This window comes from Lithobates pipiens, unplaced genomic scaffold, assembly GCF_037356315.1.
Source record: "Lithobates pipiens isolate NorthernLeopardFrog02 unplaced genomic scaffold, aLitPip1_a1.2 Scaffold_13, whole genome shotgun sequence".
In the NCBI taxonomy this organism is placed as follows: Eukaryota; Metazoa; Chordata; class Amphibia; order Anura; family Ranidae; genus Lithobates; species Lithobates pipiens.
This window is the reverse complement of record NW_027507718.1, coordinates 485791127-485863215: the sequence shown is the minus strand read 5'-3', so window position 1 is coordinate 485863215 and position 72089 is coordinate 485791127.

Below are 72089 nucleotides of genomic sequence, written 5' to 3'. Positions count from 1 at the left end.
TCTAAACACGAGAAAACTGTGCTCATTTACAGGCATAATATAGACACCCCCCAGGCACGATATTTAAAGGAATATTTAATTTTTATTGTTTCACCTTAAACATTAGAAAAATCTGTGCTCCCGAAAAAACTTCAGTTTTTTGAAAAAAAATTTCCATTGATCTATGTCCCCTGGGGCAGGACCCAGGTCCCCAAACACTTTTTATGACAATAACTTGCATATAAGCTTTTAAAATGAGCACTTTTGATTATTCGTGTTCTTGTCCCATAGACTTTAACGGTGTTCTTGTTTTCTGCCAAATTTTTTGCCTGTTCGGTATGTTCTGGTGCGAACCAACTGTGGGGTGTTCGGCCCATCCCTACACTGAAGCACTGTCCAAGGGTCCATGGGCAGTAGGGGACCCAATGAGAGGCTCCTGGTACCTTTATTGCAGGCATCACTAAATGGCGTACTGTGGGTCAGATCAGGACCATGTGACAGCCCTATCCAAACCTCGCTACTTAGGAGCATTAAATACCTCGGCTGCGTGGGCACTGTGGTTCCTTAGTCCCAATCTGGTGTGCCTGTCACTCGATCTCCCTCTCCTGTGGCCGGTCTGTGCTCTTAAGGTGGTCCGCAGTTCACAACTTGCCTGCTGCTCTCCCCCAGACAAACAAAAAACAACCAGAGCACAGACAAAGAAGGGGGGCACCATGAAGAGCACTGAGAGCCTGAGCAACAGCGGGGACTACCTGATCTGCAGCAACTGCCACAAAGTGCTCAGAAAGGTGAGCAGACCCTTTTGTAATGTAGGCAGTTCACTATATAGGTGGGGCTTTTTTGTAGGTGTGACTTGAGTTGCACAGGGGGCCCCATGATCACTCATTGCCCTGGGGCCCCATGAGTTGTTAGTCCTCTGCTGGCCTCATGGGATTGTAACTTCATTATCTAACAACGTTATTTTAAAATCAATTACATTAAATAATATAGGTAGGAAATTGGACTGGTCTGTTGGCTTTTGTCTTATTTCTTTCAGGGTGAAGTCTGCCAAGAGTTGCTGTCAAGGCATGTGGTTGTGCTTAACAGAGTGAGGCACAGCTGATCACAGGATTGGTGACTTATATTTTGGTTAGTCAGCATTCAATAATGTAGTACTCTTACCTTTACACAGGGCTATCAGTAAGCGCTTGTAGATGTTTTATCCACAACAGCAAGCTGTGAGCATCCTGCTAACTCACCCTAACAGTTTCGCCAGTGGAAAACTGTTTCATCATCACTAGGATGGGATCACAAAGTGATTATCTGGTGGACTGGGCGTATGACTATGGCATGTGCAGCCACCCAGTTTTTCAGAGGAGTGGGGTGGGAGTACTGCAACCTCAGGACAACCAGCTGTCCAAGAAAAAGGGGTAATGTTGTAAGTTCAGTAAAGGCAACTGAAAATGCTGTACTAACTGCCACTTCAAGCATGAGTGCTCTAGATATGGGGGCTTTCACTCTTTTTTTATGCTTCCAGCGCAGAAGGCCATTCCGAAGAATCTTCGGGTAAAAGGGTGGACTCCAGTGGGGATGGAACAACCGTGTCCTTTTCTAAATAGATATACAAATTGCCAGGCAGCTACTTAAATCCAATTTTTCAGTGATTTCAGGATCCCTTGTATGCTTCAGTCCATTCTGCCAATTTCCTGCAATTTGTCCACCTTACAATTACCACAGATTGTTTCCAAAAAGCACAACAGGGTAATTGCCTTTGGTGGAATGGGAGGCCCCTTCCAGTCTCTTATGGTAAACCATTGGGAATGGTCACCGAAAAGGAACTGAATACTTCTAGATCAATAGCATCAGTTATATCTGAGGAGCAGCTCTGTAATAGCTATTATCGGTCAAGAGATAGGTACAATGTCCTATATCTTCTTCAGTGCAGATCTCTCATAAGTTCATCATTATGCCTGGTGTTTCCATCTTGTCAAAGCAAATAATGAATCAGCATTCTGACTGTTGCCAGTTCACCGGTAGAGCTTCTACTTGTTGGAATTGCAGGCATCTACTATCTACTCTTAAAATAATGCCTCCCCCATACCCTATTCTGACTAGCTTGTGTAAGAAAGGTCTGTAAGCATACCTCTTTTCAGGGCGCTCTGGTCCTGTCACTTGATTTGGCTGCAGGGGAGAAGAGGGAGCACTGTGAACAGATGAGCCATTAAAGCCTATGGGAGTGAACCATTCCTTGTTGAGCTGAGCTTTTCAGATCAAATGATATTGACATCACACATTTGGGCATGTATACAGATCCTAAATGACAACCCGGTCCCTCCCTCCTCCATGCCCAGTAACTAAAAAAGAACACAGTTGGGTGGGATGTCACATCTTGATTGATGGATGATCCTCCTCCCATAACAGCATGAGCACGCAAGCTGTAGTTGAAATCTCCTCCAACCTGAACACTCCTGTTTTATAAACTGTGAGCACTGTGGGGGTTTAGTAACACTTTAATAAAAATAGGTGTTAGAAAGGGGGAGGAGGACATTTTTAAGAGTAGATGTCTGGAATTTCACTAATTTGTTGATCATTGTGTGCCGATGAGCTGCTGTATTTTAAGCTCAATATTAGGAACTTTCAGTTAATTCCTCAAGTGGATGTACCCAGCCAGGGTCAATTACATTGTCCATTATTTGGATCATTTCTTATGTAGAAGTCCTCCAGAGTCAAAGATTTGTGGCATCCTGTTACCAACCCTGCAGTATGTTGCAGGAGGGTACAACTACTGAGATCAGTTTCTTGGGCATAGTCATTGATTCATTCTGGGGTAAATGAATGCCATGTTGGATTAATGAGAAGTGATCAAAAATGAAGTTTAAATGACATATGGATGTCAAACTATAGAGAAGTGCATGCCATTTCTATTTTGTTGTGTGCAATTTGATAGATGGCATGTCCCTTTCTTTTATCAATTTCAGAATGGCTGGGTTAGCATTTCTGTTTAAATTACTGGAATTCACAGATTGCACAGGAGAATTTGTGGTGTGGTATAGGTGTAGTACAGTATATAGGGTTGAGTGCACTACTGTGCTGGTGATTGCAGCAGCCTATCTTTTGTCAGTGCAGGGAGGGACAGGATGCTGTGTGCAGCAGGGACAGTCAGTTTAATCACTAGCTATTACTATTAGGTCTACAAAGGTCATTTTAAGGACTGGTATAGCTGTACAGTATATAGGGTTGTACACGTATAATATACTTTCTTCCAAATATAGAAAGAATATTATACTTGACTGCTGCCCTATTCTCCAGCAGTCCTTTATCAGTGTAGGGACTGAGGTACAGTCTGCAAATCACTAGCTACTTGGTATAGAAAGGTCCTTGTAAGGACTGGTATAGGTGTACAATATATAGGGTTGTGGTGCACTGCTGCAGATTGTTGCCCTATTCTGAAGCAGTCCTTTATCAGTGTAGGGACTGAGGTACAGTCTACAAATCACTAGCTACTTGGTCCAAAAGGTCCTTGTAAGGACTGGTATAGGTGTACAATATATAGGGTTGTGACGCACTGCTGCAGATTGCTGCCCTATTCTGCAGCAGTCCTTTATCAGTGTAGAGACTGAGGTACAGTCTGCAAATCACTAGCTACTTGGTCCACAAAGGTGGTGTCAGTGCACTCTATCACGGTGCTGGTGTCAGTGCTCTATATAATGGTGCTGGAGTCAGTGCACTCTATCACGGTGCTGGTGCCAGTGCACTCTATCACGGTGCTGGTGTCAGTGCTCTTTATCCCAGTGTTGGTGATCATCTCCTGTACCCTCGTCATAGCCTACCCTGACCTTTCCTCTCCTCCACTGCTTTCATGCGCTCCTGAGTCCTGAATTGTCAAAATTTCACATATAAAAAAAGAATGCTTGTAGTTGTCGATCACAGATTCACTTCATACATGTGTTATGTCAGTGGCCATGTGGTGGGACTATGTGTGCACAGCTAGTAATTATTTTGTGGCTGGAAATATGACCTGTAGGTTTTTAAAGCTCGCCTGCCATTGAAGTCAATGGGCCCGCCGCAAACTTTGGGGATCGCAAACTTTCGGCCGTGTTCGTGGTTCGCGTTCGCGAAGCGTCCCGTCGGAAGTTCGTCCATCTCTACTAATTTCTTATGCATAGAGATGACTCAGCTTTGTCTTGCCTTCAATTGCTTTAGGGTTTTGTTGAAAATGCTTCTCTGCTTTAGGTTTTTGGGCTGGAGAGTATTCCTCTCATTTATTCCATTTTGGTGTGGCCACTGAGGCCTCATGGTGGGGTCTGGATGAGGCAGTAGTAAAACATATATGCAGGTGGGAGTCCAATAGATACAAGTTATATGTTCATCCCCATCTGGTTTAAGGGTATTTCTGGTTGGTTTTCTTTTCCTGATGACCACGTTTTGTTTTCTTAGCTCTAGTCGGGGGTGGCATTAATATTGCATTTGTTTTCTGCATCTATTGTTGCAGATGACACAGTTTGTCTCATGTAGATTCTTGGGTAATCATACATTTTTTGGGGGGAGGCATGCTGAGCAGGTGTCAAACCTAATGGCTGTCAACTTGTTCTTCAGAGGAGGGAAGCATGCCTAAGATAGATTGTGGTGCCTAGGTTGCTATGAAGTCAAGTGGTACCAGAGGTCCATTGCTTTTTTCACATGGACAGGGTACCTGATATTCTGGTCATTCATGCGCACATAAATTATTTGAGCCTCCACTCTATGCCAGAGCTTATACAAAACATTTTTTTTTTTATGTTTCTATTTATTTTACACAGACATGACCATTGTTTGAACATAGTAGCCTGTACATCCTGACACATGGAAAGTATTAATGGGGCTTAAAGTGTACAAGGAATTTGGGAGGCTTGTAACTAGGAATGGCTTGGTTTGTAACTATGAAGGAATGGCTTGGGGTTTAGGCACTTGGAATTAGAGGATGATACATGACAAAAACTAAATGGAATAGTGTGCATATCAATGTTGTTGGGACTGATAAGTATTTTCTAAAATTGCAAGACTGAAACCAGAGAGCACTGGAAATGAGGAAGGGCGTACAAGTATAAGGTTTCATACTTGTTTCACTGTGGCAGGTTGGGTTCTTTAAAGATGGTAAACATGTGATAAAAAAGGTATGGAATCCATCTTGGGTATGGTGTCTTCTTTTTTTATTGCGCTCAGCCTAGAGTGACCTGGGGCTTAATAGATCAAGTCTTGTCTGCAATTATTTTATACAACATCCCATTCCCTAAGACTGGGGGCCTACAGTAAAAGAAATAATTTTGTTCCTTGAGCACATGAGTTTGTCCTGTTTTATAGTGTCTCCTTACCTTGACCCCCAAACTATCTTACAGTAATTTTTTTTAATTGCTATTTGGGATTGATTTTGTAGTTTTGTAATACAAGGCTCTTATTTTGATGCATTCAAATGTGGTTCGGTTTTTGTTTGGCATTGAGAAGATTACAGTTGAGTTTAGGGAAGGCAAAGCACTGGGGTGGAGTGGTTCTCTTTTTTTTTTAATTTCCATACATTTTTATTGTGTATCAAAATAGCATACATCGAATAAAGTAATAACAATAGCACACGTTCGGTTTCAAAACCGTATAGTATTATACAACTGAAGTGAAATAAGCTTAATGCAATCAAAAATGCAATGTGCAATCATAACATGTAGTACATATATATATATATATATATATATATCACATATGATAAAAGAGCTATATATGTCATGCATAGTATAAAGGTTATTTGATCAATTTCTAATGGGCCGAGATTCATTTTTAGGGGTGGAGGGGGGGGGGGAATAATAATAAAAAAAATGAATAAGGGGGAAGGGAAGTATGAGTATTCTATTTTTTCCTTCTCTCTCCTTTTTATCATCTTATCTTATTTCTGTTTCTTTTCTTTAGCATGCTATATTGCTTCTTCATAGTCATTAGTATTTTTGAATTGTATCCAGTTATAAGAGCTTGAAGTGTACTTTGATATGTTTTCTTGTGATATGCTGATAAGTTCCTCTATTTTCTCAATATGGTTAATTCTGAAAAACCATTCTTTTTTTTTTTTTTTTTGAATGGGTATTTGTTGAGCGTCAATGGAACGGTATGCAGTATTTTGCAGTATTAATCATAAACATAGGTAAATGAAAAAGGTATTGTGTGAAGCTCAATTCTTCTGACATAACTTGGCTGATAGTGTCGTGAACAGTGTTGGTCATCTTACTTTAAAAAAGTAATTAGTTAAGTTACAAATTACTTCTCCCAAAAAGTAATTGCGTTAGTAACTCAGTTACTACATTGGAAAAGTAATTAATTATATAATTAAATTATAACTGTGACTTTTTTTATATTCTAAGGGGCGGGTCTAGTATTACTGTAAGCAAGGGGCGCGTTCCCCCCTGCACGTCTATTTCCCCTTTGTACCCCCCTGCACATCTGTCCCCCCCCCACAAATATATCTGTTCCCCCTTTGTACCCCACTACACGTCTGTCATTACCCCACACACATGTATCTGTTTCCCCTCTGTACATCTGTCCCCCCCAAACTTACGGATCGGATCGTTCCTCGGATCATTTTTCGGATCAGCAAATAATAATTGAATTTGCAAAAACCTGTGAAAATTCCACCACCATATAGTCCCCACTGTAATATCCACAATCTCCCCCACTGTAATATACATCTCCCCCACTGTAATATCCACAATCTCTCCCACTGTAATATACATCTCCCCCACTGTAATATCCACATCATCTCCCCCAGTGTAATATTGGCCGAGAATGGCTGGGTATGGCTGAGAATGGCTGGGTATGGCTGGGTATCGCCGAGTATGGCTGGGTATTACCGAGTATTGCAGAGTATGGCAGAGTATGGCTGGGTATTACCGATAATGGCAGAGTATGGCAGGGTATGGCAGAGTATGGCAGAGTATTGTCAGGGTATTGCAGAGTATTATCAGGGTATTGCAGGGTATTGGCAGGGTATTGCAGAGTATTGGCAGGGTATTGCAGAGTATTGCAGAGTATTGCAGAGTATTGCAGAGTATTGGCAGGGTATTGCAGAGTATTGGCTGGGTATGGCAGAGTATTGGCTGGGTATGGCAGAGTATTGGATGGGTATGGCAGAGTATTGGCTGGGTATGGCAGAGTATTGTGAGAGTATTTCAGAGTATTGTCAGGGTATTGCAGAGTATTGCAGAGTATTGGCAGGGTATTGCAGAGTATTGGCAGAGTATTGGCAGGGTATTGCAGAGTATTGGCAGGGTATTGCAGAGTATTGGCTGGGTATGGCAGAGTATTGGCTGGGTATGGCAGAGTATTGGCTGGGTATGGCAGAGTATTGGCTGGGTATGGCAGAGTATTGTGAGAGTATTTCAGAGTATTGTCAGGGTATTGCAGAGTATTGCAGAGTATTGGCAGGGTATTGCAGAGTATTGGCAGAGTATTGTCAGGGTATTGCAGAGTATAGGCAGGGTATTGCAGAGTATTGGCAGAGTATTGTCAGGGTATTACAGAGTATTGTCAGGATATTGCAGAGTATTGCAGAGTATTGGCAGGGTATTGCAGAGTATTGCAGAGTATTGGCAGGGTATCGCAGAATATTGCAGAGTATTGGCAGGGTATTGGCAGGGTATTGCAGAGTATTGACAGGGAATTGCAGAGTATTGACAGGGAATTGCAGAGTATTGGCAGGGTATTGCAGAGTATTTGGCAAGGTATGGATGGATGGCTGTGACTTAAATTGTCACAGAGCAGCGCTGTGGGCACTACAGATGCAGCCCACAGCGCTGCTGCCATTCAATCTCTCCCCTCCACTGTACAGGTCTGTACACAGAGGGGAGAGAGGAACCAGCGTCATCATGACGCCGGTTTGTTTACAAGTGATTGCTCCGTCATTTGACAGAGCAATCATATTGTAAACAGCCAGAGGGTGCACCAAGATGGGCGCCACTCTGGAACTAGGCCAAAGCTGCGGCCTTCCCTAAGGCCGAGGCTACGGATCGTGGCAGTTGCGCCCCTAGTGGTGGTGGATGTAATTACAGTAATGCCGCCCCAGGTAATGGGAACGGCGTTACCATGAGGGGAAGAGTAATCAGTTAGATTACTCGTTACCCTCTGAAGTAACGGCATTAAGTAACACCGTTTACTTTAACTCCGTTACATCACAGGTCGTGAACCATATGCCAAAATGTTTGGATCATTGGGCATGACCACCTTATGTGAACCATGGAACCTTCTTCATTTCCACATCTCCAGCATCTATTAGAGACTTGGGGATAAAATTTGTTTAACAGGGTTGGCGTTCTGTACCAACGTGTAATGATTTTATATCCACAATCTTGAGTTGCAACATTAAGGGACCGTTTGTGAGCATGCATGAAAATTGTTTCCCATTCTGTTAATGTCATTTGGATATTGAGGTCTCGCTCCCATCCTAGACATGACGTACTGGTGAAATCATTTAGTTCCTCAAAGAGAGAAACAAATAGAATAGAGATTATTATTATTATTATACAAAATTTATATAGAGCCAACAGTTTACGCAGCACTTTTCAATGTATTGGGGGGACAACACAATTACAGTACAGTTCAATACAAAAAGTACAGGAGGGCCCTGCTCTTAGAGCTTGCATTCTAAAGGGGGGGGGGGGGTGGTACAAAAGGTAATAGCCGCAGAGAATGATTTGATTGGGGTAGCTTGGGGACAGTTAGGTGGGTGTGGGATAGGCTTCCCTGAATAAATGAGTTTTATGAGGGTAGCCATGCAGAGAAGTCATCCAGCAAGCATGACACTGATCCAGGAGGCCGATAAATGACTGTGACCCTCAGACAAGCTGGAGAGAAAAGACTAATGCAGTGCATTTCGAAAGAGCAGGGGGAAAGAGAGGGAGGTGTGGGAAGTACCTGGAAGGTGCATTGTGGGGAGAGGAGAAGTCTGACACCACCTCCTTTTCGTCCAGTGGGTCTGGTGGAGTGAGTCCAGAGGAGGCCATTGTGGGACAGGACAGCTGAAGAGGTAGTGTCGAATTCCTGGAGCCAGGTTTTGGTTATAGCAAATAGATTAAGGGATTTGGATAAGAAAAGATCATTGACAGCAGCTAGTTTGTTGAAGACTGAGCGGGCATTCCAAGGCGCACATGAAAGAGGGGGGCCGACTTGTCGAATCAGGGGAATTGGGATGAGAAGGTTGAAGTTACGACTACTGTTGGAGGAGGTAGATGGCCAATTTTGGCGTTGGGAATTGGGTGTGGGTGGGCTGGGGTTTGGTGTGATGTCACCAGACATTAGGAGTAGCAGGATGGTGAGGGTGGTAAGGGGGAGTGGGATTTATAGCAGAGCAGATGCTGTGGTGGAATGGAAGTGATGATACTGTGTGGGCTTAGAATGAGCAGGAGGTGTTAAGTGGAGTAATATTGAGTGGGCAGAAGAGAGGGAGATATGTACAGGTTGCGGGCTGGATAGGGGGGGTAAAGATATGAAAGTTTGAGGAGAGATGAAGTTATAACAGAGATTAGTGTGAGCATGTTGGAGGGTAGGGAGAGGGGAATAGAAGGAAGGCTGAGTAAAGTTAGAGAACGCAGAGGAACTTCCTGCAAAATAGCAGTGGAGCAATGTCTGTACTTACTTTTTTGTAGCAGTGCCTTAGTCAAAGTGCCTGTGTACAAGTGCCAAACACTTGTTGCCAGCGTCACACTTTGTGTAAGGAGTGACCAGCCTAAACCCTCGCCAGCTGCCCCAAGAAATGAACTACATTTATACTGGGATGGTGTGGGGGGAAGATTCAAAATGAATCCATTAGAAGCTGAAAAAAACAGGCTTGTAGGGAGAGGGTGGGGTTTTACAAATGGCATGGACAGATTGCAGTGCAAGAGGGGGCAACAGAATAAGGTTAAATGTTTGCTCTTGTTCAGGGCAGCATAATACAAAATAAGTGACACTTTCAAAAACAAACAAGTATAGACAGTAGTTTCAAATTCTTAGAAAGGCAGAATTAAAGTTCAGTTAGGCAATGTAGTCTAGTGTTTAAGAGAAGAGTGGCGTCTTTGCAGTTACCAGAGGGTATGAAGTGTCAGGTGGGACAGGTAGAGCGACTTTTTGTGTTGCAGGGAAGATCAGAGCAGTTACTTGAAAGAGTAGAGCAGAGAAGCATGGTGAGGAGATGGTAAAGATGACAGGAGGTCTTGTTAGAAGTGCCCGTGTACAAGTGCCAAACACTTGTTTCCGGCGTGACACTTTATGCAAGGAGTGACCAGCCTAAACCCTTGCCAGCCGTCCCAAGAAAATAACTACATTTATACTGGGAAGGTGTGGGGGGAAGATAGTATATCTTTGCATGTGGGGGGAAGTATGTGGGATAGTATGTGGGGGGAAGATAGTATGTCTTTGTGGTGCTGTTTGGGAGCAAAGATTTTCCAGGGTAGTTAGAGGTCTTGTCCATGTGTGTGCTGTCCCCTGTTTGGTCAGGTAGTGTTTGATTTGCAGATAGTTCCATTGTGATAGGACTTTTGGGGAAATGTCACTGTTAACTTTGTCTCTTGTTTTGAGGGTGTTCCCTCTAAAGAATTGTTTTGTCAGAATTTCTTTATGAGGCCAAACCCCCAGGATGAAGTTTTGTTCTAGTCCCGGTTGAAAGTCTGGGTTAACTTTCAATGGGGTCAAAGGGCCCAGTCAAGGTGTTGGATTGTCAGTTTTTGAAACCCTCACGGAAGACGTCAAAAGTGGGGCCTATTAGAATGTGGGTAGTGTTTAGGATATATCCAAGGAAGGGTTCTTAGGGGTTGTGGAATTAGTATGTGTTCTAAGGAAATTCAATCCTTAACCTGTTGGTGTATATTCCAGTCTACAATTCTTGCTAAGTGGAATGAGTAATGATATTTTGTTAAATCAGGAAGGGCAATTCCTCCTCTAGATTTTGATAAATTTAAGTGAGTATGTTTGATTTTGGGAGGCTTGCCTCTCCATATGAAGGTTGAACATGCGCGGTGAAAGGAGGTAAAGAGTTTGGTATTCGAGTGGGAATTGTTTGCATGACATAAAGGAACCGTGGTATAATTGTCATCTTGATCAAAGATGCTCTGCCAAACCAAGATATATTTAGAGAATTCCATCATTTTAGATCACTGTATGTTTCTTTGAGGATAGGTATGTAATTGAGATTGAAAAGCTCTGACATATGGGTAGGAATTTGAATCCCAAGGTATGTTATAGCATCTTTGGACCACGTGAAGGGGACGTTTTTTCGGCATAACTTTACTGAGTCACGTGTTAGTGAGAAATGCCTTTTCTGTATCTAGCGAGAGGAAGAAGCCCTGTTTCTTAGTGGTAGTTAGCCAATGGTGGATGTTGAGCACTTTTATTGTGTTGTGCCGTCCTTCCCTTCCCGGAATGAACCCTACTTGATCTAATGAGATAAGGGAGGCATGTAGTGGTATAAGTATTTGCTAGTATTTTGCCGTATATTTTGACGTCTGCGTTAATGCGTGAAATTGGGCAATAGTTGTGACCTGAGTTTCATCTTTTCCTTCTTTTGGAATTACCACTATGTGTGCTTCTAAAAGTTGAGGAGGGTTTTCTTTTCTGTCTGAAGTGATTGAAAGGCTGCTATGAAGTGTGGTTTCAGTATGCTTGAAAATGTTTTATAATATTGTAAAGGAAAACCATCTGGTCCCGGGAGCCTTTCCCAGTTTCATGTCTTTAATTGCTTTTTCAAATTCCCCATCACATATAGGAGATTGCATGCGGTTTCTTGAGAGATTGGAGATGGGCTGTATTTATGTAAAAGTTGTTGAATGAGGTATGACCTTTTTTCTGAGTTATGTGGACATTTAGGGTTAGAAGGGATGTTGTATAATGATTGATAGCATTGTTCAAATTGTTTGGTTATTTCTTCATTTGATGAGTGTAATTTGTCATGTTTAGCTCTGATTTGGTCTACTGTGGTAGCACTTTTTTTGTTTTGTACCGCCTTTGCTAACAACTTCCCACTCTTGTTACTTTGTTCGTAGTATATTTTATGCCTGACGATATATTGCCGTTTTGTTTTCATGTTAACTTCTTCTGCAAGTTGAGCTCTGGCTTGCGTCAATTCATTTAGCATTGAGGCAGCCATAGAGAGTTTGTGTGTTTTTTCAAGTTTGTGGATTTGCGATATGAGGGAATTGATTTTAGTTTGGTGTTCTTTTTAAATACTGGCCGTCTTGGCTATAAATTCCAACCTTATGACACATTTGTGAGCTTCTCACTGGTTGAGAAGTGATGTTTCTTGATTATCATTTCATGCGAAATAATCCCCCAGACAGCTATTGAAGTTTTGGATATCAATTGAGAAGGAGGTGTTCAGTCTCCAGGTCTTTGATTTAAAGATTTTTACCAGCAATATAAGGGACATTGTAATGGGATGGTGGTCAGATAAGATCATGGGTTCAATTGCGGTTTTCCCTATAAGTTTAAGGTCAGATTGAGATAAAAATAAATAGTCTATTCTTAAGTATTTTTGGTGTAAAGGTGAAAAAAATTGAAGTCTTTCTCCTGGGGGTTTGTGTTTCCTGGAAACATGCAATGTTACCCTTCATACTTATAAATGCTTTGAAGAATTGAGATCTTTTTTCAGGGGCGTTGAGCCTTCGCATTGATGGAGACTATATTCTTTGATAATGAGGAGATTTGAGATTTTTGATTTGCCATTATGTTTGTGCGTAGTATCAGAATGTCATGATTTAAAATGAACAGGAGGAGGGGTTTGTTAGAAAAAAAAGAAAAACCTTGTTTAAGTACCGGAGGTAGAATTAGACCTCCTATTCCACCTTATGTGTTAGGGTGTGTAGTGTTCTTCCCGTGATCTTTTTTAGAGTCCAGAAGAGGAACAGTGAAAATTGGTTAGAGATGAAAAGGTGCAGAATGTTTAGAGGGGATACAAAAGGATCTCTCTCTGGTGGGGAACTTGTTCTAGAGGGTCTACTGTTGTATTGATTCCTGCCACCGGAGAGCAGTGTGTTAATGAGAAATTATTTTAAGGACAAAAATGGATAAGTGTTCTGTATATGTTTGGGAAAGGGTTGTCTCTGATTGAGTGTTTAGAATATGGCCATGTATTGTCTATGGGGTGTAATTAATTTAGTTTATTCTTATTTTGTCTCTCTTTTTTTATTTTATTTTTTTACTCTCTTTCCTCTTACTAGCATATTTGCTTAAGATTAGTTCACCTATTACCTTTTGTAGTGATTGGGTAGACACTTAAACTGAACTTAATGACATTTTGACTATTTTGAGTAAACTCTTTCTCTCTATTTTTTTTATTACCGTATGAGAGATGAAACCCACCTATTAATACAGGTAAACATGTTAAAACTTGTTTGATTAAACTTTTAGAACAAATTGAACCATATATATGATCCATTCTGGTGGTCCTGAGGGGTTTGAATCCCTGATTGAAGGTTGTGTTAATATGGTATTTGTTGATAGCATAGCGCTTCACATGTGGGGATGTAAAAATCTCCACATGTGAAATAAATCGGTGTGATAAGGATTGTGTCAGCCAGGTGTGCTTTTTTGGATTATTTGACCACCAGTATGTCATCGTTCTTTTATGTTTTCTGTTATGCATATTGTTACAAAGCATATATACAATATTCCTTATTATTTTTAGCACTCATAGCACACTACATATTTGTCCTAGATATTCACAAAGAAAAATATTTCAATGTTGTATATGTATACATAACGTCTACCTTGTATGTTACTTCTTCAGCATGGAATATGGTGTTATGAGAGGTGTAAGATTTCAGAGTCTATAAGGAAAATGGGTATCCTCATATGTTGAAGCTTGTAAGTAAGGCATATGTTACTCACGAGTGTCCTATATTCGATTACCACATGCTTATGTAGCGGTGTAGTTGCCACTAGTAACAGACAATCTACCAATTCACCCCGCTGCCAGACTTCCATATATTACTTGCAGAGACAATGAACAGACTTTTGCTAGTTTTGTTTTTATTTATTGAGGGGTACAACTTGGTTGGGGAAAAGGGTATATGGGATGCCCATATGATAGTTCAATTGCCATCATATTTTAAAGAGTACACACATAGTTAGAGCCTGAAGAGATGATGTACATTTATAATTTCTATAATTTTACTTCTGCATCACCATGCAGACTGTTGCTCCTCCTCTGCTTAACTCCTGCAGACTATTAGTGCTCATGCACATGGACGTTTTAAAAAACTGGCTGCAAAGCTAGCTCCGACGCCTGGAAAAATCAGCGTTAAAAACGTGATTTTTTACCACGTTTTGCATTGGCGTTTTTGCGCGTTTTTTAGCGTTAGCGTTAAGTAGCATTTTTAAAGAAACACATCTCTTGGCTATAGCACTCAGAAAACAAAAAAATATGTTACGCGTTTATGCGCGTTTGTGCGCGTTTTTCCGTGATTCGCGTTTTTACAGCTCTAGCTCTGCGCCACGGAACGCACTGGTCCTGGGTTTTTTTTACAGCTTAAAAAGGCCTATGCCATTTGCAGCTCAAAAACGCCTAGGTGGGCATGAAGCCATAGACTAACATGGACAGGCGTTTTTAAGCTGCAAAAAACGCTCAAAAAAGCGGCTGTAAAAACGTCCGTGCGCATGAGGCCTTACTTCCAAGAATTCCCCATCCTTTACCGTGTAAAGAATGAGGACATCACTCTTGACCGTGTAAGAGTGATGTTTCCAGAACTTCTTTCCCCCTGCACAAAACTTCTTTCCTCCTGCACACAACTTATCCTGAAGTGAAATAATGTCACAGCCTCTACTGTAAGCAAGAAGGACTCACTCTGGTTGCTCGCTGCTATTAGACCAGAGGCCTGCCGAACCTAGTTTAAAAGTATTCTTTTGGATGGTGGACTACTGTTTCCAGCCAGCCCAGCTTGCAAACCCTGTGCCCTCAGGTCACATCGATTTGACAGATATCCCCGCAGTCTCTTCTCTGATCCAGGACTCCTCACCATTCACCATATAAATGATGAAGACTTTGCTAATGACCATGTAGAAGCAAAGTTCCCTCACAGACTTCCTGGCACATCCAGCCCTCCACTGTGGTAACACTCACGACCTTTCTCTGCCCTGAGTCCTTGATGGAGAACTTAACCAGACCATACATTCTGATAGCTTCACCTGCCCCTCTGCTCCAGGAGTTCGTTATCAACCACGATGTGATGATAAAGACATTGCCAATGACCGTGCAGAGGCAAAGTTCCTTCACAGCTCTCCCTGGGCCTCCTTCTCCGAATGATGCACCCCCCCCCTAATGAGGGTGCCTTTCTGCTGCTGCCTAGTATTCCAGCCTTCACTTCACTCAGCTGACACCCCCCCCCCCGTGGCATGTTACCTCAGCTTATATAGGAGGCCCGTCCCCTGCCAATACCAGTTGGGGATTGGTCATGGCTCCCACATGAGCTGCCTGCCACTCCAGTTCCAGGCCCTGCCCCTCTTCCATAACATTCTCCCTGATAGCAGGGGAGGCATCTCAAAACTAGAGAACAGGTGGTCACACCACTGGTACTCTAACCTCTCCCAGCCCCCAAATCAAAACAGACATGCCTAGCTTGCAGCATAGGCCTGCCTAAACTTGCCTGTGCTGACAGTTCCTAGTAAAAAAAACTATTACTAGCGCCTACCTATTGGTAGAGGGTGCTACACTTATAAGGCTTGTTGTTATCCATGTTTCATATCACTCTTCTGGACAGTGCATCTGACATGCGCTGTGGGTATAGAGAATGAGATAAGGACAGAAAACATAGACAATTAACATAACAGTTAGCATAAAGTGGAGGTTATGAACTGTGGATAAGCGTTGGTGAAGTAGGTGTATTTTGGGAAGTCATCGTCCCAAAACTTGACTAAAAGGTAGAATAAGAAAATAAGCTGTTGCTTTTAAAAAAATAAAAGATAATCAAGTGCCCATCCTATCTGAGTGATCCATGTGATCTCTGCGGTGTGGAGGGGACAGTCCTGGGCTTCCCTCGGCTTCACCTCTCCTGTTCAGTTGGGCTGAAATTGATCTGCAATGACGGCCCCTGTGTCTTTGGGCTCTAGGTGTGCTGTTTTTAATAACTTCGATACATCTGTCTTTGAGTGAAAAATAATTGTACCATTCAGGGACCTCTATGATAGGGAAGTTTAGTGACTCACAGAAAGCGTGGAGGTCATCTGGTGTGTGTAGTAGGGCTGTATGGCCTCTACATGTGGCTGAAAGGCAAAATGGAAATTTCCATCTGTATGGAATGCCTCTGGTATGCAGTACATCTAGCAGTGGGCGAAATGCTCTGCGTTGCTACAATGTTATATTGGAAAGGTCCTGGTACAGTTTAATTTCATTACCGTTGAAAATCACACGTTTTTCTCCCTGGCTTTTTTTTTAGGAAAGCCTCTTTTAGAAGGAAGTTGACCAAACAGCACATGATATCTGTGGGGGGATCGTTATCTTGTCCTCTTGGTCTGAGAGCTCTGTGGATTCTCTCATACTCAATGGGAGTCTGGTGGTTTGTCAAGTAAATCATTAAAGATGGCTGAGGCAGTGTGTTCTAGAGGATTTTGATCAGTAGGTTCTGGTACCCCTTTTATTCGTATATTGTGACGGCCATGATTATCGAAGTCCTCTATTTGCCTGTGAAGTTCTAGTATGTGTGACAGGTGCATATCTGAGTTTTTTTGTACTTGCCTGATGGTGTCCGCATGGTGTGCTGAGGCCTGTTTCACTGAACCCATCCTGATTGCAATATACTGTATGTCTGCCTTGAGGTCTGTGATCGCTGCAGCTAGCATGGATTTAATGTCCATAGCGACCATCTGTAGGTCAGAGAGGCTGAGATTCTGTGCAGGCTGCATCAGGGAGTCTATGCCCGGAAGTGGGTGTAAATACCTGTCTTTGACAGGTATCTCCACCCCCCTCCCCCCTGAAAGGTGTCAATTGTGACACCGGAGGGGGGGAGGGATCCGATCAGCGGAGGTTCCACTTTAGGGTGGAATCCCGCTTTAAGTTTAAGGGTGTATCAATCACAGAGTGGTGCTGTGGATACACTACATAATAGACATGCCACGTCCTGATATTTTAATTTACTATAGAACAAAAAAACTATTGTTGACGATGATGGACTTTTTAGGCATAGATACAACATTTTTAAAAAAGTAATTAAAACAATATTTATTTCTAAAAACAACAAAACATCCATTATTATATCTCAGAGCATGATGATTACACTGTCTAGTACATCACAGTTTAACAAATGATTCATATATTCCCATTTTGTTATAGTGTATAATATAGGAATAAAATACAATAGAATCACAGTAATCCTTTACAGAAACAGTGTATCATAGGTGGTTCAGCTCAGAGGTGCTTTCCCCCACCCCCCCCTTCCCCCTCTCTTTTATGCATGAACACAGTGAGTGATCAGTACCGATCAGCAGGACTCAGGAACGTGCCCGCACGAGTGCCCCAATGGAAATCGGCTCTCTGTGGGGGCACTTGAAGAGGAGGGGCCAGGAAAGCCGCCGGGGGACTCCAGAAGAGGAGGATCAGGGCGGCTCTGTGCACAACCCTTGCACAGAGCAGGTAAGTATAACATGGTTGTTATTGCAAAAAAACAAAGCTTTACAATCACTTTAACCACTTGACAGCTGGGCACTTAAACCCCCCTCGTGACCAGACCAATTTTCAGCTTTCAGTACTCTCACATTTTGAATGACAATTACTCAGAATAATTTTTGTCCTTTTTTTCCCACAAATAGAGCTTTCTTTTAGTGGTATTTGATCACCTCTGGGTTTTTTATTTTTTGCGCTATAAATTAAAAAAGACCAAAAATTTGGAAAAAAAAATTTCTTTTTATTTGTTTCTGTGATAAGATTTTGCAAATTAGTAATTTTTCTTCATAAATTTTGGCCACAATTTATACTGCTACATATCTTTGGTAAAAATAACCCAAATTAGTGGATATTATTTGGTCTTTGTGAAAGTTAGAGAGTCTACAAGCTATGGTGCAAATCATAAAAAAATTGATCACACCTGATGTACTGGTGGCCTATCTCATTTCTTGTGACCCGAACAAGCCAGGAAAGTACAAATGCGCCCAAATGACTCGTTTTTTGAAAGTAGACACTCCAAGGTATTTAGTAAGAGGCATGGTGAGCTTTTTGATGTCATTTTTCAAAATGAAGATTTATTTTTTTCCACAAAATTGTCATTGTAATAGGTAATTTCTCTCACATGGCATGTGTATACCACAAATATTGCCCCAAAATACATTCTGCTACTCCTTCTGAGTATAACGATGCCGCATGTGTGGGACTTTTCCACAGCCTGGCCACATAGAGGGGCCCAACATGCAGGGAGCACCATCACGTGTTTTAGGAGCATAAATTACACATCTAACTTCTTGACTACCTATTACACTTTTGAAGGCCCTGGAGCACCAGGACAATGGCACGTGGCACTGATGACAGATGGCACTGATACGTGGCACTGATGACACGTGACACTGATGATAGATGGCACTAATATGTGGCACTGATGACAGATGGCACTGATGACAGATGCACTTATACGTGACACTGATGACACGTGGCACTAATACGTGGCACTAATGACAGATGGCACTAATACGTGGCACTGATGACACGTGACACTGATGACAGATGGCACTGATACGCGGCACTGATGACACGTGACACTGATGTGGCACTGATGACAGATGGCACTAATACGTGGCACTGATGACACGTGACACTGAAGATGGATGGCACTGATACGCGGCATTGATGACACATGACACTGATAACAGATGGCACATGACATGTCCAAGGGACACGGCTAGCACAGAACTTCCCCGATGCGTGCTTGTGGGAGCGCGCATTGTGGAAGTAAAAAGTAGGACGTCCAGGGACGGCCTCCCGGCAATTGGCGTCCGCGCTGCAGCCATCTTTTGGCTATAGCGAGGACGCCTAGTGGTTAATCTACATGGATAAAACAAAAACTAAATAGCGCCATGGTGAGAATCAATAATGTGCATTTTCCTTTTTTTATCCTACCAAAGACACATTGATACTGACACTACACAACTTTTGTTGTTCAATTTTCTTCAGATTCCCCTTCAGGTATGTAGTACAAGGGCCTGCCTGATTGCATACAAATATAAAGTATTCAGGTTTGAACTCATATTATATGGTTTTGATAAATCTAAAGGAAAAAATCTAAAGAAAATTGTATACTAATTAAAAAAAAAAATCCTGTCCAAAAAAATACTGCTTTTGACCCTAACCTTGACCCAAACACTAACCCTGGCACTGACCTAGATCAGACCTTCATATAGGTTTTTTTTTTGTTTCCTCTTTGCAAGGAAAGAGAGAGATACAATGTATCTCTCTCCTCCATTCACAGAGAGAGAGAAAACATGGGGAGGGGGCTTCACAGTGACTGATCACTGTGGTAGGTAATCAAAAGTTATCACAGTGATCAGGTGACCCAGAATCGTGAGTCCTGGGTCCCAGTCATTAGTACGGGGCCCAGGGCTGTCGGTGAGACCCCAGTCTCTGTGCTGGGAGCGCACCATGTGGCGCGCTTCCAGCACAAGGGGAGATAAACTAATATGCAAATATGCTGCCCCACAGAAAGACATATTTGTCATTTTCCTACCGATTTGTTGTTTATTTCTATTGCCATCAATATTAGTTATTTCTTTTTATTTTGCTTTCATTTGTTTTTTGTGTAACGTTGCAATACAAATGTGGATTTTATTAATCCTTAATTTCATTTGTAAATAACTTTGAAATGCTTTGTACCAGAATCATAATTTTTTTTAGTTTTGTTAATCTTATTAGAAAATAGGCATCAGTAATTACATGCCACACCCCTATACATTCATATTCATCAAAGGGGACCCCGGGGCCCATATTAACATCACTTTTTTATTTACAAAGGGGGAAAACCAATACAAATCATACAGTGACCAGATAGGGCTACCCAAGAATGACTACCAGAGTGCTGAAAAATACTCTCTGGTAAGACAATATCGACTAAAGGAAGCCTTGTTTGTGCTGAAGAAATGTTTTATTTATTACTTTGTCATATTAAAGTACTGTATATGTGAACCCTTACCTTATAAAACAGACCATTCAGTGTAAAATAGAAATGAAAGGCGAAACATTTCTGTATTGATATAAAAAACATTATAAATAAATGTTTTCCTCGTTTTTATGAGTGATCACTTAATCTCTCTTCTCAGCTAAGGAGCAGGCTGAGTTCTCAGTACAGCTAGAAAACTGACCACGCTGTGCTCTCATGTGTAGTGTGGTCTGTTTTTTTATAGGAAAGCAGAGTGACTGGCAGGAAAACCAAGTATTTCACACTAAGGAAGCAAAAAAAAAAAAAGAGTACAGGAGACTATCTCATACAAGTACATGGTACAGCAGGCACATATCAGGAATATGACATGTTGGGTTTATTAGACATTCGTTTAGTTCCAAATTCGTTTTTTAATGCATTTTGACAAATTCGTTAATTCTGAATTTCCAGATTTCCGAATTTTTCAATTTCCCAAATTTCCAAATTTCAAAACTTCCGAAATTTACAAAATTATGAATTTCCGAAATGACTAATTTCCAAATTTCGAATTTTCAGATTTTCGAATTTCAAATTTTCGGATTTTCGAATTTTCGGATTTCCGAATTTTGGAATTTCCAAATTTTGAATTTTCAAAATTTCCGGTTTCCGAATTTCCAGATTTTCGGAATTCCAGATTTTTGGAAATTCGAAAATCAGTAAAAAATAAGTTTAATTCTAAGTAATAACTAACTATTAAATTATAGGTATTGGAATTATTTTTCAAAATTGTCTGTTAGTGAACATAACGAATACGAATTTATCCAAAGTTACGAATTAAATTATCTGAAATAACGAATGCCGCATCTAACCAAATGGAACGTAACGATCTAATAATAATAATAATAAAAGCTTTTTATTATTATTAATTATTTATTATTAATTTGTTCCCTTCCATTTGTTTAGATGTGGCATTTGTAATTTCAGATAATTCGTAACTTCAGATAAATTCGTACTCGTTAATTTAATAGTTAATTATTAATTAAACAGATTTTCTTTCTTTTTTTCAGATTTTAACATTTTTGGACTTTCAAATGTCTGAATTCCAGAATCCAAATCCAAAAATTCTAAATTTGTAAAATCCGAAATTTGGAAATTAGAAAATTCGGAAATTCGTAAATCCGAAATTCAGAAATTCGGGAAAATTGGAAATTCAGAGTTCCGAAAATCCGGAATTCCGAAAATCCGAAATTCGGAAATTCGGAAAATCGAATATTAGAGAAATTAGAAAATTCGGAAATTCGTAAATCCGAAATTCAGAAATTCGGGAAAATCGAAAATTCAGAGTTCCAAAAATCCGGAATTCCGAAAATCCAGAATTCCGAAAATCCGGAATTCGGAAATCCGAAAATTCGAAATTCTGAAAAATCGAAATGTAAAAATTCCTGAAATTTCCAAATTCCGAATTTTCTGAATTTTAGATTTTCAGAATTTACGAAAAAAATCTAAACAACTTATGAAATGAAAATTAACTCATTTTTTGTCAGTGCACATGTCTAGTTTCCATATTGTTTAAAGTGGAATTCCAGACTCTAACTAACTAAGCTTACAACTACTCCCATCCCCCTTCTAACTCTATTCTAACTACCCTGTAGAAGGAAGATGCATATGCTTACCTATTCTCACGGAGCTCCAGTTTGGTAACATGATCAGCTCTTAGTGGCTGGTCTCAGTGTAGAAAAGGGACATCTGACAATGGATGCCCCATAGTAAGCTTATGGGTGACATCACCACCCAGGCATTCCAGCTAGTATTGGTGCTCTCTCTTCTCCCCTAAAGACAACCACTAGGACTTGATGACAAAACTGTACCGGAGCGCCCTCAGAATAAGTATATGCATCTTCCTAGAATAGGAATAGAACCTAATACAGTTGCCTGTGTGACTACAAATAAATAGTAAAACCAAGTGATAAATATTGTCCATAAATAATCACAGTAAATTAATGTCCACTACAAGTGGTATAAAGATACCAAAAATAATAATAATAATAATAATTCCACAAAATCATATCAAGTGACAAAGTAAATAAAATATTTCCTCTGTGGATAATAAAGTGTCCATCATATCCTTGATAAGACTCAATAAAGTGATCAATGAGCCCACCACCTCAGTATATACAGCCTCTTACCAAATTGCCAGACCCCAAATGTGCAACTGTATTAGGTTCTCTTTATATTTTATACATTTGTATTTGATGTTTCTGATTGCAGCTGTGAGGATTAGTGATTATTTGATTTATTTCATACACTTGGGAACGCACTGAGCACAGTTTTTTGCTTGTTTAGATAGTTAGAATGGGAGTTAAACGAGTGGTTGTAAAAGCACAAGGTTTTTTACAAGGTAAAAAACCTTCTATGTCCAGTAGCCCCCCCCCCCCCCCCCCCCAGGCCCCCTAATATTTACCTGAGCCCTCACTTTATCCAGTAATGTTCACAGGAGCTTTGCCTCTCTCTGGGGACTCACCCTCCTGATTGGCTTTTGGCAGCTGCAGGCCGCATCCAGGAGACGGAGGGGCCCAGCCATGGCTCCATGTGTGAATGGACACACAGAACCACAGATCAGGAACATACCTGCTTGGGCGAATAGTGCCAACATGAATAACACTACCTCAAAAGTAAGTGAGGAATAAAATATCCTAAATGAATGGCCAAAAATAAATAGCCAAAAAATTAAATACAGATAAATAGTGTAGAACAATTACAAAACTAAAGTGCAATCTGCAAGACTGTGCAATATATGCTGTATAATAAAGTGTAATACAGCAAATATACCTATGTCACATGTTCAAGGGCTCCCCCTAGATTGTAATGCAGTTCTCAGGATATGTATAACAAGGTAAGAACGCTTTATAGTGAATAGTAAAGTCTCTTGTCTTCATCCTTTTCAGCTAGCTTATTAAACTGCAGTATTTGTAATCCAGGAAATAAGTGAGTAGCGAATTATAGCAAAGGTGATGTGTAGATAACTGTGTGCTCAGTTATATAAAGCGCTTGTAGAACTTTTTCCTTGCTGGCACATGCAACTCAAAATTAGCTCTGTAATACAGGGAAAATGAACTCTGAGGTTTCACTGCACACAGTCTTTGAATACGTGAAACCGCTTCTGCGGCATTACAGGTCTCACCAGCTGTCTGGGACCTAGTTGACAAGTAACAAAGTATTAAATCAATCTGGGCCAGTGCCCTTTCACCACAAAAGGCCCAGATGCTTGTACTGCTCAGCTTCTGATATCTCAGTCCCGCTCCAAGCTGGCACCATCACACCGCATCCTCCTTCTGATGGTGACTGCAATGCAGAAAACTTTTGGGTTATCTTGAGCCCTCCGATCCCTCCACACACTGACCCAGCACACAGTGTTCTGGAATTCCTTGGAGGCCACACGAGTCAGCTCCGCGCCACACAGGCCGCAGCCTTTCAATCGCACCCCACAGCTCCCTGCAGGGAGGTCTTTAATGACATCCCAGCAAGAGACAGAAACGTGCCATGCCTGTCCCTTATATGTCCTTACCCAGCAGGCTGTTCGGCTTGGCTTGGCCTGGCCTTGCGGGTAGGTAAGTGGGGCATTGTGGGTAGGTAGTTCCTTGAATGATTTAAACATATGAGTCACTTCCTCATTCACTACATCTCCCACAATGCTTTGTATTATGGCTTAATGAAACCAAACACAAGTCTTAGTAACATCAATTAGAATGGACACTAGAGGGAGCCAAATAATTTTATTGTTTAACTGCTTGCTGCCCACCCACCATCATATGATGGCAGAGCAGAGCAGCTCTTGTTCTGGGGTGCCGTCATATGATGGCGGCCCAGAACGGCCGCTCCTGCATGCCTGTGGGGGCGTGCAGCGTGGCGATCGTGGCTGCGCCGTGTTGCTAGAACACGGCACGACCCCGATCTGTGGAAAGAGCCAAGTCCTCCACTCTTTAAACATGTGATCGACTTTGTCCAATCACAGCCAGTCACATGAAAACAAGGTAGGGCCGGTAATCGGCGCTTCTCGCCTCACACTGACAGAGTGTGTGGCGAGGAGAGCCGATCAGCGGCATCTCCTCACAGGTGAACATTTAGGAATGTAATCAGGACCCTGATTACAATAGTAAAAAAGTGTAAAAAAAAACAGTGCCCACCAATGCCAATGATCAGTGCCCACCAGTGGCAGCAGTCAGTGTCCACCATTGCCCAAAAGTGCCACCAATCATTGCCCATTAGCGATGTCAGTCAATGCTGGCAATCAATGCTGCCTATCAGTGCTGCCCATCAATGCCCATTACTGCAGTCAATCAATGCCCATCAGTGTCGCCCATCAGTGCCACCCCTCAATGCCCATCAGTGTCCATCAGTACCACCTATCCGTGCCACCTATCAGTGCCCACCAGTGCCGCCTATTAGTGCCCATTAATGCCACCTACTAGTGCCCACCAGTGCCGCCTAACAGTGCCCACCAGTGCCGCCCATCAGTGCCACCTATCAGTGTTCATCAGTGGCACATATCAGTGCCAATTATCAGTGCCCATAAGTGTGGCATATTAGTGCCTCCTCATAAGTACCACCTAATCAGCGCCAGTAAGTGCTGCCTCATCAGTGCCCATAAGTGCCACCTCATCAATGCCCACCAGTTCAGCCTATCAGTGCCTAGCAGTGCCGCCTCATCAGCGCACATCAGTGAAGGCGAAAAATTACTTAGTTACAAAATTTACTGACAGAAAAAAAGTGAAAAACATTTTTTTTTTATATTCTTGGTCTTTTTTTTGTAATAAATAAAAAACCCAGCAGTGATTAAATACCACCAAAAAAGAGCTCTATTTGTGTGAAGAAAATGATAAAAAAAATTTGTTTGGGTACAGTGTAGCATGACCGTGCAATTGTCATTCAAAGTGTGACAGCGCTAAAAGCTGAAAAATGGCCTGGGCAGGAAGGGGGTGAAAGTGCCCTGTAGGCAAGTGGTTAAAGAACATCACATATTTACATAGTAACTTAGCAGGCAAACACCCCTGCACTACATAAGAAGTTTGGAAAACTTCTACTTCACAATTATGTCCCACTTTGTGTTGGTTTATCACTTAAAATCACAATATAATACGTTTACGTTTTTGGTTGTAACTTGACAAACTGTGGAGAATTTCAAGGGGTATGAATACTTTTTCAAGGCAGTATACATGTGCTTGTTTCAGAGTAATATGGAGTAATAAATTTGACCTTAAAAACTAGTCACCACTGTCAGCTCCCACCAAGAGGGTATTCTTCAGCATGCTGGTCATGATTCCTAGGTAGTCCTTTCTGGTCACTGTCTGCCTTTGCAGATGAAATGGGGTACTGCTAATGTGGTCAGGGGGTCCCAAGGGTCCCCGTTGATGAATGTGAATGTATGGGGTGTGTGATATACTTATTGATCATTTTTGCTTAGCCGTTACTTCCATTCATCTATATGACAATATCTTACCTCCCTATATTTATTGCTGTTTGCAGTCAGAGCTGTTAGCCTGTGAGCCAGCTACGTTTCCCAAGAGAACAGTGCCTGCAAAGAATTCTACAGATCCATCTCGAGCCGCTCGTTAATTCTTGTGACATTCCTTGCCAGGGGGATTCTATCAGCTACCTGTGATGTTTGCTGAGACTGTATCTCCACTGGCACTGGAGAAATCTACCACTGACAGGTGCACAAAGACAGAATTCTAATTCTCACCCCTGTTGTTCTCATGTAGGACTCAAAACATTCTCAGCAAAGGCACAGTACAGTATATCCATGCCTAATAGGCTTGCTGTGCAATTACAGGTGACAGTGAAAAGCTTGTGGCTTGAAGTAGCTTTCAAACCGTCTGTGACTTTTATTGCAAATGTTTAGTTCAGAAAAGTTAAAATAGACAAAAAGATTTATTTAACACACGAGCCTTCTGTGCCACTGACATAACAATCGTCCAACCTTTTCTATACGCTGCATGGTAATCAGAGAAAGCCCTCCATTGATACATTCAGAGATGCCTGAAAAGAGCTGGAACTTTGGGATCTTTGCATGTATCTGTGCAATTGATGCTACCAAATAATTTATATTAAAGTGTCATTAAACCCACATCACAGAAAACTATCAATAAATGGTGTATGCCATGCTGTTCATACTCATTCAGTCACTATGAGATTCATTTTCTGTATTCTGTAAAAGAATGGGTTGATCCTGCTGCTCTCTATCTCCACCTTCTGTCCATGTCCCCAATTCAGCTAGGCATTTTGCACCTGTGATGGCAACCCTGCACGTGCTCAGTTTTCAGTGAGTTTCTATGTTGAGCATTTCCTCCATATCACATCTGAGCAGCCCATGTGATTGTATAGTCACACATGTGGGCGTATACACAGTGATAAATGACAGCCCACACCTTCCCTCATCCTCCATACCCACTAACCAGCTAAACACAATAGGGGCAGGATACTACATGTAGATTGATGGAGGCTTCACCTCCCTCTTATTCTAAGGCAAAGGCTGGAGGGGCGTGACTTATATAGAAAAAATACTTTTTCCCCAAGAAGGGGACAAGAAGAAAGGAAGAGCTGTTAAAGAACAGAGTGTCGACCACTGTATCAAAACATTAATTTAATTGACCAAAAATAGTAACATCTAAAATCACAATGCTAATTGCAGCCACCAAGTGGGGAAACATAAGATATGCATTCTAGCTGTGTCAATGACACACAAACACAAAACATAAAACAAAAATACAAAACACAAAGAACGTCCGGATGCCAAGTCAATCGACACAGAGGACACCTCCATGGCAATTACTGTATATATGGGGTATCACAGTATATCTAGGAGGTGCACCAATGTGTCAAACCCTTAGAGGCTCAAGCTTGAGTGAGAGAGGGGTGGGGGAATTGGAAAAACTTGGATGTGTAGGATATGCTGAAAACAAATGCAAGAGTCCCAGAGCTTCTTACTTTATAGGAGGCTCGAGCTGGAGTGAAAGAGGGGTGGGGGGGTTGGAAGTCTATGGGGCCAAAGTAAACTTGGACGTGTAGGATATTCCGAAAACAACTGCAAGAGATCCAGACCTTTTTACTTTAAATTAACCTGGTGATCCATTCTCAAGGCAATTTATTAAGCTTGTAGCCTAGGGAAACTAGTTTACTGTGTAAATGTGCCTTTGGAAACATTCAGGGATATGGCATTTGTACTTGGCGATGATATTGGCCAAGAGATTAGATCAGCTTTTCAGAAAGATTCCACAACGATACCAAGCCAGGAGGAAGAGATTACTAGTTATTTGAAAAGACAGGAAGGTATCTTGATTCAATCTTGAAGGAAATGGTGACGAGTCTTACATCGTATGTTAAGAATACCAGAGACATCTTAGCCAGTATCTCAAACCTAACTCTAGAAGAGGAGGTATGGTTGGTTGAAGTGCTTATACACCTCAATCCCTCATGATTGCGGAATCAGAGCTATGGAGACATTTCTTGAAAAACACTACCTGATAAGTGGGCACCAGTATGAATTTCTCATTAACCTATTGTCTTTTGCCCTATAACAACTTTTTTTTTTTTTATAATCACTTTTTTCTTTATTAAGACAGATTTCAACATACAAAATAGAAATACACATTGCACAATATATCTATATAAATCTTTTCATTAACATACACCACACTGAAGAGTAAATCTTTAAATTTATTCTGTTGGTCTTTAACCTTATGTATCCATCTCTCTCCTTCCATTATTTGTTCTACCGCTCTTTTCCAATCCATTATAGTTGGACTTTCAGACTGTAGCCAAAATCTAGGAATCAATATTTTGGCTGCATTTAGAAAATGGGGAGTAACGCTTCTCTTATAAAACCTACCAGATGATGGCATACCATGAAACAACTTTTTCCAATTCCTCTCTAGGTTCTATAAACAGAAAAAGGGGACCTGTATGGGAGCCCTATGGGCCCGACATACACATGCCTACATCTGGGGTTCTGGGAGGAGGAGACTGTATACCCCTCATCGATGTACCTGGGCCATGTACACAGGTGACTAAGTTACATCAATGATGTACTGGTAATTTGGAATTGAGATGCGGGGTCCCTACATAAGTTAATTAGCGACTTAAATGACAATGATTGCAACATTAGACTCACCTATGTCTTCGATCAAAAACTGATTTGCTTCTTTGATTTATTGCATTAAGGGCAACTCTCTGTCAACATCCATGTTTCGAAAAGAGACAGTGGCTAACTGTGAGAACAGAGAGCCACCATCCTAAGTGCTTAAAGAACAGTATTCTGATTGGTCAATTCCTTTGTAATAAGAGGAATTGTACCAATCCAGCTGACTTTAGACAGGAAAGCAATGACCTTTATAGACACTTCTGTGAAAGAGGCTATTCGCATAGACAACTCAGGAGAGCTAAACAAAAATTGGCCCGGTACTATAGAAAAGATTTCCTTAAAAAGAAAAATCAGATAGATGGTGAAACTGACCCAGGTCTGTTGAGAGTGATAACCTAATTTTTGACTCAATGGCACACAGTAAGGAATATTCTCTACAAATACTGGGTTATCCTAACTAATACACCAGGTTTAGCAAACATAGTGGACACGGCCCCTAGGATGGTAGCTAGGAGAGCTAAGACTTTAGGGGATACTCTGATTAGATCAGAGTTTTCCAAGACACCGGGAACATCCTGGCTGTCAGAATACCCAAGAAGTAAGGGTATGTTCCCATGCAGACATTGCCAAGTATGCCCCCAAGTGGATAGAACTGATACATTTAATGATGCATTGGATGAACTATTTTTTAAAATAAAGGACCTTATAAACTGTGCCACCACCAAAGTCATCTACATGTAGACTTGTCCCTGTAACAAGATCTATATAGGGAAAACTAAACACCAGCTTAGGATATGCTTGGATGAACATATGTGTGAAATTAGTGAAAAAAACATTTTACCCCATTCCACAAAGGCAGTCTGGAAGGCATGCGGATTAAAGGCATCTATACACTGAAATTGTCACCTAGTAGAGGAGGTGACGCCAATCTGCAACTACTAAATAAAGAAAAGTGGTGGATATACAGATTGAAGTCACTTAAGACAAAAGGCCTTAATACTGAACCTAATTTGCATTTTATTTGGAAAAATAACCCCCCTCCTACCACCCATTTCCCATTAGTAGCCTTTCATCAATTCCCAACATCAGGGAGTCTGCACATACAAGTAATGTTCTAATAAACTAGTTCTAATTATTCTAGTTTATAAATAGTTATATGAACAAAATGTCAAAAACTGCCTTAATATATCTCTTGAGTTAATATGAGATCTAAATCATCCCCATAGCCTCCATACCCTGAATGTGCAACAAAAATAAAATATGAAGTTTATCATGAAAACTGTTAATATTTCGTTTAACATGATCACAGTATGATATAACACACTAGGCTCCTTTAAAATAATTGAATAGGGGCGGCTCTATCCGAGTTGAAGATAAATTGAAAGGGAGCCCTCGGATATCCCCCAGACGAAGCTACACAAATGTACAGCGAAAACCGTTGACGTCATCACCGGCCCGGACACCACAACTTTATCCCCTACAGCGAGCACACAAGGGGATTTTTCTGATCTGGAGGGGGATAATCTATGTCTCCTTGGCCACTGGCTTGACTAGATCACATGTGAAGTACCAGGATCTCTAGAGGGAAGTGATAGCAACAGGCGACAATTGCCAAGCCCTACATCCCATCAGAATACCTTGATTATTAAGTCCCAGATGGGACTAGCATGGGAGTAGGACATATTTTTCAGATAAACATTGGCCAGATGGATGTGGACTAAGGACTGAGGACTGAGGGGAACGGTAAAGTACTGTGTAGATGCACCAATTTGCGATTTGTAGTGTGTAGTAGTCGTGCCCCTAGAGACCCCTTTGATCTATGGGTGCCACCCTCTGAAGAGTGAGAGACAGCTACTCACAAGTTTCCATTTCCACCAGAGAGGACGTCTGATACCATGTCCCCAGTACTCTGAGTGACTCAGAGTCAGTTCATTCCTTACCTACGCATGGTTAATTAGCCCTAAGATATCAGGATTTAGGTATCCGCAATGCATAAGGATCACTCTTCTTTTTATACTCTATGAACTGGGACTCTTGCATTTATTTTCAGCATATCCTACATGTCCAAGTTTACTTTGGCCCCATAAACTTCCAATCCCCCACCCCCCAAACCTCACTCACTCCAGCTCGAGCCACCAAGGAGTTGACACATTGATGAACCTCCTAGATATTCTGCAATACCCCATATATACGGCAATTGTCATGGAGGTGCCCCCTGTGTCACTTGACTTTGCGTCTGGACATTCTTTGTTTTTTGTATTTTTGTTTTATGTTTTGTGTTTGTGTGTCATTGACATAGCTAGCATGCATACCTTGCCTTGCTAAGCAGATTTTTTGTTTCCCCATTTGGTGGCTGCAAGCAGCACCATGATTTTATATGGTACTATTTTTGATCAATAACATTTTGAGCAGCAGTCCGCACTGTTTGTCATTTAACAGTCTTTCTTTTCTTCTTGTCCCCTTCTTGGGGAAAGAAGTATTTATTCTATGTATGCTTTGAGGCTAGATGACAAACCCATAATGGTATGGGTAGATTGGACACACTGCTATGATTTATGCCTTGTTCTTTTTTTGCTTCTTACTGGGGGGGCATATGTAACACAACCTGTGACTGGCAGAAATCTACCCACACCATTATTATCCTTATTGACAAAAAAATAATAATAAATATAATTTTCTATATGCCAAATTAAAACAGTTTATTGATATTAATTAATATTTTTTCTCTGTTTTCCAAAGGCTATTTTTTTTTTGGGGGGGGGGGGGGGAGTCATGTGACAGCTGTATATCGATTAGGAAAAAAGGTACTTTGATTTTTTTTTTTATTAAAATAATTACAGTGCTATCATCCATCCAGAAATAGAAGGGACAATATAAATTAAACAGTATGCGTCTAGCAGTGGCGGTTGGTGCTCAGAATTTCAGGGGACGGCACAAACTAACATGCCCTCCCGGAGAGACGAATGACGGCGATCACCCCGCCCTCCCCCCCACGCGGGAAGCAAACGGTGACGATGACCCCCCACCCCTGCGTGAGACAAGCGGTGGCGATGACCCAATACCCTCCACCGTGGGAGACGAATGGTGGCGCAGACACTGTGAATGCTGCCTTTCCTTATGGAGTAGCGGGAAGGAAGAGCTGGGGCCACTCCAGTGAACACACAGTGGGACATTCTACTCCTGACCGCACAAGAACAGGAAGTGTGTCCTGAGACATGATTGGACTACCTGGCTATTAGGAGCTTCGTGATTGGCCGGCAGGAAGATCAGTTTAGCAAGAGCGAATATTTATTGTCACACAAGTGGGTGTGCACTGAGCTCCGAGCCCACCTTTTTTTGAAGTCTACTAGAGCCTCTGGCTCTAATCAGCTGCTAAAAAAAACCTTCTATTGGAATCCATGCGTCTGGTGCCCTGCATGTAGATTAGGGGGCTGGACACATGGATGGGGACAGCGCCATATGGAGCGGCCGGCACTGGTGTTTAGTATCACTTTAAAGTCACATTACTTATATCTGATGGCACTGACCTTGAGATGGCCCTTTCTTCTGGTGAATGTCCACTAGAGGTGGTCCTTGGATGATGGCAACTGTTTTCTCATGAACCTACCCCCATGGTTGGATACAGATGTCCCTTATGCAAACTATGGACTACAATAGGATATCTATGTGAAAGGCTAGAGCAGTTTCTACTGTCTACTACTGAATAGTTCTGTTTCTCCTCTTCCCCATCCCTCTTTTACTTTCTCCCTGGTTTCCCTACCCCTACCCACCTTCCTTCCCTTCACTACCCAATCCAACTTTATATTGATTGGAGATGGCCTTGCGGTTCGCCTGGCTGTCGGTTTGTGGCGAATTTTGCGTGTTCGCGATCTGCCAAACCGGCTGACTTTTGCCGCTGTTCGCCTGGCAGACATATGCGTTTACATCAGGGGCGGATCCAGAGTCTAATCTCGGGAGGGGCACTGCTATAAAATATGTTTTTTGGGGGGCAATTTATATGGGAAATGGCTGGTATTGGCGCTTCAATCATTACGGCACCATGGTTGTTATGGTGTCAGGATGATTGAAGCGCATTATTTCTATTAATACATTGTAATATAAAATTAAATGGTTCAACTCACCATATTGCAGAATCAGTGGGAGCCCTGAGGATGTCACTTGCCATGTCGCCTGCCACCAAATGTGGATTGTCACTTGTCACCAAATGTGGATTGTTACTTGCCACTTCACCTGCCACACATTGCGGATTGTCACTTGCCACGTAGCCTGCCACACATTGCAGATTGCCACTTGCCACGTCACCTGCCACACATTGCGGATTGTGACTTACCACGTCACCTGCCACACATTGCGGATTGTCACTTGCCACGTCACCTGCCACACATTGCGGATTGTCACTTGCCACGTTGCCTGCCACACATTGCGGATTGCCACTTGCCACGTAGCCTGCCACACATTGCGGATTGTCACTTGCCACGTCACCTGCCACACATTGCGGATTGCCACGTCACCTGCCACACATTGCGGATTGTCACTTGACACGTCACCTGCCACACATTGCGGATTGTCACTTGCCATGTCACCTGCCACACATTGCGGATTGTCACTTGCCACGTCACCTGCCACACATTGCGGATTGCCACTTGCCACGTAGTCTGCCACACATTGTGGATTGCCACTTGCCACGTAGTCTGCCACACATTGCGGATTGCCACTTGCCACGTAGCCTGCCACACACTGCGGATTGTCACCTACTGGTGGTCTTTTGTTGGGTCCCAGAGTGAAGATAGGCAGCAGAGAGATGATGCAATCTCTCTGCTGCACACAGCTTCCTACACAGTGAGGGTGAAACTGGAGGGATGCAGGGCAGTGAGAGATGATGTCATCTCCCTGCTCCCCTGCCTGCTGGCTTCCTGATTGGCCAGCAGCCCTCCTAAGCCGCCCAGCTGCCCCCCCTCACCCGTCCACTCAGCGCGGGTACCCGCGGAACCGACCGCGATTGGACCCGCGGAACCGGCCGCGGGTACCCTCGGAACCGGCCGCGATTGGACCCGCGGAACCGGCCCGCGGGTACCCGCGGAACCGGCCGCGATTGGACCCGCGGAACCGGCCGCGATTGGACCCGCGAAACCGGCCGCGGGTACCCGCGGAACCGGCCGCGATTGGACCCGCGGAACCGGCCGTGCTGTCATTAGCTGGCGGTATTCTCGGAGGGGGCAATTGACCCGTTGCCCCCCCCCCCTGGATCCGCCCCTGGTTTACATTGTGAAAGAACTTTGACCCATGATGACACATCCATCATGGGGTACAAGACAGCCAAATGAGACCTTTCAGCACATGGACAATTGGACATTCCCCCTACCTTATAAATAGACCTGATCTGGCAGCCATTTTACATTCTGTCTTATGCCAGTGTAGGGACAGGACGCTGTGTGGAGCAGGGAGAGACTGTAGTGACACAAATCACTAGCTATTAGGTCCACAAAAGTCCTTTTAAGGACTGGTATAGGTGTAGTACAGTATATAGGGTTCGGTGCACTGCTGTGCTGGTGATTGCTGAGTGCACTTCTGACTGATTCTGCAGCTGTCTTTTGTCAGTGTAGGGACAGGACGCTGTGTGGAGCAGGGACAGTCAGTTTAATCACTAGCTATTACTATTAGGTCCACAAAGGTCCTTTTAAGGACTGGTATAGGTGTACAGTATATAGTGTGCTGGTGCAATGCTGCTGACTGCTGTGCTGGTGATTGCTGCCCGATTCTGCAGCTGTCTTTTATCAGTGTAGAGACTGAGGGACAGTCCGCAAATCACTAGCTACTAGGTCCACAATGGTCCTTTTAAGGACTGGTATAGGTGTACAATATATAGGGTTGTGGTGCACTGCTGTTCTGCAGATTGCTGCCCGATTCTGCAGCTGTCTTATATCAGTGTAGGGACTGAGGGAGAGTCTGCAAATCACTAGCTACTAGGTCCACCTAGGTCCTTTTAAGGATTGGTATAGGTGTTCAATATATAGGGTTGTGGTGCACTGCACTGCACTGCTGCTGACTGCTGCCCAATTCTGCAGCTGTATTTTATCAGTGTAGGGACTGAGGGACAGTCTGCCAATCACTATCTACTAGGTCGACAAAGGTCCTTTTAAGGACTGGTATAGGTGTACAATATATAGGGTTGTGGTGCACTGCTGTGCTGCAGATTGCTGCCCAATTCTGCAGCTGTCTTTTATCAGTGTAGGGACTGAGGGACAGTCTGCAAATCACTAGCTACTAGGTCCACAAAGGTCCTTTTAAGGACTAATATAGGGGTATAATATATAGGGTTGTGGTGCACTGCTGCTGACTGCTGCCCGATTCTGCAGATGTCTTTTATCAGTGTAGGGATTGAGGGACAGTCTGCAAATCACTAGCTACTAGGTCCACAAAGGTCCTTTTAAGGACTGGTATAGGTGTACAATATATAGGGTTGTGGTGCACTGCTGCTGACCGCTTCCCAATTCTGCAGCTGTCTTTTATCAGTGTAGGGACTGAGGGACAGTCTGCAAATCACTAGCTACTAGGTCCACAAAGGTCCTTTTAAGGACTGGTATAGGTGTACTATTTGGTGTGCAGTATATAGGTGTGTAATACACATATAAAATACTTGCCCATATAGAAAGCATAGTATAGTGCATTTCCACTGTGCAGCATTGTGACTGCTGAGTGGTTCTGCAGCGATACTACAAAGAGTGACAAACGCAATAAAAAAAAAAGTATTATAACTGGTGTGATAGACCAGTGGCCCCCAAAAACAACAGATTGAAGTGGGGTGTTATATACCTTCTTCCACATACATACTGCACTTCTCTAGAGACTTTTGTCACAGGGTCATTTAAAAATGACAGGCAGAGGAAGAGGCAGGCCCTTCTGCATGTGTGGTAGGGGTAGGGCAGGAGCAACAGGCTTGAGAGTGGCAAATTGCAGAAGGTGTGTGTGATTACATCAAAGGACGCACCAGACTTGGTTGAGTGGCTCACTCAGCCTTACTCTTCTGCACCCTCCTCATCCTCTCGATCTGCACCCTCTTCACTCTCTGCTGTGTGCACCCTCAAAGACACTACCACCAACACCACCATTTACCTTCCGCTTGAGTCACAGGAATTATTTTCCGATCCATCACAAGACATTTCCGATGCACAGCCACTCTTGGCATTGGATCAAGAAGAGGAGGTAGCAACAACCGCCACTCAGCAGTCTGACGACAGTACCCAGATCAGCCCAAGGAGGAGGTTGGTTCCCGGTGTTGCTGCCTACTCTGAGATCTCTAATTATAGCGGTGGGGAAGGTGACGTCAATGATGACGTGTCTAGTGATGTCACGTGGGTGCCAACAAGAGAGGAAGAGGAGGGGAGTTCAGAGGGAGATATGGACCAGCAGATAGGGAGGAGAAGCAGGCGGAACTTAGATTGCACAGGAGGGACAAAGCAGACTGCTAGTGTATCAGGAGCGAGGCATCAACCATGTACGGTCACATCTGGTGCTCCCAGGACGCCGGCACATGGCTCCGCAGTGTGGGCTTTATTTAACGTGTCCGCTGCTGACAATAGTGTTGCCATCTACAATCTTTGCAGTCAACGCATAAGTCGCGGTAAGCCCAACACTCCCCTAGGGACGACTGCCTTAAGAAGGCACATGAGCTGCCATCACCGAGCCCAGTGGGAGCAACGGAACACACAAAGCCACACTCCAGGCTCTCACCGTCCAGCCTCGTCTTCTACTTCTCCTTCTCCTCTCTCCTCACAATTGTCCTCCACTCCACCTTCCATCATGCCATCCTCACGTTTTTCTGGAAAAAGGCAGGCTTCCGTGGGCCAAATGTTCGAGCGTAAAAAAATGATGACGTCGCATAACCCTCTAGCCCAACGGTTGACGGCTGGCTTGTCAGAACTGATAGCCCGCCAACTACTGCCATATAAACTGGTGGACTCGGAGGCCTTTCGAAAATTTGTGGCCATTGGAACACAACAATGGAAGGTCCTAGGAAGGAAGTATTTCTCAGAGAAGGGCATCCCAGAGCTATATGGCCATGTTCAGTGGCAAGTGAATGTATCTCTGGCACACAGTGTTGGTGCCAAGATACATCTGACTACAGACACGTGGTCTAGCAAATACGGGCAGGGAAGGTATATCACTTTTACTGCCCACTGGGTGAACCTTCTGACGGCCGTCAAGCATGTAACCCGTGGCACCCGTGTAGATTGGTTTTTACTGCCACGGATTGCATGCAGGACGACATTATCCTGGATGATGAGCAGGAGCCAGGCCACTACACTTCCAGTTTAATGCAAATGGAGGCCTTCATGCTCCAGTGTTTTAACAGGGACCCCCGTATAAAAAGCATAAGGGTCAAGAACCAGTAATGGGTGGCAACGTACTTAGACCACCGGTACAAAAACAAAATGGTGGAAATGTTACCACCGTCACAGAGGGCTGTCAGAATGGAGCACTTCCAGGCCTTGCTTCGACAACTGCTGCATTCTGCTTTTGCGTGTGCTGGCAGAGGAGGAATTCCCACTTCCAGAGAAACAGTTGCGGGTACCAATCCAACAGCGCCTGCAAGAAGAGGGCAGTTTGAAGATGTGTTGGTGACTTCTGATATGAGGTCATTCTTTCAGTCGACCCATTGACAGGTGTCATCTGGATCCAGCATCAGGGAACGCCTAGACCGACAGGTGTTCGACTACATCGGGATAACGGCCGATGTGGACGATCTGAGGAGTGATGAACCCCTGGACTACTGGGTGGGCAGGCTTGACCTCTGGCCAGAGCTTGCCCAATTTGCAATGTAACTGTTGGCTTGCCCCTCATCCAGTGTCCTGTCCGAAAGGACCTTCAGTGCAGCAGGGGGGATCGTGACCGATAAGCGCACTCGCCTAGCTCACGCCAGTGTTGACTACCTGACATTTATAAAAATTAATGAGGCATGGATCTTAGAGGAATTCAACACATTTGACCAGTAGACCATGTATATGCATAACTCTATAAACGATTTATTTAATCTAGCACACGGACCCTTTTCTACCTTTGGCTCACCTCCTTGTACAAAAAAAGCACACCGTACTATATGCCCGTACCCTCCTGTTTGAAGAGGTTGGGCGGTGTCATATTTTTGGGTCCCGCAGCGAGTTGCTGGTATCAATGCTGCTGTCAGTGCTCTCTATCTCTGTGCTGGTGTCAGTGCTCTCTTTCTATCTCGGTGCTGGTGTGGTGTCAGTGCTCTCGATCTCGGTGCTGGTGTGGTCTCAGTGCTCTCTATCTTGGTGCTGGTGTGATGTCAGTGCTCTCTATCACGGTGCTGGTGTCAGTGCTCTCTATCACGGTGCTGGTGTCAGTGCACTCTATCTCGGTGCTTGTGTGGTGTCAGTGCTCTCTATCTCGGTGCTGGTGTTGTCTCAGTGCTCTCGATCTCGGTGCTGGTGTGGTCTCAGTGCTCTCTATCTTGGTGCTGGTGTGGTCTCAGTGCTCTCTATCACGGTGCTGGTGTCAGTGCTCTCTAACCCTGTGCTGGTGTCAGTGCTCTCTATCTCTGTGCTGGTGTGGTCTCAGTGCTCTCTATCATGGTGCTGGTGTGGTGTCAGTGCTCTCTATCACGGTGCTGGTGTGGTGTCAGTGCTCTCTATCACGGTGCTGGTGTCAGTGCTCTCTATCACTGCTGGTGATCATCTCCTGCACCCTCTTCATAGCCTGCCCTGACCTTTCCTCTCCTCCATGGCCTTCATGCGCTCCTGAATTGTCAAAATGTCAAAGATAAAAAAAGAATGCTTGTCGTTGTCGATCCCAGATTCACTTCATACTTTTGTTATGTCAGTGTCCATGTGGTGGGACTATGTGTGCACAGCTAGTAAGTATTTTGTGGCTGAAAATATAACCTGTAGGTTTTTAAGGTTCGCCTGCCATTAAAGTCAATGGGGCCTGCCGCTAACTTTGCGTTTCGCAAACTTTTGGCCACGCTCGCGTTCACGAAACTTCCCGTCGGAAGTTCGTCCATCTCTAATATTGATCACTAATAGTACATTTATAACATTGACAATAACCATGACTATTTGTACAAGATTGTTCAGTGTTACATCTTGTTCACTGTAAGGAAAACCCCTAAGAAAATACAGTCAAATATTTTGGAGAAACATAGACAAAAAGGTAAACCTCAGGGCCTCGTGTTTTAAAGGATTTTGCACCTTCTATTCATGTTACAGCATTATAAAAATATTTTGCACCTTCTTCAGTGCTGACAAACTGCATGTACATGAGACGTGTACCCGGACTGTCAAATAAGCTAACAACACTGCTGCCATTTATTCTTTCCTCTCCATCTACAGAAAGATTATGCAGCCATATGGGAAGAGAGGAAGAGACCACCCTAAGCTATAGCCAGTCCAACAGTGGTCTGGCCCACTGCTTAGGAAGAGAGGAAGGCAGCGACTGGTTGTACGGCCAGAAAGAGAGGACCGTAGTGAGAGCAGACTGCAGGGGAGCATATTGTAGGGCCGGACCTGACAGTGTGTCTAGTGACACACTTCGTATCATATGGGTGGGCCAGAGATGGGGAGCGGCCGTAGAAAAGGGGGGCGGAGCTGAGTGGGGCCAGTCCAGAGCGTGCAGCACACGAGGAGGCAGGTTTTCCCAGCCACCCTCCCTTAAGGTTGATGTGTTGACTGGTGTTAATATGTCATGTTTTTTTTGCAGGGTCGTGTGAAGATGGTCATCATGACAGCTGGGGGGTTGGCGGTGTTTGTTTGTTGGTCAGTGACAGTAATAGTAACAGATGTGGAAAAAGGGGTGGGGGGCTCATCAGTAGTATGGCCCCTCCAGTGCATTACATCAAAAGGTTAATGAATACTTGATGGTTACACTGCAGGAAAGGGGGTTGTCTCCGAGCGGTACAGCTGGAGGCCTATGATGTTTGGTAAACGGTCCCACGGTGTACTGGTGAGATATATGGTGGAAAAAGGAGGTAGCTCCGTCACTGACCAATAAATTGGGTTGAAACATGTTATTTCACTGTTGTTTATATATGTTGGTTATATATATTGAAGGTTATTTGGAGTTTTACTTCAGTTGTTTAATAAAGGCTGGTATGGCCATTATACTCCATAAGAACTGTGTGGTCTCTCATTTAAGGTAAAGAAAGGGGGAAAGGAGTATAAGGGGCTGTAATAGAAAAGTGGGGATATCTAAGCTACACTGGTCAAAGCCAGTCTAATAATATTTGGGGCTCAGGAGTTGCTGGACACTGTATTTCCTGGGAGAGCAACACCCGATCAGAGAGAGACTGGGTAGGACTACAAGTCCCAGAGGCTGGACAGTGCTGTAGGGGAAAAAGAGGACTGGAAAACCTGCATGGTTAGAAACAATCTCAGGTTAATGGAGAGAGAGATGTGCAGTTGCTGAGGGACTATGGTACTGCTCTGCATTATTGTATTGGGAATAAACTGCTGTGCCTGTCCAGACAGAGCTGCCACCAGAGTGACTGCTGTGTTTGCACACAGGAAATGAGGGTCTCACAAGGCTGCAAGCCAAGGACTTTACACTTCAGTTGGTTTAAGACTGTTCCCTTACTTCACTGTCTGTGTAGGAGCCTGCTGGAGTTGTGGTGTCCAGATCCTTGTTGCTGTGGGATGGCAAGGCTCAGGGTGCTATGAAAGAGATCTTCTGTACCCGGGACATCTACTGCTTCATCCGGGGTCCGTGTTGCTGTGTTTAGGACTGCTGCCATCACCCCCAGAGACTGTGGGAATCAGCCTGCCTTAATTTCTAGTGACTCTGCTCTGGACACCTCAGCCGAGAGAATCTTTGGGGCAAACCTCAGTTTAGTGAAAGGCCTTTGGCCACCATCTTAGTTATATTCCTAAGGGGCAGCACAACCCCCTTTCTGCTCCCCCAGGGATTTGATTGAGAAGTGTTTCTCTTTTCTTGTTTGGGATTGCAAACACTGTTTAGAGCACTCCAACATAGACTTTGGGCCCCAACGTTGGCGAACGAGAGCTATTTACCACTGGCCGATGGAAAGGAGGTTAGAATGGACTGTATTTTATAGCCCTTTTGTGTATCCCCCATAATCAGAGTAACCCCTTAATTCAAGGCCTTGAAGGTATAAACGTTGCCCTTAACCACGTTAGCTCCGCAAGGTTTTACCCCCTTCATGACCAGGTCATTTTTTGCGATACGTCACTGCGTTACTTTAACTGACAATTGGGCGGCCATGCAATGCTGTACCCAAATAAAACGTATGTCCTTTTTTCCCCACAAATAGAGCTTTCTTTTGGTGGTATTTGATCACCTTTGCGTTTTTTTAATTTTTTACGCTATAAACAAAAAGAGACCAACAATTAAAAAAAAAAAACAACAAAAAACATATTTCTTACTTTCTGCTATAAAACATATCCAATACAAAAATCAATTTAGGTCATTTTGAATTCTGCTACATATTTAAAAAATAAAAAAAAATCACAATAAGCGTATATTGATTGGTTTGCGCAAAAGTTATAGCGTCTACAAACTATGGGATACATTTATGGAATTTGTATTGTTTTTATTTTGTTTACTAGAAATGGCAGCGATTTTTAGCAGGACTGCAATATTGCAGCTGACACATTGGACACGAAATGACACTTTTTGGGGACCAGTGACACTAATACAGTAATCAGTGCTAAAAAAAAAGAAAAAAAAAAAGCACTGTCATTGTACTAATGACACTGGCTGGGAAGGGGTGATCAAAGGGTTAAATGTGTTCCTAGAGAGTGCTTCCTAACTGTGTGGGGGGTGCTTTAACTTTGGAAAGGCAGAGATCTGTGTTTCTGCTTAGCAGAAACACAAGATCACTGCCTGTCCTTGTCACAGAATGGCAATCTGCCTTGTTTATATAGGCAGATCGTCATTCTGCCTGTGTCACGAACGATCAACGGGAGCCGTCGGACTCGCTGATTGGCTCCCACTGTGTCCAATCACAGCAGGAGCGCGTCACCGGCGGCGTGCGTGCCCCAGACCCGGAAGAGCAGGATCACTTACAGGTACGTGATTCTGCCTGTAGGAGCCGCCCGCCCCGCAGTATATGTCCATGGGGTGGTCTGCAAGTGGTAAAACAAGCTATTAGATACCCATTATACAAGATTTAGATATTATCTTGTTTGCAAGTTGTGTTGCTGTATGCACTGTTTATTACTTCTGTATTGCCACGGTTTATTGATATTGCTGCCACATGGACTTGAGACCATGCAGGACTGATTCACACTTCTGAGTTCTGTTGTGGTGCATTGATGCACATCCCTTACAGCATACCTCCCAACATTTTGAGATAGGAATGAGGGACACCTACCAACAAATGTATGTAGCCATAAGACACGCCCCCTGTCACACCCCCTTAAAGGAGAATTAACCAAAAAAGAGGTTAATTAAATCCACAAGTGCTTTTTTATTACCACTACTATTCCTTTATATTGGCTTTTAAAATGTACAAATGCAGCAATTTAGAATTTTGATAAAAGGTTTAGCACTGGAAAACACTTTTTGAAAGATAAAAAGTCAATTTTATAAACAACTATATAGATCAGACCAAAATGAGGGACAAATGAGGAGGAAAGAGGGACAGAGAGACATTGCTCCAAATCAGGGACAGTCCCTCGAAATCCGGGATAGTTGGGAGCTATGCTTACAGTGTTTGCTAATGTTCTTTGCTAAAGTCCCTCCTATAAATGTATAGAACAGAAATATTCCCCAGCATGCCTTTGTTATAAAGAAATGTTTCTATTTATTTGTGAATGCAAGAAAACATCACAAGGCTCCTATAAAATGAACATGTTACTTTGCTCAGTGTTGGAAGGGAGCCATCTTGGTTTGGAGGCGCCGAAAATGCTGCTTTGCCAGACTGAACTTTTGAATTAGGTTGAACCGTCACATCCCAACAATCTCCGGCCATATTCTATGCACATTCTTACTCACTAATCTCTGCCGGTTATACTTCAGCTCTCACAGCACCAGCAAATCTTCTCTATAATCCAACTTTTATCTGATTGGTAATGTTTGCTTTTCTTGTGACTGCAAAATGATTTCAACTAATTTAATTATCTAAACGAAAAAATCTTGCCCAGTTTGTGTAAAACCTGTGCGGGGAAAACTGGCAGCGCTTGAGGGAACAGTAAGGCTGATGGCACATGGGCGATTTTCTTTCACAGAGTTTTACGTCGGCTACGAATCGATAATGCTAACGATTACAGCGATTTGCAGATAGTGGATTAATCCCTGGCGATAGTGCTAAAGCATTATGTTGTGTTCTGCTACAAACAGTTCTCCCGTTTGAGCAACATAGAAATGTGTTAAAAGCATTTAATAGCTAGGGATTTTACCGCCTACACGAAATGCTGCTAAATCTCGATCACTGAGCGACAGAGTGATAAATCCCTCTAAAAAAGTAAGTGTTGGTGTTCCCATAGAAAATCGTAATAAATACACTACATTGTCAAAAAAGTATTGGGACTTCTGCCTTTACACACTGCGGCAAAGTGTTGCCCTGCCAGGGTCTAGAAGGAGGTTTTGACCCAGAATTCTCAACTGGACAGGTTGAGGGGCTCCAGAGAGCTTGTAACATGAAGAGGAAACTGGCCTTTCAGTTTCCTTGGTGTTTTGCAAAGTCCACTTTGGGACCTGGAGCTCAGGAATTTCTGAGAGCGGGATGAAATCCCTAGTCCTGGGTCCTGATTTTGAGAACAGCCAGCATACTGATTGGTCAGGTGTGTGCTAGGCTTTTAGTAGTATCCTGACCATGGTTCTGGGCTCCACCCCGGCAGTTAGGAAGTCTGGCCAGGAGCCACGGGGGAGCCAGTGCAGCAAGAGGCTGCAAGCTGTTTGCACCAAGTTGGTCGGTGAAACAGTCTGTACGAGACAGACAAGGGCCTTGAGTGTAAGGCCAGAGCAACAGTGCTGCAACTGCGAGCCAGGCCTTCTTGTCAGTGCCTGACCTCACAAATGCACTTCTGGAAGAATGGTCATACATTCCTGTAGACACACTCCTAAACCTTGTGGACAGCCTTCCCAGAAGAGTTGGGGCTGTTATAGCTGCCAACTCAATTTTGAACCCTACAGACTAAGACTGGGAAGCCATTAATGTTCACGTGCGTGTAAAGGCAGGCATCCCAATACTTTTGACAATATAGTGTATATATGTTACTTATGTTTGTTTGCTGAACTTGCTTTTAATAAAAATGGGAAAACAAAGCCCTTAAAAAGAAGAACCAGCGAGTGGCGGTGCCCTTAAGCTCTACATTTGACGCTAGTCCTTTACATGTGGTGGAGAATGCGGGCACAGTCTGAGATCCCTACAATCAAGTAAGTTAATCTTTTATATGAACTGTGTTTTGGTGCATGAGACTGCACAATCTGTGTGTGCAGGTGAGGAGAACCTGCAAGAGAAAGGTAACTAGCCTTGAAGAGACAGTACTCCAATTTGTTGCTGAGCTGTGGAAAGTTATTCTGGAGTGAATGTGAGTATGGGGGGGGGGGGACTCTGAGTCCTGACCTCAACCTGATAGAACATCTTTGGGATTAATTAGAGCGGAGACTGCGAGCCAGGCCTTCTCGTCCAAACCTTGTGGATAGCCTTCCCAGAATAGTTGAGGCTGTTATAGCTGCCAACTCAATTTTGAACCCTACGGACTAAGACTGGGAAGCCATTAAAGTTCATGTGCGTGTAAAGACAGGCATCATAATACTTTTCACAATATAGTGTATCTGCCTGTTTGAAGAGTGATTTTACACTGAAATCTGTTTGAGATCATTTGAAACGGTTGCATTATGGCAGCCCCATTCACATTTATGGGATTCTATATTTCTATCCATGGCAATGACAATGTCTATAAAGGAAAAAACTGACTGCAGCCACTACATCTAAGGATTGGTAAATTGTAATAGATTACATCTGGTTTTGGGTTTATTATCGCTTTGGTGCTGAATTTGAGATTTTCTTGGCAGCCCACCAGCTGGTGAAAACGCTAATAGCTATAAAATTATATGGGAAGGATCTTTTTGAGTAGGGGTACCGCTGTTGTTTACAATGGAGAGTGTTAGACATCCTGACCCATTCGTGCTGCTTTACAGACCTATTCAGATGGGGGATTTCCTGGAAAATCTATTTAACAAACTATAATAAGCCTTCTTCTATACATCTCAGTGTGGCCTGTATTATTTCCTGCTATGTCTCTAGTACTACTAAGTGCATTCATGAAGTATACAATTATCATACATCCATCTATTTACCCCCATGTTCTATAATCTTCACTTTTAAGTGTACTTACATTTCATAGACTTGGTACAATATGTCCCCAAGGAGTCGGCTAGATCCATGAATTAAAGGCAGGTGTCTGTCGATACTTTTGACAATATAGTGTATATTAGAAAGAAATCTCTTCAACAAAAGAGATATGGGGAATGGGTAATCACCGCAAAAAAAAAATGCTTGTGCGTCATGAGCCTAACTGTGATTATCTCAGGTGGACACAGGTCAGATGATCGGACGAAGCTCTGGGAACAGATTACTGTATTCTATAACATGCAATTCATGCAAATTTTCCTTATGACTTAATTAACCACTTTCAGACCGGACCATTTTGCTGGTAAATGACCAGAGGTCTTTTTACACTTTGGCACTGCGCTGCTTTAACTGGTAATTGCGCGGTCATGCAATGTTGTACCCAAACAAAATTTGCGTCCTTTTCTTCCCACAAATAGAGCTTTCTTTTGATGGTATTTGATTGCCTCTGCGATTTTTATTTTTTGCGATATAAACGTAAAAAGACCGCAAATTTTGAAAAAAAATGATATTTTCTACTTTTTGTTATTAGAAAAATCCAATAAACTCAATTTTAGTCATACATTTAGGCCAAAATGTATTCAGCCACATGTCTTTGGTAAAAAAAAAGTCAATAATTGTATATTTATTGGTTTGCGCAAAAGTTGTCACATCTACAAACTAAGGTACGTTTTCTGGAATTTACGCAGCTTTTAGTTTACGACTGCCTATCTCATTTCTTGAGGTGCTAAAATGGCAGGGCAGTACAAAACCCCCCCAAATGACCCCATTTTGGAAAGTAGACCCCCTAAGGAAATTGATAAGAGGCATGTTGAGCCCATTGAATATTTTATTTTTTTGCCTCAAGCGATTGAATAATGACAAAAAAAAAAATTTTTTTTTTTTTTTTACACAAAGTTGTCACTAAATGATATATTGCTCACACATGCTATGGGCGTATGTGAAATGACACCCCAAAATAAATTCTGCTGCTTCTCCTGAGTACGGGGATACCACATATGTGGGACTTTTTGGGAGCCTAGCCGCGTACGGGGCCCCGAAAACCAAGCACCGCCTTCAGGCTTTCTAAGGGCGTAAATTTTTGAGTTCACTTCTCACTACCTATTACAGTTTTGAAGGCCATAAAATGCCAAGATGGCACAAAACCCCCACAAATGACCCCATTTTAGAAAGTAGACACCCCAAGCTATTTGGTGAGAGGCATGTTGAGTTCATGGAATATTTTATATTTTGCCACAAGTTGCGGGAAAATTACAAACTTTTTTTTTTTTTTTTTTTTTTCACAAAGTTGTCACTAAATGATATATTGCTCATGCATGCCATGGGCATATGTGAAATGACACCCCAAAATAAATTCTGCTGCTTCTCCTGAGTACGGGGATACCACATATGTGGGACTTTTTGGGAGCCTAGCCGCGTACGGGGCCCCGAAAACCAAGCACCGCCTTCAGGCTTTCTAAGGGCGTAAATTTTTGAGTTCACTTCTCACTACCTATTACAGTTTTGAAGGCCATAAAATGCCAAGATGGCACAAAACCCCCACAAATGACCCCATTTTAGAAAGTAGACACCCCAAGCTATTTGCTGAGAGGCATGTTGAGTCCATGGAATATTTTATATTTTGCCACAAGTTGCGGGAAAATTACAAACTTTTTTTTTTTTTTTTTTTTTTCACAAAGTTGTCACTAAATGATATATTGCTCACACATGCTATGGGCGTATGTGAAATGACACCCCAAAATAAATTCTGCTGCTTCTCCTGAGTACGGGGATACCACATATGTGGGACTTTTTGGGAGCCTAGCCGCGTACGGGGCCCCGAAAACCAAGCACCGCCTTCAGGCTTTCTAAGGGCGTAAATTTTTGAGTTCACTTCTCACTACCTATTACAGTTTTGAAGGCCATAAAATGCCAAGATGGCACAAAACCCCCACAAATGACCCCATTTTAGAAAGTAGACACCCCAAGCTATTTGCTGAGAGGCATGTTGAGTTCATGGAATATTTTATATTTTGCCACAAGTTGCGGGAAAATTACAAACTTTTTTTTTTTTTTTTTTCACAAAGTTGTCACTAAATGATATATTGCTCATGCATGCCATGGGCATATGTGAAATGACACCCCAAAATAAATTCTGCTGCTTCTCCTGAGTACGGGGATACCACATATGTGGGACTTTTTGGGAGCCTAGCCGCGTACGGGGCCCCGAAAACCAAGCACCGCCTTCAGGCTTTCTAAGGGCGTAAATTTTTGAGTTCACTTCTCACTACCTATTACAGTTTTGAAGGCCATAAAATGCCAAGATGGCACAAAACCCCCACAAATGACCCCATTTTAGAAAGTAGACACCCCAAGCTATTTGCTGAGAGGCATGTTGAGTCCATGGAATATTTTATATTTTGCCACAAGTTGCGGGAAAATTACAAACTTTTTTTTTTTTTTTCACAAAGTTGTCACTAAATGATATATTGCTCACGCATGCCATGGGCATATGTGAAATGACACCCCAAAATAAATTCTGCTGCTTCTCCTGAGTACGGGGATACCACATATGTGGGACTTTTTGGGAGCCTAGCCGCGTACGGGGCCCCGAAAACCAAGCACCGCCTTCAGGCTTTCTAAGGGCGTTACAGTTTTGAAGGCCATAAAATGCCAAGATGGCACAAACCCCCCCCAAATGACCCCATTTTGGAAAGTAGACACCCCTAAATTTAGGGGTACACTAGTGAGACTAGGTAATAAATGGCGGGTGCCCTGAAACTATAAAAAAATAACTAACCAACCAGCGTCACCTGTAACAGTTATATGGTGATCACTGGTGAAAGGGTTAACTAGGGGGCAATCAGGGGGCTTTATGCGGTAGTATATGGGGGTCCCTGGTGCTATAAAAAGCTGCGGCGAACCTAAATACCTACCTGCCTAACTAGCGTCACCTGTGACACTAATACAGCGATCAGAAAAACGATCGCTTATTAGGCTGGGTTCACACTGGAGCGATGCGGGAACGCCACGAATGCGCGGCGGGTTCCCGCATCGCATGCCTCCCGGCGGCAGTTCACACTGCCCTATGCGAACTGCTGGGAGTGTCAGTGAAATGTTACTGACACCCCCAGATCAGTTTGCATATCGCAGTGCGATCTGCAAACTCGGATCGCATGGTGTGAACACCCATGCGATCCGATTCTGCTGCGGGCCAAAAAAAGGGTCCCGTGCGAATTTGCGGCGGGTGCGGCGGGTGTGGCGGGTGCGGCGGGTGCGGCGAATGGCTGAACTCGAATCGCACAGAGATCGGATGTGATTTGCACTGCAGTGCGGTGCGAATCACATCCGTTCTCATAAACCGCTGCAATGTGAACCCAGCCTTAGTGACACTGGCGACGGGGGGTGATCACGGGGTTAAACCTTTATTGGGGGGGTTAGGGGGGTACCTTAGAACTAAAGGGGGCTAACCCTAACTGCCCTAACAGTTATTAGTCACAAATGACACCTGAAACTATAAAAAATAACTAACCAACCAGCGTCACCTGTAACAGTTATATGGTGATCACAGGTGAAAGGGTTAACTAGGGGGCAATCAGGGGGATTGTTGGTGCTGCAGGTGATCGCCGCTGCCTGTGTCTCCTGCAGGGTAGTTGTTAGTGCTGCAGGGGTTATTGCAGCTGCCTGTGTCTGGGGGGGTTGTTGGTGCTGCGGTAGTTATTGCCGCTGCCTGTGTCCGGGGGGGGGGGGGGTTGTTGGTGCTGCAGTGGTTATTGCCACTGCCTGTGTCTCAGTGGGAGGTGGGGGGTTGTTGCTGCTGTGGGGGTTATTGCCGCTGCCTGTCTCTCCCACGGGGGGGGCGGGTGACAGTATTGGTTGTGCTGCTCCCCCAGAAATAGTAAGCACCAGCTGCCACTTCTAAATACCTCATTGGACTGTCTACTTTCCAAAAAAGGGTAATTTGGGGGATATTTGTACTATCCTGAGATTTTTGGTCCTCAAGAAAGGAGATAGGCCATCAATACATCAGGACTATATACCATAGCTTGTGGACTCTATAACTAGCCTACAGACTAAATAATAAACACTGATTTGGGTTATTTTCATATATAATTAGGAAATGGAGCAGAATACATTTTTGCTTAAATTTATGAAGAATTAATATTTGCAAAATTTTATAACAGAAACAAAATAAAATGTGGGTTTTTTTCAAAATTTTTTTCACTTATTTAGCAACAAAAAAAAAAACAGTGGTGATTAAATACCGCCAAAAGAAAGCTCTATTTGTGTGAAAAAAGTGATAAAAATGTCATATGGGTACAGTGTTGATTGACCGCACAATTCTCATTCAAATTGCGAGAGTTGAAAGCTGAAAATTGGCCTGGGCAGTAAGGGGGTGAAACACAAAGAGCACTTGAGCATACTGGTAGGGACAGGCTTTTCTACACAGGCTGTGGCTGATTTCTAAAGGAAAAAACTGCAATACTTAGCAAACCATTTGTTTTAATGCCCTTGGAATGTATTTAGCTGAAATTTTAATTCAATTCTGAAAGTACTGAAAAATAACTTTAAATTGTTTTAGATTTTTGTGAATGGTTTCGCATTGTACAAGCTTAGGGCATTGTGTGGAGATCACATATAAAACAAATAACTTAATATACCTTGGCATTTTGTATATTTACAAGGAATTTGCCCTCACTGGAGTTCTCCTGTCAGTAACAGAAATACTAGTACTTTATTGTATTGCTTATTATACTGCACAGGGGAGCTCTGTACTCTGCACCAACATAATGACTGCTGGTTTTAAGTCCAGATCCAGCTCTCATTCCTCTCTTATGCTACTAGCACCCATCCATTAATCTTCAGTGCTCCTATTATGCTGGCTGCTTGATATTTTTGCTGATGTTGGCATGTTCAGGAAAAGAGCAATGTTATTAATAACAAGTTGGAATAGAGACTCATTAACCAAGTACCAAGCACCAGCAAGGATAAAGCCCAATAAAAAAAAAGGGACTTATCATGACTACAGCTTGGATTAATCCTTTTCGTGGCTGTGCAACAAGATCTTGGTTCTGTTAATGTTCCTATCCTAAAAAGAGGCCAAATTAGTTTACAAAAATAAAATTGAAGAATATTTTAGAGGGAATGATGCACGCGAAGGTTGGCAAGAGATACAGCGCATCCTAAATCATAGAAAGAACACTCACCAGTGTACAAATTCTAATCTCCAACTGGTTGAGAAATGAAACAGCTTTTTCTTATGTTTTGAACTAGCAGTACCCCGACAAACACAAATTTCAAGCCCGCGTATGCACTTGTGGTACAGCAACATGCGGTGCATCAGGCATTCAATTCCATTAATGTTGGGAAATCGGCGGGTTCAGATGGGGTCCCAGGGAGGGTTGTTAAGGCCTGTGCCCACCAACTTGTAGGGATCTTTACTAATACATTTAATCAATCCTTATCATTGGCCGTGGTCCCAACCTGCTTAAAATCTACTATTATTACTCTGATACCCCAAAAAGAAAGTATAGATAGTTTGAAGGACTATAGGCCAATTGTGCTTACCCCAGTAATAATGAAGTGCTTTGAAGGACTGGTTTTACAATGTATCAAGACAGCCTTACCAGGTAGTTTTGACCCTCATCAATTTACGTACAGAACCAATAGAAGCCCTGAAGGCGATATTGCTCTTGCACTACATGTGGCTTTAAGTCATCTGGAACATTCTGGCAATTAAGTAAGAATGTTGTTCGGCTTTCAACACCGTCTTCCCAGATTTATTGGTGGAAAAAATGTTGAAGCTCAATATTTCCCCTTACCTTTGCTCTGGGATAAAGGACTTCCTAATAGACCGCCCACAGATGGCCACACTGGGTAAGCATGTTTCTTCCCAGCGTGTGGTCAGCATAGGAGTACCACAAGGTTGCGTACTGAGCTCCCTTCTTTACTCGCTACACACTTGTGATTGTACTTCTTACTTTTCTACAAATAGCATCATCAAATTTGCAGATGATACTACCATAGTAGGTTGCATCACAAGAGGGGATAAGAAGAATTACAAGGAAGAGGTGGCTAATCTAGTAGAGTGGTGTGAGACAAACAATTTGTCCCTAAACACTGGGAAGACCAAGGATTTACCAATTGATTTTAGGAAGAGTGAATGACTTGGTTCCACTCGTCATCAGAGGAGAATTGGTAGAGCGGATATCTGTTTTTACGTTTTTAAGCTTTAATATATATGAGAGCTGTTACCAAGAAGTGTCAGCAATGGTTATATTTCCTGAGACTTCTCAGAAAAAATGGCCTAGGAAAAATCATCTTAGAGTCCTTCTATCGTTCCTCCATTGAGAGCGTGCTGACATATTGCATTTTACCCTGGTATCCCAACTGCACACTAGAAGAAAAAGCTTCCCTTCAGAAAACAATAAATGCTGTGCAGAAGATTGTGGGCTGTAGTGTAGCTTCTCTAAATTAAATTTACAAGTTCCGTTGTGTCAGCAGGGTGGGCAAAATAGCGAGTGACCTGTCCCATCCTGGAAACTATCTTTTTGAACTCCTGCCATTTGGCAGGAGGTTCAGAAATACAAAGGTGAGGACAAATCGATTTAAGAAAAGTTTCTTTCCAAGAGCTATCAAGCCCTAAATGGTAATTTTGAATAATATTATCGAACTGTAGGTGACTTGGCTTTGCTGCTGTGGCGGGGGTTCTTTCTAGGCTTTTCATATGGAGGGCATAATTGTTTACATGCATGTATGTTGGGGTTGTTACAGTATATGTTTACATGTGTGGAGCTTTTTTTATGGAAATTCACTGTAATTTGTGTTGCAATGACAATAATGTATTTATGTTTTATCTTATCTTAAAAATTATGCTGAAGGCCAAGACTGTATTCTTTATGTCTGAAAATATTTGACTGTGAAGAAGACCGCAACATTTTGTGATTTTCCTATACGCCTATCTCATCTATTTACTGCACTTAGAATAGACCAGTGATGGTGAACCTCGGCACCCCAGATGTTTTGGAACTACATTTCCCATAATGCTCCTGCACTCTGCAGTGTAGATGAGCATCATGGGAATTGTAGTTCTAAAACATCTGGGGTGCCAAGGTTCGCCATCACTGGAATAGACTGTCATAAAGTACAGTGGCAAATCAGAAGCTCCAGGGCTGATATATACAGTTTAATATTTACAGGCCTGCGAAAAACATTACAGTGCAATGTAAGACCCCTTTCACACTGGGGCAGTGTAGAATGCATTAAGGTGAAAAACTATGAGAGTTTACAACCCCTGTAATACCGTGTATTGCCCCCTTTAACATCAATGACAGCTTGAGGTCTTTTGTGGTATCTGTGGATGAGGCTCTTTATCTTCTCAGATGGTAAAGCTGCCCATTCCTCTTGTCAAAAAGCCTCCCTTTCCTGTAAATTTGTGGGCTGTCTTGCATAAACTGCACGTTTGAGATCTCCCCAGAGTGGCTTAATGATATTGAGGTAAGGAGACTGAGATGGCCACTCAACAAACCTTCACTTTATTTTGCTGTAGCCAATGACAGGTTGACTTGGCCTTGTGTTTTGGATCATTGTCATGTTGTAATGTCCAAGTACGTCCCATGCGCAGCTTCCTGGCTGATGAATGCAAATGTTCATCCAGTATTTTTTCATAACAAACTGTATTCATCTTGCCATCAATTTTGACCACATTTCCTGTGCCTTTTTAGATCACACATCCCCAAAACATCAGCGATTCACCTCCGTGTTTCACAGTAGGAATGGTGGACCTTTCATCATAGGCCTTGTTGACTCCTCTCCAAATGTAACGTTTATGGTTGTGGCCAAAAAGCTAAATTTTGGTCTCATCACTCCAAATGACTTTATGCCAAAAGGTTTGAGGCTGGTCTCTGTGCTATTTGGTGTACTGTAAGTGGGATACTTTGTGGCACTTGCATAGTAATGGCTTTCTTCTGAAAACTCGACCATGCAGCCCATCTTTCTTCAAGTGCCTCCTTATTGTGCTTCTTGAAACAGCCACACCACATGTTTTCAGAGTCCTGTATTTCACCTGAAGTTATTTGTGGGTTTTTCTTTGCATCCGAACAATTTTCCTGGCAGTTGTGGTTGAAATTTTAGTTGGTCTACCTGACCGTGGTTTGGTTTCAAGAGAAGCCCTAATTTTCCACCTCTTGATTAGAGTTTGAACACTGTTGATTGCCATTCTCAATTCCTTGGATATCTTTTTATATCCCTTTTCTGTTTTATACAGTTCAACTACCTTTTCCTGCAGATCTTCTGACAATTCTTTTTCTTTATTAGCCCTTTAATAGCCATTCAAACCCATTTTTGTCAACTTGTGTGCATGTTATCGGGCCAAAATCACCAGGGTTTGTAAACTTTTGATCAGGATCATTATTTTTTTTTTTTAGGGTGGCCCTCCACTTTAAGAGTGTGTGTGTTTATGTGTATGTACACACTGTCACACACACACTGTCACACACACACACACACACACACACACACACACACATGCACGTGTGTGTTTGAGCTTTGGGGTGCACCCCATGATTGTACAGCAGACACATATCAGGAATATGAAATGTCGGGGCAACATATACTTTAATGGTAACCGTGTACCTGTACTTTATAAAGGTCAGAGTTTATGAATGAGGGAAAAGAAGGTTACTGCAGTTTGAATCATTCTATAAATAAATACTTTACCTCCTTACATTTTGAAGGCTCCATTGAAGTGTAACTTTCCCTCTGTGCACTGCTGTGTCTCTAAAGCCTCGGTGCTCCATGTATATTTATAAGGCAGCAGAAATCTGCATTTTGTAATATTTAGGAAACAAATATACCTTGGAGTCCAATAAAACCTAAGAACCAAAACTGTTGGACTTATTTTACCCTTTATTTTATGAAATTATTCATGTTTCATATGTTGTTAAAGAGGTTGTAACCCCCCCCCCCCCCCCCCCAAAAAAAAAAATACCTGTAAGACAAAGGCATAATGTGTTAGTATGCATTGTGTTTTACTTTCTCTTATCTGCTCCTCTTGTTCCTGATCCTAGTGCTGGTTTGCCCTTCCCATCTGTTTCCTTCATCTTCAGTTTACCTGGTTGATCTGTATCCCCCATCTTATATCTGTATATATTGTATATATTCAGTTTTGCTTTCTATTACTCTGTTAGGATGTTAGATTTTTTTGTCACTGAGCTATGGCTCACTTATATCTTTATATTTGCTGGTGTTTGGATGGGTTGTTTCACTGTAAATAAATCTCACTTAAGGCACCGTATGGTTCTCGGTTTCCCAAGTATAGCTACACAGACCATGCCTGCTACTAATTCCTGTGAGACTACCTGGTAAATGCTGGCTGGCTCTTCATCGCAAAGGTTTTCTATCAGGTTGAGGTCAGGACTCTGTACAGGTCAGTCAAGTTCCTCCACCCCAAATTCACTTATCCATGTCTTCATGGACCTTGCTTTGTGTACTGGTGCACAGTCATATTGGAAAAGTTAGGGACCATCGCCAAACTGTTCCCACAAAGTTGGGAGCATGAAATTGTCTAAAATTTCTTGGTATGCTGATGCCTTAAGAGTTCCCTTAACTGGAACTAAGAGACCAAGCCCAACCCCTGAAAAACAGCCCCACACCATAATCCCCCCTCCACCAAAGGATTTGGATGGGGTGCAGGCTGTCTGACAGTCACAGAAGGCTACAGAATGTTTACAGAGAAGACACCATTGACAAAAGTCACCAATGACAAGACATTGCTCTTGTCAATGGCATCATCTTCATAAACATTCTGAATCCTTCTGTGGATGCACCCTTCCTTTGTCAAGAACTCAACAACAGCACATTGCTTCTGCTTGGGATCCATTATTTACACACAATGCAAAAGAAAAGTATAGAGAAAGATCTATTCTACCAATATGTGCAATTTTAACAACCTAAATACACTATATTACCAAAAGTACTGGGACACCTGCCTTTACACACACATGAACTTTACACTTTGTGCACTGGTGTGTAGCCTTCTCCAAAGACATGGATGAGTTTGGGGTGGAGGAACTTGACCACCCTGATCTCAACCCGACAGGACACCTTTAAGCCCCATACACACTATCAGATTTTCTGCTGATTTTCTCCTTCAGATTTACCAAAACCATATAATATGAGGTCAAACCTTAGGAGTTTCAATTTGTATGCAATCAGGCAGGCCCTTGCACTACATGGTTTTGGTAAATCTGAAGACAAAAATCAGCAGAAAAGCTGATAGTGTGTATGGGGCTTTAGGATGAGTTAGAGCAGAGACTGCAAGGCAGGCCTTTTCGTTCAATATTAGTGACTCACCTCACAAATGCGCTTCTGGAAGAATGGTCAAACATTCCCATGGACACACTCCTAAACCCTGTGGACAGCCTTCCCAGAAGAGTTGAAGCTGGTATAGCTGCAAAGGGTGGGCCAAGTCAATATTGAACCCTATGGACTAAGACTGGGATGCCATTAAAGTTCATGTGCGTCTAAAGGCAGGTGTCCCAATACTTTTAGCAATTTAGTGTATGTGAAAGTGTTTCTAAAGGAAAGATTTAAAAAACATAACAAACATGTTATACTTGTAGCAATGTGCACCACAACTGCAATGAAAAGTTACTCTGTACCCTATCTGTGTATCATTTGTCCCCCCCAGTGCCCAGCGTTATTAAACTGACATCATATTTGTGAGCTCAATTAAAGGGATTGTGGGATTTGTGGTTCTTTAGGATTGCTGTTCCCTTGCATAACTATACACCTGGACCACATATCCTATGGATCTTTGCTACCATAACAGAGATTGCTGGGAAGGGGTATAAAAGAAACCAGAGACCCACCCCACGCTCTCTTCCTCGTGGGCCTTGTGTGGATGGATGGACCTCTCCGCGCGAGGAGACTGAAGTCACGGCCTGCCACATGGTATCCACAATTCCTGCCAGACGGGGTCCAGCACTGCATGCTGTTTGGCGGACATCTGAACAGCATCAACTCGACAGTGCAGCAACGCAGCCACAACATCTATCCAGGAATTGCTATCTAGAAGGCTGGGTCAGCCTGGTCATTGGTGAGAGGGCAATTGCCCACCTTTGCAAATCTTTCCCTGGTTGTTTAGTGGGACACTGTGCACAGACAGCTTTACCTGGGGAACATTTCATTGTACGTCTATCTAAACGTTGTACATGGGCGTTGTAGTCATAATCATCACAAGATATACTACCATTCGGTTACTACATCTTATTGGATATAGTTAATGAGCTCTGACTACCGGTGAAGACCATCAGATCTGCAATGAGGACATTCTGTCATTGCTGCTTAAGGGGGCCCACATACCATTCTTGTTTAGCTTCATCTCTCATTAGGAACAAAGGTTAAACAAGCCAGTCTGGGATTCTCTTTTAGAAGTATTGTCAGAATTGATGCTAAACTTTCACTTATCATTTTCAGGTTATGTCCAAGTGGTACTGGCATTTCTAGTGGAATATTTCTACTGAGTTTGTGCTGTTATTCAAAGTTCAGTTGAACCAGTACCTCTTTTACAACAATATCTTAGCTAAACTATTCCAGTAAACATTGATAGAATATAAGCTCGTTGAGTGTTGTCTCATTACTTAAAGGTGTTGCAATGATGTCTGAACCCAGAGTGTCAGGTGGGTTGGAATGTTTTCAGGGTCATGGCTATGCAGATGAGCAGGCAAAACCAAGCAGTCTCGAAGGGGGCATGCTACATACTTACTTGCTCTGTGTAATGGTTTTGCACAGAGCAACCCAGATGCTCTTCTTTTTTGGCCCCCTGCCAGCAGTCCTGGCCCCTCCCCCTTTTTGAATGCCCCCAATAGCCTCTTGCTATGGGGCACTGAAACAGGCTTGCTCCCAAACCGCACTCTGTGTGTCCATTCCCAATGGCTTCTGCTCTGCTGCTGTGCAAGCCAATGAAGAGAGAGAGAGAGACCGCGGAGAGCCGCTGCTCTCATGCACATTGCTGGATCAAGATGAAGCTCAAGTAAGTATTGGGGGGCTGCACCCAGAAGGTTTTTTACCCTAATGCATAGAATGCATTAAGACAAAAAAACCTTGACCCTTTAGAACCACTTTTGCATTACCTTCAGTAAAACCCTTGTATCTCAACTTCCCATTTATTTGTTTGGTTTTATTTGGTTTTAGTTGTAAGGCGCTTTTCCTAACCATTGTGGCTCATTCTTTTTTAAAGCAAGCAGCTTCAAACCCACTTTGTCCAAGAAAAGAAAGGCAACATGCTATTACAATGTGCATTGTAGACAGAGCTGTGTTTCGTGGACCTTTTAATAAGTTCTCCAGTGATGAATTATTTCTCCTTGCCATTCATCTCCATTAAGTGAAACCTCATTTATTGCTGTCATTCAACGTCCTGCAGATCTGCCTTTTATGAAAGCTGCATGTATGGTAATTGTTACCCTTCTGCTGGCCATTGTGTGTTGTAGTATGTGGTCATCTATATAATGTGTATATGAGTAATACATGGGCCATTATCAGGACATTAATTCATGGATCTAGCCTACTCCTTGGGGACATATTGTACCAAGTCTTTTGAAATGTAAGTACACTTAGAAGTGAAGATTATAGATCATGGGGGTAAATAGATGTATGTATGATAATTGTATACTTCATGATTGCACTTAGTAGTACTAGAGACATAGCAGGAAATAATACAGGCCACACTGAGATGTATAGAAGAAGGCTTATTATAGTTTGTTAAATAGATTTTCCAGAAAATCCCCCATCTGAATAGGTTTGTAAAGCAGCACGAATGGGTCAGGATATCTAACACTCTCCATTGTAAACAACCGCGGTACCCCTACTCAAAAGAATCACCCCCCATATAATTTTATAGCTATTAGAGTTTTCACCAGCTGGTGGGCTGCCAAGAAAATCTGAAATTGAACACCAAAGCGGTAATAGTAATAAACCCAAAACCAAAGATATAATATATTACAATTTACCAATCCTTAGATGTAGTGGCTTGCAGGAGTCAGTTTTTTCCTTTATACACATTGTCATAGCCATGGATAGAAAAATAGAATCCCATAAATGTGAAGGGGGCTGCCACAATGCAACCGTTTCAAATGCTCTCAAACAGCACAGTGAAGAGGGATTTTAGTGTATAATCCCTCTTCAAACAGGCAGATACACTATATTGTCAAAAGTATTGGGATGCCTGTCTTTACATGCACATGAACTTTAATGGCTGCCCAGTTTTATGCCGCGTACATACGATCGGATTTTCAGACGGGAAATGTTGGATGTGAGCTTGTTGGCTTAAAGTCCGACCATGTGTATGCTCCATCGAACATTTGCTGTCGGACTTTCAGATAAAAAATGTTGGCTAGCAGGTCCTCAAATTTTCCGCCAACAAAACTTTGTTATCAGAAAGTCCAACCATTTGTATGCTCCATCGAACATTTTCTGTCGGACTTTACGCTAAAAAATATTAGCTAGCAGGTTCTCAAATTTTCTGCCAATAAAACGTTGTCATTGGAAAGTTTGATCGTGTGTACACAAGTCCATGCACAAAAGTTCACACATGCTCGGAATCGGAATAAAGTATGAGCGCTCAGTCCAAACTAGCATTCGTAATGGAGATATCACATTCACTACGTGGCAAATTATGAAATCTCTAAATGCAGAGCATCCTCTTCTTCTTTATGATGCTATAATAATGAAGTTGCTTTGCTGCTGATATTTACAGAGTTCTGACAAATGTATTTTTTATTATTTCTCGTGATCTTCAGAATAACCTTTTTTTTTTATATATAATGATCTCCATGTTTTGTTTTTTTTTCTCGTGATCTCCATAACAATTTTTTTTTTTTTTTAGTGATGTCCATAATTTTTTTTTTTGTCGTTTTGTGTGTCAAGTTACCACAACATCATTATTATCTTGTATTTTTTAACATCAAATATACAACTATGTTGGTGTCCCTTGTTAATTTGACATTGTATTTTTGAAATGTACCTGACTACTCACAAACAAACTGTCCTTTTTGAAGTAAAACACATAGCCAAGTATTTGTAAAAAAAAAAAAAAATAGAAATTTAATAGGGGTCATAACAAAATAAAGAGGAAGGCAATGCTGGAGAAACAGTTGGAATTGGTGAAGCCTTTGTACCCCCAGGCAGACATCAATTATTTGACTGTCAAACTGGTAACCTGAGGAATGCATTTAAAAGGGAGCACAGTACAGTCCAGGACTCTGAGAGATTGGCAGCAGCAGCAGATGGCATATATGTTCCGCGGCTGTCGTCTTACAACAGCCTGCATTTTTTGCCAGACCACACAAAACCCAGTCCATCACTCTCAACACTTCCTTCCACGCTTCCTTCCATGCTGCTGTGGTGGGATGGGTGGCCGTGGTGTTGCTAGAAGTGGTGGAGGAGTATGGTCCAACTCACACAGGTAAGTTTGAGTTGTTAGTTCGCCCCTCGTCCCCTTGTTTAGGGCCTGCAGAATGATTTCCTTACAGATCGTGCGTTGGCTCTTGTCCATGTGTTCGAGTTTGCTTGCTGTGACACAGCCAAATGCCTCGTGGCCACCAGGGGTCGTGTTAAGTGCCGCAGTAGCCGTAGTAGGAAAACAGTCACAGACTCCTTCAGGTTCCTTGATTTCCTGGTCCTTTTGGTTGGAGGGCAGAGGGGAGGAACCTGGGATTTTGTCAGGCTGCTTGCCATGGCCTCCTCCTGGCTGAGACTTTCCTGTGTATGAAAATGGTACATAGTTTTAGTTTTTTGGTCATCAATCACACACAATTTTGAGCTCATGACTGTTGCAAATTGAATGTTAACAAATAGAAAAGACTATCCTTCTGACCCCAGCATTTTTCATTCTTGTCCCAATCATTTTTGGCTACTGTCTACTGATATGTAAACCACTTTGTTAAATAAGAAATTAGTGATCAATAACATCTAGTTAACATCATTCAATTTTTGACCAGAAATATGTTCAACAATTCTATACCTGGGTGAAGCTGGGCTCATCCACATCTTCCTGGGTGGAAGGCCCAGGTTGGACTTCAGGAGCCTCAGCTGATGTGGAAGGAAGTGTTGAAGGAAGTGCAGATAGTGATGGCTTGGGTTACATCCGGTCTGACAAAAAAATGCAGTCTGTCGTAGTACCACAGCCTGGGGACGTATACGCCATCTGCTGCTACTCCAGATCTCATGGAATCCTGGAGCTTATTGTTATTATATGTGCTCCTCAGGCTACCAATTTTAGCCTTTAAATAGTTGATGTCTGCCGTGGGATACACAGGCTTCACCAATTCCAACAATTGATCCAGCGCTGCCTTCCTCTTTTGCTTGTTTGAATAGTGCCTGGATAGGACTTGCCATAGACATGGCAGCTCCCTGTATTTATCAATGAAGTTGGGCAGGAAGTCAGGGTCTGTGAATTTATCCACCATTTTATCTGCAAGACACAATACAAGACAAACCCTAATGTCAGGCTAAACTTTTCTAATCTTGTTCCAATATAGGCCTCAATCTCTAAGCAGTATAGGCCACTAACCACTGATGCCCCAAGTTACAATTTTACCTTTGTTTGAACGATCGCCACCTATAATCCTCCGTCCTCCACTCACAGATTGTATGTATATTGCCTGCGTGTTATGCTTTATATACATTGCACATTCTTCAAACTCCACCCCTGTCCTTCTTTCTAGTGTATTCCCCGCCTCTTCTCTTTCGGGGCAGTGGGAGAGCACATGGCGGGGACACAGCAGGTGTGTGGTGTTATCAGCAATGACGAGGACCAGGAAAGCCTGGAGCAAGGCAGTCCCACATCCAGGAGGAGATGTAAGGCCTCAAATATGTTCTTTGAAGAGATGGTGGAGATGGTGGACATCTTGAAGAGGACAGACTATGATAGGAATCATGGACCGTACAGAAACCCAAATGTGAGAAAGGTCAAGGTCATGACTTAAAGTTGTGAGAAGTCTGCACAGGACTTTTGGGGTATGACGATCCAAGGAGCAATTGAGGAAACGCTGGTCAGACCTGAAATTGAGGGAACAAGATCAGTATAGAAGTATCAAGAAAGTGCTGCAAAAAAGTAAGTATTTGACATGTGTTGATATTATTATTAGTACAGGGACGGCGACGTCAGGCTGGACAGCAGGAACTGAGACGTCAGGCTGGACAGCAGGCACTGGGACGTCAGGCTGGACAGCAGGCACTGGGACGTCAGGCACATCAGACTGGGGCACAGGAACTTCAGGCGGAGACACTGGCTGGATAGCAGGCAGATGTTTGGCAGAATCCGGTGGGTTATCAGGTTCAGCTGGCATGCAAGCAGACTGCAGCAGGTTGGTTGGTGTGGAGGCAGGTTGTGTTACTGGCAGGATCAAATGGGTAGGAAAGAACTTCCGTCTCTTTCTAGATTTAGCTACTGAAGTCCTGTAGGTAGCTGCAGATCTATAGGTAGGGGATGAAGCAGACTGGAGAGAAGGGTTGGAATATGGCAGGGAAGAGGTAACAGTGGCTGGGGGAAGTTCTTAAAGGATAGTAGGCAACGGGAAAGAGGCAGGTGGATTAAAGGCAGGATATGTGCAGCAGGAAGAAACAGGGTATTGATATTTGGTGGGAAGTAGAATAAATTGGGCTGAAACTGAGGTTGCCATAGGTGATGGAGGAAGAGACTCTTGGGCAGGCAGGTGTCTGGTAGCAGAGATGGTTTGTTGTGGGCTGGCTGTGGCTGGTTGCATAATACCAGACCATGCTAAAAGTAGTGGTTGTACAAACTACGTGTTACATACTGCCTGTCTGACAAGGGATTGTACAGAATCGACACATTCTATTATCATCTGTTGGGAACAGGCTGTGTAATGCTCAAAAAAGTAAGGGGAATCATCTTCCAGAAGCCATACCAGTGATGTGACTTGATTAATACTGAAAGGGGGAGAAAAATCAATCTGGCCCCCCGGGATGCAGGGCAGGGCCATCTCTGTGCAGATTTGAATTAATGGCTGAACATCCCCAAACAGCATACAGCCCTGATCAACCCAGGAGGGATCTAAACGAATGGTTTCCAACAGCTGATCACTGGTCCACTCTTTCAGTGTCTGGCGGAGATATTCACTACTAGGGATGAGCTTCGAGTTCGAGTCGAACTCATGTTCTACTCGAACATTGCCTGTTCGCCTGTTCAGCGAACAGTGAACAATTTGGGCTGTTCGCAGCAAATTCGAAAAGCCGGAACACCCTATACAAGTCTATGGGAGAAATCTAAAGTGCTAATTTTAAAGGGTAATATGCAGATTACTGTCCTAAAAAGTGTTTGGGGACCCGGGTCCTGCCCCAGGGGACATGGATCAATGCAAAAAAAAGTTTTAAAAACGGCCGTTTTTTCAGGAGCAGTGATTTTAATAATGATTAAAGTGAAACAATAAAAGTGTAATATTCCTTTAAATTTCGTAGCTGGGGGGTATCTATAGTATGCCTGTGAAGGGGCGCATGTTTCTGGTGCTTAGAACTGTCGCTGCACAAAGTGTCATTTGTGCAGGAAAAAAAGTCCTTTAAAATCACTTGCGGCTAAATTGTCGGGTCTCCGTAATACAGAGAACACTCAATGAGTGTTCTCTGTATTAGCCGACAATTCATTCATTCATTGATTAAAAAAAAAAAAGCGTGGGGGTTCCCCTAAATTCAATTACCAGGCCCTTCAGGTCTGACATGGATATTAAGGGGAACCCCGTGTCAAATTAAAAAAAAAAATTGACGTGTGGGTCCCCCCAAATATCCATACCAGACCCTTCAGGTCTGATATGGATATTAGGGGGAACCCCGCATCAAATGTTAAAAAAAAATTGACGTGGGGGTCCCCCTAAAAATCCATATCAGACCCTTTATCCAAGCACGCAACCTGGCAGGCCGCAGGAAAAGAGGGGGGGACGAGAGAGCGCCCCCCCTCCCTCCTGAACCGTATCAGGCCACATACCCTCAACATTGGGAGGATGCTTTGGGGGTCTGTGACCCCTCAAAGCACCTTGTCCCCATGTTGATAAGGACAAGGGCCTCATCCTCACAACCCTGGCCGTTGGTTGTGAGGGTCTGCGGGCGGGGGGCTTATCAGAATCTGGAAGCCCCCTTTAACAAGGGGACCCCCAGATCCCGCCCCCCCTGTTTGAAATGGTAAGGGGGTACAAAAGTACCCCTACCATTTCACAAAGAAAGTGTCAAAATGGTTAAATAAGACAAACACACATTTGAAAAATTCCTTTATTAAAAATGAAAAAAAAAAAAAAAAAAAGATTCCAGCGGTGCTAATCCACTCTTGCTATCCAGCGACGGATCTCCGGGGTCCAGCGATGGATGATCATATCCAGCGACGGGGGAATCTCTCAGTCCAGCGCTGTCCATACATCCTTCTTCTGTCTCCTCTCCGGAGACACTGCAGAGAGCACAGCGCTGACGTTTCTTATATTGGGAGGGCGGGGCCACCCGTCACCTGACCCCGCCCCTCTGACGCTGGAGAGGGAAGCCAGGGGTTCCCCAGTGACGTGTGGGTGACCCCGCCCCCTCTGATGTAACGGAAACCTGCGTTACATCAGAGGGGGCGGGGTCACCCACACGTCACTGGGGAACCCCTGGCTTCCCTCTGCAGCGTCAGAGGGGCGGGGTCAGGTGACGGGTGGCCCCGCCCTCCCAATATAAGAAACGTCAGCGCTGTGCTCTCTGCAGTGTCTCCGGAGAGGAGACAGAAGAAGGATGTATGGACAGCGCTGGACTGAGAGATTCCCCCGTCGCTGGATATGATCATCCATCGCTGGACCCCGGAGATCCGTCGATGGATAGCAAGAGTGGATTAGCACCGCTGGAATCTTTTTTTTTTTTTTTTTTTCATTTTTAATAAAGGAATTTTTCAAAAGTGTGTTTGTCTTATTTAACCATTTTGACACTTTCTTTGTGAAATGGTAGGGGTACTTTTGTACCCCCTTACCATTTCAAACAGGGGGGGGGCCGGGATCTGGGGGTCCCCTTGTTAAAGGGGGCTTCCAGATTCTGATAAGCCCCCCACCCGCAGACCCTCACAACCAACGGCCAGGGTTGTGAGGATGAGGCCCTTGTCCTTATCAACATGGGGACAAGGTGCTTTGAGGGGTCACAGACCCCCAAAGCATCCTCCCAATGTTGAGGGTATGTGGCCTGGTACGGTTCAGGAGGGAGGGGGGGGCGCTCTCTCGTCCCCCCCTCTTTTCCTGCGGCCTGCCAGGTTGCGTGCTCGGATAAAGGGTCTGATATGGATTTTTAGGGGGACCCGCACGTCAATTTTTTTTTTTAATTTGATGCGGGGTTCCCCTTAATATCCATATCAGACCTGAAGGGTCTGGTATGGATATTTGGGGGGACTCCCACGTCAATTTTTTTTTTAAATTTGACACGGGGTTCCCCTTAATATCCATGTCAGACCTGAAGGGCCTGGTAATTGAATTTAGGGGAACCCCCACGCTTTATTTTTTTTATTTTTTTTAATCAATGAATGAATGAATTGTCGGCTAATACAGAGAACACTCATTGAGTGTTCTCTGTATTACGGAGACCCGACAATTTAGCCGCAAGTGATTTTAAAATACTTTTTTTTCCTGCACAAATGACACTTTGTGCAGCGACAGTTCTAAGCACCAGAAACATGCGCCCCTTCACAGGCATACTATAGATACCCCCCAGCTACGAAATTTAAAGGAATATTACACTTTTATTGTTTCACTTTAATCATTATTAAAATCACTGCTCCTGAAAAAACGGCCGTTTTTAAAACTTTTTTTTGCATTGATCCATGTCCCCTGGGGCAGGACCCGGGTTCCCAAACACTTTTTAGGACAGTAACTTGCATATTACCCTTTAAAATGAGCACTTTAGATTGTGAACGTTCGAGTCCCATAGACTTTAATAGGGTTCTAAAGTTCACACGAAGTTTAGGTCTGTTCGCAGGTTCTGGTGCGAACCGAACAGGGGGGTGTTCGGCTCATCCCTATTCACTACTCTCAGACGCCGGCAGAGCATAATAACGAATCACCTCTAAATTCATTCATACCAAGGCAAACGTGAGTGCTTGCCAGCTATTTATAGGCCTGTGATTAGCCTCAAGTGACACCTAATTGCAGGAGGTGCTGTCTGCTCCACACTGCCAGGATCCATCCGCTGGTATACGCCAGTACTGCAACCCAAAGATGACATGACATCAGCAGGGAAAAGCTCTGACAGTTCCAAACTGCCAGGAGACACCTGCTGGTGGACCTCAGTACTGCATGCCAAAAGACAGGTATTATCAGCAGATTGAACATTTCCTGACACTGCCATTCCTGTGGGTTGGAAGGAAACTGTGGAGTCAAACGAGAAAAAAAAAATAGTACTTTTGCATATAACATTGCAAGCAGATTAGACACAAACATTCTTGGCCAATATAAGTAGAACATTTATTGAAATGAGTATTTAAAGACGAAAGAATAGGGTCCACTTACCAGATTCCTCACCCCCTCTGATGGCCCATTGGAAAATTTTATGGCGGAGGAGATGTTTTGGACAGGTAACCGTCTCCACTTCATTGAGAGCTGAATGCATAATTAATGCCCTGCCTTACTTACACTATTGGCAGCCCACTGGACAGGTGTCATAATCCAAAAATATGAATACACATTCTCCAAATTGAGCACATTTTTACATTCTGAAATTACCTATCGAGATAATAGGAGAACAAAACTTTAATCAGTACCATTTAAAACTATTCAGGCAGGCACTTGCACTACATGTTTTGCTGAATTCATCCATAAATATGAACACAAAAGAGGTAGGTATAGTGTGTATGGGTTTGGCAAAGTCAGCAGATAGAGTATTGGCATCAGTTGACTTAGCAGTTGGGGGGGGGGGGGTTCCAAATGAGTTTTGGCCTCCAAAAAAAGCCTCTTGCACTCTGCCTGAATTTAAGGACAACAATAACATTTGAACACATTTTAGGGGGTGTTTAGGGTAAGTACTAGAAACGGAGCTGACAAAATATATTGTTAAGCGACTAGGCTAGGTGTGTACGGGCCCAGGATAGCATGCTGGGGAGGTTAGTGAAGGCAAATATGCATGAAGAACAAAAAAGAAGCATTAAAAACTGACAGCATGCATGAGGACAAAGAGGACATTGACAGCATATTACAATCATGATAATTATGGAATGATGAAATAAATACAATACATTAGCAAACATTAAATACAAAGAATGTGATGTTAAAGGATACAACTTAACTTAATAAAGGCCTTCTGCAGGACCTCAATGATAGCAGAACAGGTCTCTGGAATAATAAATCCCAGAGCCTGGGGGGAGATCCCAGTTGTGAACTTGGTATTCTGGAGACTTCTCCCTGCTGCCAAGTACCGCAAGGTGGCGACGAGTCTTTGTTGGGGAGTGATGTCTTGCTGCAGGTGCAGGTGTCCTGCTTCGTAATGTAAGGGGACAGCAAAGCCAACAGACTGTGAAAGACGGGGTCCGTCATCCGGAGATACTTCCTGAAATCATCAGGATTATTCTCCTGGAGCTCCCGCAACAAAGGCTTATGAGAGAATTGGTCATGATTAAACAACCAATTCTTGGTCCAAGAACTCCTCTTCCCCCTGTTCATGGACTAGACTTGGGTCAAAGCAATAACTCCAGCAAAAAGCTCAACAACAGCACAAACTCTACGACGAGTACATAACCGCAACATGGCTTGAAAACAACCGGCTGCTCAGAACGAACTGACAGAATGCACTGAAAATCAGAAAGGACCTGACAAGAACGAGCTAAAAATCAGAAACAAGTGGACAAGAATTTGTTGAAAATCAGAAGCGAACTATAAATAGAACACACCGAAAGACAGGAACGAACTCACAACATGCACTGAAGAACATATATGACCCGATAAGCACAAACTGAAAAGCAGAGATGAACTGAAAAGCATGAGACTAAAAAGTGCGAATCCTCTCTCACCAAACTTCTACTAACTTGAGATAAACACGAGATTAACAGAAGGAGCCCAAAAGTGTGGCACTGGCTATTGAACTTCCTTTTTATCGGCTCGTCGTACATGTTGTATGTCACTGCATTCCCACAATCTGAATCATTGGCCAACATTTGTGTGACCTTGTGTGGGCAAGACGAGTTTAAGCCAACAACCTTCGAACAAAAATGCATGGTTTTATTGGCGGAAAATCCAACCTTGTGTACGCAGCATTAGTCCGTAGGGTTCAAAATTGAGTTGGCCCACTCTTTGCAGCTATAACAGCTTCAACTCTTCTGGGAAGGCTGTCCACAAGGTTTAGGAGTGTGTCTGTGGGAATGTTTGACCATTCTTCCAGAAGCGCATTTGTGAGGTCAGGCACTGATGGTCGATGAGAAGGCCTAGCTCGCAGTCTCTGCTTTAATTCATCCCAAAGGTGTTCTAGGGGGTTGAGGTCAGGACTCTATGCAGGCCAGTCATGTTCTTCCAGCCCAAACTTGCTCATCCATGTCTTTGTGGACCTTGCTTTGTGCACTGGTGTGCAGTCATGTTGGAACAGGAAGGGGTCATCCCCAAACCTTTCCCACAAAGTAGGGAGCATGAAATTGTCCAAAATGTTGGTATGCTGACGCCTTAAGAATTCCCTTCACTGGAACTAAGGGGCCAAGCCCAACCCCTGAAAACCAACCCCACACCATAATTCCCCCTCCACCAAATAATTTGGACCAGTGCACAAACCAAGGTCCATAAAGACATGGATGAGCGAGACACAGGTTTAGGAGACATACTCCTAAACCTTGTGGACAGCCTTCCCAGAAGAGTTGAAGCTGTTGTAGCTGCAAAGGGTGGACCAACTCAATATTGAACCCTACAGACTAAGACTGGGATACCATTAAAGTTCATGTGTGTGTAAAGGCAGGTGCCCTAATATGTTTGACACTATAGGGCAGATGTAATGGTCAGGTGTCAAAAAACATTAAAGGCATAGTTTGCATTTACCAAAATCTGACTGACTATGCAGGTAAGGGATGCCTGTAGATAGAAAACAAGCTGTGCAACTTTGGCCAAAATGTAATAATGCCCTTGCTATAGGTGTAGGATATTTACATACCTCAACAAGACTGACTGGAAAACTTCCAGGAAGTTGCTAAGATGAGTAATCTTTTTCTGTGATTAACCCCCCCATGCTCTTTTTTTCCTCGGATGCAGTAGTTCTAAACTCAGCTATTGTCCAGGGAGTTTTCCAGGTAGATTTCATGAGGTATGTAAATGACCTACAGATGCCCCTTATCTGCATAGGCAGTTTTTGGTAAAAGTGACCTAACTCTTTAATCCATATAGTGTACTACAAAATCTATGTTTGTAATATACAGCAAGGAGCCTAGAGTGGGTATGTTTGGGAATCTCTGTGGCATTAAAAATGGCTGGGAATGGGAGGTTTCCAGAATACCGGACTACCAACATACTAGGCAGGTGTCTCACAGCACTTCTTGCATGGAAAGGTGAAGTCGTTAACAGATTGGCTAAATATATTGAATTTCAAGGTTTTGTGTTCAGTGTGAATTGTACATATAAATAAATACACATACAGTATCTCAAAAAAGTCAGTGCACCCCTCACATTTTTTAAATATTTTATTACTTTGCATGTAACAACACTGAATAAATGACACTTTGCTACACTTTGCTACAATGTAAAGTAGTGAGTGTACAGCTTGTATAACAGTGTAAATTTGCTGTCCCCTCAAAATAACTCAACATACAGTCATTAATGTCAAATTGGGCCCAATTAGCCATTTTCCCTCCCAGTGTTATGTGACTCATTAGTGTTACAAGGTCTCGGGTGTAAATGGGGAGCAATTATGTTAAATTTGGTGTTAGTATTCTCACTCTCATACTGGTCACTGGAAGTTCAGCATGGCAACCCATAGCAAAGAACTCTCTGAGGATCTGAAAAAAAGAATTGTTGCTCTTCATAAAGTTGGTTTAAGCTATAAGAAGATCGCCAAGACCCTGAAACTGAGCTGCAGCACGGTGGCCAAGACCATACAGCGGTTTAACAGGACAGGTTCCACTCAGAACAAGTCTCGCCATGGTCAACCAAATAAGTTGAGTGCACATGCTCAGCTTCATATCCAGAGGTTGTCTTTGGGAAATAGACGTATTAGTGCTGTCAACATTACTGCAGAGGTTGAAGGGGTGGGGGGTCAGCTTGTCAGTCCTCAGACCATACGCTGCACACTGCATCAAACTGGTTTGCATGGCTATCGTATCAGAAGGAAGCCTTTTCTAAAGATGTTGCACAAGAAAGCCCGCTGAAAACAAGCAGACTAAGGACATGGATTACTGGGACCATGTCCTGGGGTCTGATGAGACTAAGATAAATTTATTTGGTTCATATGGTGTGTGGTGGCAACCAGGTGAGGAGTACAAGATTGTCTTGCCTACAATCAAGCATGGTGGTGGGAGTGTCATGGTCTGGAGCTGCATTAGTGCTGCCGGGACTGGGGAGCTACAGTTCATTGAGGGAGCCATGAATGCCAACATGTACTGTGACATACTGAAGCAGAGCATGATCCCTCCACTTCGGAGACTGGGCCACATGGCAGTATTCCAATTTGATAATGACCCCAAACACACCTCCAAGACGACCACTGCCTTGCTAAAGAAGGATGGTCTGGCCAAGCATGTCTCCAGACCTAAACCCTTTTGAGCATCTGTGGGGCATCTTCAAATGGAAGGTGGAGGAGCTCAAAGTCTCTAACATCCACCAGCTCAGTGATGTCGTCATGGAGGAATGGAGGAGGACTCCGGGGGCAACCTGTGAAGCTCTGGTGAACTCCAAGTCCAAGAGTGTTAAGGCAGTGCTGTAAAATAATGGTGGCCATACAAAATATTCACACTTTGTGCCCAATTTGGATATTCTCATTTAGGGGTGTACTCACTTTTGTTGCCAGCGTTTTAGACATTAATAGCTGTGTGTTGAGTTATTTTGTATTTACACTGTTATACAAGCTGTACACTCACTACTCTACATTGTCGCAAAGTGTCATTTCTTCAGTGTTGTCACATGAAAAGATATAATACAATCTTTACAAAAATGTGAGGGGTGTACTCACTTTTAAGGAATAATGTACATGGTATTTCTTATACAGAAACAAATGTTTTATTTAAAGCTTGTCTTAATCCACTAGGTACATCTGCTGACAGATTGTCCTATCATATAACATTATACAGTGCCACTGAATAGAAACACATTATGTTGGAGAAATTGTTCATTTCCATATGGTAGAATTTATGACCTATGAGGAACATATAAGAATATATTTCCCTCCATTATAGATCTGTCGTCATGAATTATCTTAATTGAGCTTGGATGGACAGTTTTCTGAACAACATATGTTTTTCTGTGTATCGGGGTAATTATAGAACTCATTTACAGCTGGATTGCTGATGGGGACAAAGCGAAGCTTCCATTACATATTTCAATATACATGTTTTCTTGGATGTTTTAATTATTGCACCAAATGTAATTTATGTAACACACTCAGAAATAGCATTATAAAGTCTCCATACAATAGCTGTCATCTCTTAAAGCGCTAAAATACAGTTGTTAGAATCTTCTGATAAAAACATAATATAGGCTAGCTTTTCAAAGAAGCAAACTTTCAGCACACTGCCCGACAGACAGTTAAAGTGCAATCAAACACTCAGCAATTTAGATTTAACACATTCAGCACAAAAAAGGATAAACATTATCCAGTAAACTATTTGTTAAAATTCTGGCCTGAGCTTTTGCAGTTTACAACTTTCAATGCAGCAGGCTCCTGGGCTCTAAGCCCTTGTACACACGGTCGGAGATTCCGACAACCAAATCCGTTGGAGTAATTCTGACGGATTAAGTCCGGAAGAGGTCCGGAAGTGATGTTGCATACACACGGTCGGACAAAGTTGTTGGAAAATCCGATTGTATATAACGTGATGACGTTATTTCGTTAAGCCGGGACTACGTTCAGGCTAGTAGCCAATAGCTTTGGTCTAGGAATTTGATCTGAGCATGCGTGGCACTTTGTCCGTCGGAGTAGGCTACACATGATCGGAGTATGTCCGATCGGAGCATTTTTTCTGAAAATTTTACCGGCAAGTTGGAAAAGTTGGTCCGTCGGATATTCAGACGGAAACAGTCTGATGGAGACCACACACAGTCAGAATATCCGACAAAACGCTCCGATAGGACACATTCCGTCGAAATCTCAGACCGTGTGTACAAGGGCTAAGGCTGGATTCACACCTATGCAATTTTTAGTGTTTTTTGCATTTTGCAGATTTGGACTACAGTCCATTTAGCATTGTTTCCTATGGAACACGATCTGTAGTGCAAATCTGCAAAATGCGAAAAGCACAAAAAATGCATAGGTGTGAATCCAGCCTTAGTGCTGCTTCTCTGAACTTCTGTTCTTAACAGTGGACAGTGCAGCCTGGAGTCAGTCTGTTAGCTTGTAGAAAGGAAGAGGCAGGAGGAGGGAGGAACAGTGGAGTGCTTTTTCATGCTAGGCTATGGAACTGTGTGTTTCTATTGATGCCCTTTGTGTAACTTCATAGCTCCTAACTGTTCCTGATTTCGAGGGACTGTCCCTGATTTGGAGCAATGTCCCTCTGTCCCTCATTCCTCCTCATTTGTCCCTCATTTTGGTCTGATCTATATAGATGTATAAAAAAATGCATTTTTTATTTATCAAAAAGTGTTTTCCATTGCTAAACCTTTCATCTGATTTCTAAATTGCTTATATTTGTAAAGCCAATATAAAGGAATATTAGTGGTAAAAAAAGCGCTTGTGGGTTTAACCAATCTAGTTTTTTTTGTACAATTCTCCTTTAAGGGGGTGTGGCAAGAGGTGTGTCCTATGCCTGCCTACTTTTGCTGATAGGTGGCCATCATTCTGATCTCAGAAAGTTGGGAGGTATGATACTATAGACCCCTTTCACACCAAGGGCGTTTAGCATTAGAAATAGCGCCTGCAATCCGCCCTAAAACTGCTGCACCATTATCTGTAGTGTGAAAGCCCCGAGGGCTTTCACACTACAGCGGTGTGCTGGCAGGACATCAGGAAAAGTCCTGCCAGCAGCTTCTTTGGTGCGGTGAAGGAGCGGTGTCAATGGGGCAGCGCTGTAATACCCCTGGCAAAACACCGCTATTGCGGCATATTGCCGGCGGTTTTAACCCTTTCTCAGCCGCTAGCGGGGGTAAAAGCACCCCGCTAGTGGCCAAAATGCGCCGCAAATCCAGAGGTAAAACATCGCTAAAAATAGCGGCATTTTACCGCCGACGCTATGGGCGGCGTGGTGTGAAAGGGGTCTTAGTGTGTGCATGCAAGGGTGGCTACATATTTTGCAATAGAAAGGAGCCTGTCAGGAAAGGCTGGCTGGGGACAGTGGTCCGTCACCTGTCTGTGCGCGCCTGCAGGTGCCTGGTGTGCGTGTTCGCGGTTGCCCGGTTGCGCGCGTTCGGGGTCGCGCTGGTGCGCGCGTCCGCGGCCGCGCGTGTTCGCGTGCGCGCACGCTTACCGATGC